This window comes from Oryza sativa, chromosome 9 (genome assembly GCF_034140825.1).
Source record: "Oryza sativa Japonica Group chromosome 9, ASM3414082v1".
Taxonomy (NCBI): Eukaryota; Viridiplantae; Streptophyta; class Magnoliopsida; order Poales; family Poaceae; genus Oryza; species Oryza sativa.
The window spans coordinates 6156494-6228582 of NC_089043.1; the positions used below are offsets into that span (position 1 = coordinate 6156494).

Consider the following 72089-nt stretch of genomic DNA (forward strand, 5'->3'; position numbering starts at 1 on the left):
AGGAGAGACGAGTTAAAGGAGAGGAGGAGATACCTCGATCCGATCGCGCACGCCTCACCGATCTCAGCGTCGATATTTTTTCCCGGTTGGGACTATAAATAGATCTTTAGTCCGGGAGTAAAGCGTATGACGATCTTTTTTCCCGGTTGGTGTTATCAACCGGGACTACAAATAGATCGTTAGTCCCGGTTGGTAACACCAACCGGTACTAAAGATTAAAAAGTACCCTGGAGCTTTTAAACCGGGACTAAAGATGTTTTTAGTCCCAATTTTTTATACAACTGGGACTATTGTGAAATCTGGTCGACCGACCAAAGATGGTTTCTCCACCAGTGAATGTCTTGTAGATTATTTTTCCCTTCTCATTTATGTTTCTTTAATTCAATATATTGTGGGACCCACCTAATGCCATCCATAGTAGGGGCAAACTGTAACTTCGTTTCAAGAAAGCAGGGGTAAATTCGCAAACCCTAAAAAATAAGGGCAAAATCACAGTTGCAGTTAAAAGTTGGGGTATAAACACAATTATCCCCGATGGCTTTGCGGAGGACGGAAAAAAAATTAGGTGTGGTGGTGTGGCCCATGGGCTATCGCGAGAATTAGGCCATAGCAAGAAGAAAGGGAAAAAAAACAATCTCAATGCACGATATTATATGAACAATATCCTATCATGATGCAATCTAAAACATGCCAACAAGCACTAGTCATAAGCTCACAATTCATCATCCATTTACCAAAAGTTTAAATAGAAGAGGCACTCAGAAATACCTCAAGATTTTAGCTGTCAACAATACATCACATGAAAGAACTAGTGTGGATAGATAGACATGTAGTGATGTAGAAACTGCAAAACAAATGGAAAAGATTGATTAGTATACTATATAATTGAGAATTGAGATTAATAAGATAAAGAGTAATTGAGATTGACTCTGCCTGCTCCCTGCTGCCCCTGCCTGCGGGCAGCTCTACCTGATTGCTAGCTAGCCGCCTGCCTCCCGCGGCCGCCACGCAGCTGCCTGCCTGGCCGGCTGGCCGCCGCCTGCCTCCCCACGCCGGCACATCGCCGCGCCGCTGCCTGGCCGCCGCGGCGCCGCCTGCCTCCCCGCGCGGCCTCACCCTGCCGGCTTCCACGCCCCTCCTCGAGCAGTGCCCCCACCGACCACCGCAGCGCCGCCGCTAGCCCCCGTCGGCCGTCGCTTGCCCTCAGTCAGATTGAGGATTTGGGGGGATTGGGAAATTTTGGAGTTAGGGTTTCATGGTCAACAAATCAAAAGCCCCATTTAACACAAAAAAAAAAAGGCCCAATGGGCCTAATTAGGTGGCCAGTGGCCTGTTCGCACGCACGCAGGCACGCGGCTTCCGTCTTGCATTTGCAGGCAGCGATGCCGCCATCGCCATGCCGGAGTTGTCGCCGTCATGCCGCCTGGGAGGCTGGGATTCGCCGCGGGGGGGAGGGGCGGGGGGTCCGGCGGGAGAGCAAGGTATGGCAAACGCCACACCTCGGCCTACCGAGCCCTCCGCCCCTGATTATCCCTAAAAATCATATAAAATCTATAGTTTTTGCCGTTGCAACCACAGCCGTCCGACATTGTACGCTACTGTTTTACTGGTTCACTGTTGCATTATGCCAGGAACTGTTCGATTGTTTGCTTGACTAGATCCGGCCGTTCGTTTTTTCCTTCTTTGCAGCCGCTACCAGCTTCCAGATATTCCTCTGGTCGTTCGCATGTACGCCGCCGCCGCGGCTTGCCCTTGATTCCCCATCCGCTCCTGCGAGTTCCTTCGCATCTCCGCCATCGACGCTCCACCGTGCTCGCCTCCATCTCTACCACGCCACCTCGACCTTGCTCCTCGATGACCTCTACCACACCATTGCTCATCCTACTGAGGAAGCGGTGGCAGGGCCGCGCCGCCGCCAACACCCGGCGCCCATGGGTGCACGCCGCGCCGTCACGAACGCGGGACGTCGTTCCTCGCATCGCCTCAACACCTCGCGGGGAGCCAGCGATGGTGGCCGGCTCTCTCCGCTCTCTGGCCGGGCGGCCGGCGGCAGTCCGGCTCTCCGCGACTCCGCCTGTCCGCCATTCGGACGAGGCGGCAACTCCGTGTTGACGGTCGTTGTTATCGATTCGACCATCAATATTACCAAAATAGAGGAGAACTAGTGATGCTTGCAATGCATAAATATGTTAGAATAATAATATTCCACTAGTAGTAGGTATACTAATCTTTTGCAGAGAATGACACTAAAGTGGAGGAGAATCGACATCAACATAGAAAATAAATCAATCGGACGATGTTGAGAATCAGACTTATGAATGAATGGGCCAAGGACGCAGAATTGACACGATGAATTAGGCCAAAATTCACAAGTCTACGAAGTGAAGCAGCGGAGGAGGCCACCAGCCAAAATGTGGGCTGGTTGGGCCGGCCCCTGGTTCGGCCTCTGCCAGCGCCGATAGATGCAGGGTTTTGAGGGAACGGTGGAGATTCACTCCCTATGGCGGTTGGAGGGTATTATCGACCTTTCTAACCGCCATAACCGTCATTACCGGCCTATTTAAGGAGTTCACTCTCTTCACTTCAACACACACCTCAAGCAATAGCTCTCTCATTTCTCTCAAGTTTAGTTTAGTAGTATCTAGCTGGTGGAATAGGAATAGAGTAGAAATCAGGAGTCTGGAAGCCTTCGGAAGAGTTCGGGTATGGCTCAAGTAGCTTTTCTCTTCTCTTTTGTAAGCTTTGTACTTTTATTAGAATACTCTTCTAAATATATTTATGGTATTGAAATACTTTTCGAGTATATGAATACCTATTTTACATTATGTTCATGTTATACTGAATATACGGCTAGCCTATCTAGGAGATGCTTTGGTGCGGGTATAATGTTTGCTTATGCAATTACTCCATATCATGACGATGATATTAGAGTAGTATCTGGTAGTTTAGGCGTGGTGTCTAGATTACAGGATATCATTATTTGGGGTTATATATTGCGGATGAGAGGTGAACCGCTGATGGTGACAGCGCAGTACTGGTATTCCTCCGCGCCGGTATATAATCCTAAGTTAATTCCCTAGGGAGGGTATTCCTCCGTATTTAGCCTCGGTTGTATGGTCATGACGGGCTGTCGTAAGGAACTCGGTAGTCAGAGGTGGCTTCTCGAAGTCCCAGGAGGGCATCAGATAGAGGGTATTAGCTAATGCATATATACTATGTATATTAGAAGTATAGGAATATATTTTCTTTCTCTTTTCTTTCCACTGAGCTTAGATGATTTATTATGAGAATGAATAGTTACTGCTTGTGTGTCACTCTACCCTTGAATAATCTTAACCCCTGCTTAGAATATGATTATCACAAGTAATATATAAATTATTAGTTGACTTCTCTCTACATGATCTTCCCACGGGATAAAATAAATACAATACCCTTGGAATACTCTCAGGTGAAATGCTACAATGGTATATCCGTGCACTTGCGGATGAACTCTGTAACCATAATATACCAGAAGTATTTCAGCGGCATTGCTGAGAATTATATTTCTAGTAATGTCGTTAAAAAATACCAACAAGCATTTCTAGCACCGTTGCCGGGGAAGATTCATAATAGAGATTACTTGAACTAATACTTTATATTTACCTTTGTGTAATCATTTTCCTTTGCAGACTAACCTTGGTTGTTTTCACTTTTTGTTGTGGAAACAGGGTAGTGCATGACTGGTTTCAATATGCCGGAAAACTTCAAAGAAAATCCAAAAGCTTTCTTCCGGAGCATCAGACCGCGAGTCGTTGCTCTGCAGAAAACTCTACCGACAGAGAAACCAGCCGTACCAGCGCCACCGACCTTCAAGACTATGGCCAGCAAGACTGTTCGCGAGTTCGCTGCTCCCTATGCTGACAATGTGGCCATTGGGCCGCAGGTCAACATAGGGGACGTGGATTTCGACTTAAAGTCCAGCCTTATCACAATGGCGCAGGCTAGCCCGTTCTGTGGCAAGCCTAATGAGGATGCCAATGCTCATCTGCAACAGTTCCTGGAGATCTATAGTACGTACACCATCAAGGGCGTTAGTCCCAACGCCGTCAGGCTGCGGCTGTTTCCGTTCTCACTTTTGGAGAGAGCGAAGCAGTGGTTTTATGCCAACCGTGCTGCTGTCATGATGAGGACATCAACACCATCGATACATCCACGTCCACCCATATACAGCATGATGGTCCTATTACCCGCGCTCGTGCACGTCAACTAAATTATCAGGTGAGTTCTTTCTTGAGTTCATATTCCTCATCTTTATACCTCGGAGACGCGTGCACTCGTGTTTTACTCAGGAACGATGGAGAGGATCCAAAGGGAAGAGGATTCGCGCGGGGTGGATTCGGACTGCAGGGCAGCGCCAACTTCTGACGGCCGCCACGACTTCATGCGAACTCCGATTTGGGCGTGCAAGTACTTCATGGAAAGCTTATCAAGTCTACTTTCAAATGGATCCAGCCACATGTCCATATCTGTTCTGGAGCGGCCGCAATTGTCATTTTATTCCCGACTATTTTCTGTCCATGGTGCTGCGTCACCTCTTTTGGCCCAATGGGCTGTGTATCCATATTGGGCCCATTAGGGGCGCGTCCTAGGGTTGGAGCACGACCCTATGGTCGTTCTTCCCCTCTTTTTATACCTCTAGTCGCCGCCAAGAACAGGCGGGTTTTGATGATAGAGATAGCTTCTTGCTACCGGCTCGCAGCGCGCGTGTTGGCTAAACCGCCCGTCTGCCTGTAATCGGAACCCCACCATATTGTGTTTGATAGTGAAACTTTCATCTTTATCTAGCAATCTCAGTGCTTATCCTACTTGTTCTTGCTTGTTCTTCGATTGCTTGCAGGACGAGTGCCCTCGTGGCCGGGTTGACGCGCACCACAAGTTCGCGGCGACCATTGGAGACGGTGTATCGGTTGCTAAGGCGCAGCGTCTTTGGACAGTTGTAGTCGGGCCGTGAACGTCGACTTCATCTAATCGAGTTATCCCTTACCTCTCATCGAAAGATCGGGCCACAAACCCTAGCGGGTTCGCATCAGGTGGTATCAGAGCGTGGTTCATCGGTGAGTGAATTTACCCTTCCCTTCGTCATTAATTTTTTTTTCCTATAGTCCAGAAAAGACCAACAAAAAAATAGTAGATTAGTTTTTCCATGATCCTATAGACCATTGTGCCTTTTCACTAGTACTGCTTAGTTAAGGCTTGTTGAGTTTTCGATTGCATCGGTTGTGTTAATTTGCTGGTCTTAGTGTTAGGCGATTAGAGTTTCGAGTTCTTGCCACCACCGCACATCGCCACCTTCATCAATTTTGCCGTCATCACCACCGTCACCACCGTCGCAGTCACCCACCAAATCACTTTATATTTGTGTTTGATCTGTTGCCGATAGCTTTTGTTAGTTGCCTTGTATCCTGCCGCCACTAGAAAGGAAATAGAACCCTGATTCGAGTGACCTTCCTTAAAACAGTCATATCTTTTTCATACGGACTCGAAATTAGGCTTATAATATATCCACGGGCATCTACAAAAAAAGTTACATCCGATTCTCCCCAGCTTTGGCAAATTTAAAATCGCCAAATTCCTCTTGCAAAATTCTGTTTTTGTGGCGAGAAGCTTCGGGACCTATTCGCATAGAACTTTGAAAAAATTCTACAAGCTTCATACTTTGTCCGTTTGAGATAAGATTTTCTGTGGTTGGTTCTAGTGTGCTCCTGGTTGTGAAAAAAATATCAAAAAAAAAAATAAAAAAAAAGTTGTAACTCCTTTCATTGGAAAATTTGTGGTGGTCTACTTTGATGATATCTTGATTTACAGCAAGTCTATGGGTGAACATTTTAATCATTTACGTGCTGTTTTTAATGCTCTTCGTGATGCACGTTTATTTGGTAACCTTGAGAAGTGCACCTTTTGCACAGATCGAGTTTCTTTTCTTGGCTATGTTGTAACTCCGCAGGGGATTGAGGTTGATCAAGCCAAGGTTGAGGCAATTCAGAGTTGGCCGACTCCTAAAACGGTCTCACAAGTGCGGAGCTTTCTAGGACTCGCGGGGTTCTATCGCCGCTTTGTGCAGGATTTCAGCACCATTGCTGCACCATTGAATGCGCTTACAAAGAAGGGAGTGCCTTTCACTTGGGGCACATCACAAGGGAACGCCTTCCACATGTTGAAAGATAAGTTGACCCATGCACCTCTCCTCCAACTTCCCGATTTTAATAAGACTTTTGAACTTGAATGTGATGCTAGTGGGATTGGATTGGGTGGTGTTTTGCTACAAGAAGGAAAACCTGTTGCATATTTTAGTGAAAAGTTGAGTGGGCCTGTTCTGAATTATTCTACTTATGATAAGGAATTGTATGCTCTTGTGCGAACTTTAGAAACATGGCAGCATTTTTTGTGGCCCAAGGAATTTGTCATACATTCTGATCATGAGTCTTTGAAGCATATTCGTAGTCAAGGGAAGCTGAACCGTAGACATGCTAAATGGGTTGAATTTATTGAATCTTTTCCTTATGTTATCAAACACAAGAAAGGGAAGGAGAACATCATTGCTGATGCTTTGTCTAGGAGATACACTTTGTTGACACAACTTGACTACAAGATTTTTGGCCTGGAAACAATCAAAGACCAATATGCGCATGATGCTGATTTTAATGATGTGTTGCTGCATTGTAAGGATGGAAGAACATGGAACAAATTCGTCATCAATGATGGGTTTGTTTTCAGAGCTAACAAGCTATGCATTCCAGCTAGCTCCGTTCGCTTGTTGTTGTTGCAGGAAGCGCATGGAGGCGGTTTGATGGGACATTTTGGTGCCAAGAAGACACATGACATCCTTGCTAGTCATTTCTTTTGGCCACATATGCGAAGAGATGTTGGCAGGTTCGTTGCTCGCTGCGCTACATGTCAAAAGGCTAAGTCACGCTTACATCCACATGGTTTGTATATGCCTCTTCCTGTTCCTACTGTTCCTTGGGAAGATATTTCAATGGATTTTGTGTTAGGATTGCCTAGGACCAAGAGGGGGCGTGATAGCATTTTTGTGGTTGTGGATCAATTTTCTAAAATGGCACATTTCATACCATGTCATAAAACTGATGATGCTTCTCATATCGCTGATTTGTTCTTTCGAGAAATTGTTCTCTTGCATGGTGTGCCAAACACAATTGTTTCTGATCGTGACACAAAATTTCTTAGCCATTTTTGGAGAACTTTGTGGGCTAAATTGGGGACTAAACTTTTGTTTTCTACTACTTGTCATCCCCAAACTGATGGACAAACTGAAGTGGTGAATAGAACCTTGTCTACTATGCTTAGGCCTGTTTTGAAGAAAAATATCAAGATGTGGGAAGAATGCTTGCCTCATATTGAATTTGCTTATAATCGTTCCTTGCATTCTACTACAAAAATGTGCCCATTTCAGATTGTGTATGGTTTGTTGCCTCGTGCTCCAATTGATTTGATGCCTTTACCATCTTCTGAAAAACTGAATTTTGATGCTAAGCAACGTGCTGAGTTGATGTTAAAACTGCATGAGACAACTAAAGAAAACATAGAGCGCATGAATGCTAAGTATAAGTTTGCTAGTGACAAAGGTAGAAGGGAATTGAATTTTGAACCTGGAGATTTGGTTTGGTTGCATTTGCGAAAAGAACGATTTCCTGATTTGAGAAAGTCTAAATTGATGCCTAGAGCTGATGGACCATTTAAAGTGTTAGCAAAGATTAATGAGAATGCATATAAGATTGATTTGCCTGCAGATTTCGGGGTTAGTCCCACATTTAACGTTGCAGATTTGCAGCCGTATTTGGGAGAAGAAGATGAGCTTGAGTCGAGGACGACTCAAATGCAAGAAGGGGAGGATGATGAGGACATCAACACCATCGATACATCCACGTCCCCCCATATACAGCATGATGGTCCTATTACCCGCGCTCGTGCACGTCAACTAAATTATCAGGTGAGTTCTTTCTTGAGTTCATATTCCTCGTCTTTATACCTCGGAGACGCGTGCACTCGTGTTTTACTCAGGAACGATGGAGAGGATCCAAAGGGAAGAGGATTCGCGCGGGGTGGATTCGGACTGCAGGGCAGCGCCAACTTCTAACGGCCGCCACGACTTCATGCGAACTCCGATTTGGGCGTGCAAGTACTTCATGGAAAGCTTATCAAGTCTACTTTCAAATGGATCCAGCCACATGTCCATATCTGTTCTGGAGCGGCCGCAATTGTCATTTTACTCCCGACTATTTTCTGTCCATGGTGCTGCGTCACCTCTTTTGGCCCAATGGGCTGTGTATCCATGTTGGGCCCATTAGGGGCGCGTCCTAGGGTTGGAGCACGACCCTATGATCGTTCTTCCCCTCTTTTTATACCTCTAGTCGCCGCCAAGAACAGGCGAGTTTTGATGATAGAGATAGCTTCTTGCTACCGGCTCGCAGCGCGCGTGTTGGCTAAACCGCCCGTCTGCCTGTAATCGGAACCCCACCATATTGTGTTTGATAGTGAAACTTTCATCTTTATCTAGCAATCTCAGTGCTTGTCCTACTTGTTCTTGCTTGTTCTTCGATTGCTTGCAGGATGAGTGCCCTCATGGCCGGGTTGACGCGTACCACAAGTTCGCGGCGACCATTGGAGACGGTGTATCGGTTGCTAAGGCGCAGCGTCTTTGGACAGTTGTAGTCGGGCCGTGAACGTCGACTTCATCTAATCGAGTTATCCCTTACCTCTCATCGAAAGATCGGGCCACAAACCCTAGCGGGTTCGCATCATGTCAACACCTGGGACAAATGCTCTACGGCATTCCTCTCGAAATTCTTCCTGATGGGCAAAACCAATGCCCTTCGTGGAAGGATTTCCAGTTGCCAGCAGACAAGGGACGAGTCCATTCTAGAAGCATGGGAATGACTACAGGAGTACGTGGCCACCTATCCTCATCATGGGATGGATAACTGGTTGATCCTGCAGAATTTTTACAATGGACTCACCCCAATCTCCCGCGATCACCTGGACACGGTAGCTGGAGGAGCCTTCTTCTCTAAAACGGTTCAAGGAGCCGTTGAACTAATATAGAAGATGGTTTCCAATATGGGTTGGAGAGAGAAACGACTCCAGACCCGACAGCGAGGCATGCACACCATCAAGGAGACGGAATTACTTGCTGCCAAGCTGGACCTCCTCATGAAACGCTTGGACGACCACAAGAAAAGGTCACAAGGCACCGTCAAGGCCTTGGACTCTCATGTCACGTGTGAGGTCTGCAGCAACACGGATCATTCTGGGAATGACTGCCAGAAAACCCGTGAGGAGGCGATGTACATGGGCAACAACAACGGGTACTGTCCACAAGGAGGTCAGGGGTGGAACCAACCACGCCCATATTATCAAGGAGGTAACAATAACTGTAACTTTTCTAACCAGCCCTCCTTGAAGGATCTCGTTTTTGCGCAAGCTAAAACTACTGATGCATTAAGCAAAAAGCTTGCTGCTAATGAAAAGGTCCTAGAAAACATCAATGTCAAACTAGATGGCTTTGCTTCTGCTTTTCAAAATCAGCTGAGCTTTAATAAAATGATAGAGACCCAGTTAGCTCAGGTTGCATCCTTAGTCCCTGCAAATGAAACTAGGAGGATCCCGGGGCAACCCGACCCCTCAGGTGAAAATGTTAAGGTGATCACGACGAGGGGAGGTAAGTCCCTCGTGATCCGCCATATCCTAACCCTGCAGGAACCAATGGGATGTCAAAAGAAGCGTCATCTAATGACTCGGCTGACAAAGAGGTTCAGCCAGAAAAGACTCTGCCGCAGGAGTACTACGACACACGGTTGCTGCCGTTTCCTCAACGGCTTAGGAAACCGTCAGTAGACGAGCAATTCGCTCGTTTTGTTGAAGTAATCCAGAAGATCCACATCAACGTGCCGTTGTTGGAGGCCATGCAAGTGCCAACATACGCCCGTTATCTCAAGGACATACTCAACAACAAGAGACCGCTCCCAACAATGGAGGTGGTCAAGCTGACGGAGCACTGCAGTAACCTGATACTCCACAAGCTCCCGAAAAAGAAGAAAGATCCGGGGTGTCCTACGATCACCTACTCAATCGTGGCACAACAATTCGACCAGGCCTTGTGCGACCTGGGAGCCAGTGTCAGCATCATGCCAAAAGATGTCTTCGACAGGCTCAACTTCACGGTGTTGGCACCAACACCGATGTGCCTCCAACTGGCTGATTCATCAGTCCGTTACCCGGCGGGGATAGCGGAGGATGTGCCAGTCAAGATACGGGATTTCTTCACCCCAGTTGACTTCGTGGTGCTGGATATGGACACGGGAAAAGAGACGCCGCTCATCCTGGGGCGTCCGTTCCTTAGCACCGCGAGAGCCAACATTGATGTGGGAACTGGGAGTATCCGTTTCCACATCAACGGGAAGGAGGAAAAGTTTGAGTTTCAACCGAGGACGGAACAGTGCTCTATGGTCAGAATGAAGTACGGGCCGAACCCACAGAATATTCAAATGGTCGAGGTGGAGCCACCCAAGACGGACAGCCTGGTGAAGTTCATGCAGAATTTCCTAGAGAAGGAAACAACGATTCCCAGGAACCGTTATTGGAAGACGCCGGTAAAATGCCCAATACCGGCCAAAAAGCTAGAGCAGCCGACTCAGAAAAAGCCGCCGTCCGCACCAAAACCAAAGAAAGTGTGGAGGGAGAAGCAAAAGACGCTCACTCCATCACCTCCGGAGATGGGTAGAAAATCCGTGAACTAAATCAGAAGGAGGTACGGTCTTGCACATTGGACTTTAAATGACGCGACCTTCACCAACAGGTAAATTGGTATGTATCCGCATATTTGCTTTCAACAATTTGAATTTTTGCATCACCGCATGTTTGAATTTCAAATTTGCATTTAGGATTTTTGAATTATGAGGAAATTCTTCAAATGAATTTTTTTTGTTAGAGAACAAACCAAAATAAAATTTTCAGTGAAAATTCGCTGTGCTACGACCACACTGACCGTTGGATTCCAACGGCCGAAAGTGGGGGCGATTGGGCCCACCAGGGGTTCGGCCGAACACCCTGGTTCGGCCGAACCGGCCAGGCCAACGGTCGGCTGCCTCTTCCTTTGAGGCAACGGCTAGTGGGCCCCATGGGTCAGTTGTGACCGTTGTGGGTGCGCTACTTAAGCCAACCGGCTGGGAGAGGGGACTTCACCCCATTTCAACACATTTTCATTCCCTCTCCAAAGTTTGCTCTCAAGTTCATTCAAGCTTTGATAGTTTCCCTCAAATTCAAATATTTAGTTGCATATATACAAGTTGCTTTGGTAAAACTAACCGGCGGATGAAATTCTTGTCATTCCTAACCCCCGCCGGGTTAGTCCGTTCTTGCTCCATTGTGTAGAATGAGGAGGCGACTGTCTCGTCTGTTCAAAGGGTCTGGCTCTTCACTAAGTCATCATGACGAGTCTAGTACTCGTTCATCAGCCGATGTCTCAATGGAAGGCGCCGAAGCTCCGCGACGACTCCTGAACGACACCGACCTCGACCTTGTCAGTGATCAGGAGAGACAAGCCTACTACATGCTGAGCGACCGGGAGTATGCTCACACACGAGAATACTCATCAGAGCTGCTGAAAAAGATAGGTATGGATGTTGAATTTCGTTCTATTTGGAAAGCTGTTGGTTGGCAGAGATTTGCTGTGGTAGATGAGCCCGGTTCTCGTTTGCTTACTTTGCAATTCCTGTGCACTTTGAAAGAAATAGAAGATGGAATTTTCTTTCGCTTTTTCCATAAGGAGTACACACTTACATGGAAAGGCTTAAGTACACTTCTTGGTTTTCACGATTCCTATAAGATCGATATGCAGAAAGGAATTTCTGGGTTCGAGAAAAATAGGTTTTGGGAACACATTTCTGGTGCTCCAATTTGCAAGAAACATAGGACGAATGACATTCATAATCCTACACTTAGGCTCATGCACAAATGGATTGCTATGACTTTGTTTCCTAGAGGTGATCTGAGACCCATTAGGGGAGATAAATTGATTATCATGTTTGCCATGGTTAGAAAGATCAAAATTGAATTGTATGATAAGGCAATGGTTAGAAAGTATAATGTTCTCTGCTCCTGTTGAGTGCACTTCTCTGATTACTCGGATAGCAAAAGGGCTAGGGGTCGTTAGCGACCAAATTGCTTTTATCTCAGCCGCTCGTCCGCATATTGATGCTTATCTAGTGCAAGGCATATTCTGAAACATGGAGTAGATGGATCTTTGATATACTTTTTCCCCAGTTGTACAAATGAAATCCCGTTGCCAAATGCAGGGTATCATTTGTACAACTGCCATGAACTAACCATTCCCCTGCAAACCATAGAAGAATCTCGTGCAGGTGGAACATACAGGGAGACGTGCAACATGACAAGAAACGAACTAGAAAGTTCATCATCCTCGACACCCGTGCAGATGTATGAGGCAGGTTGGGCACCAACTGGGGATGCACCCGGATGGACCCAAGCTCCACGCCATAGCATCGGAGTCTCAACCTGGGCAAGTGCCAGTGAGGACCGGTGGCATGCGCCTCATGATATCCAATGGGGGGGGACAATCAACCTCCTAGGTCAAGTGGTGTGCCTCCATCTCCAAGTGAATGGCGCTCGAGTTCCTCTCGTTGGGACTTGGGTGAAATCACTAGGAGAATGGACACCCTTGATATGCAGACAGGGGAGATCCAGTACAACCTCACGGAACACATAGCTTAAATGCAAGAATGGCAACAATCTGCTAATGCTTAGTTCGCCAACATCAACAACATGATGCAGCAACAGCATAATGACCTTCAGGCGTACTTTCGTTTTTAGGGGTTCAATCCTTATCAAGGACCCTGAGCGAAAGCCAAGCTTGGGGGGGGGGGGAGACATCGTTCCCCCTACTAAGGTAACTTGTATCACATTACATATTTCCCGTTCAATTGCATATTTGCTTTCCAAATGCATCTTATAAAAATGAAAACAACATAAAAGTTTGCAAAATAGAAAATACCAAAAAGATAGGATATGTTTGAGTCATGCTAGGTAAGATAAGCTAGTTCTCTTTGTTGAAATGATGAATAGTTTCTCTGTTATATATCTCTGATATATGGGTTCTTGGTAAATACTTTCTCAAAAGTTAAATATAAGTAGCCAACAATTATCCAGGAACCTGAGGTAAATGGGCTGCACTTGCTTATCTAAGTCTAGGTTGTTGTAAGATATGAGATAGTAAATAAGAGTTACTATGATCCTGATCCTAGTTCGACTTGAATTCCAGATGTTTTGTTTTTCAAAATAATAAGTTTGAAAGTTCCTCATTTGATATAAATTCCTACCAGAGCCAAAAATGTGCTATCATAATTAAACCATATACATTTTGGTTACTTGCCATTCCATTGAATTTTGTCAAACTCTTGTGATTTGTGTAGATACTTCTCATGCTCTATGATCAAAATCATACACCCACATTTATGCACATGCTAAACTCCTACACTGGGAGCTAAGCACTATTTCATTCCATTCCCATTTTACCACCAAAATAAATTCTCCATGCTTTCATGTGCTTTCTTCTCCTACAAAGAGAAGTCCTTTTGAAAAAAAAAGGAGGGAAAGGCATGGTTATGAAAAAAAAGTTATGCTCCGTCAAGCATGAGCATGATGTTGAAAAAAAAAAGAAAAAAAAAGAGAATGGTAGCCATGCTCTCTCCTAATCAATAAAAGAAGGATTTTGGGAGAAGGAAGTAAGCACAAAGGAGAAACATTTTTTTTTCTTTTTCCTCATATACCACACACACATTTTGCATGATCTTGATCTTGAGTATGTTTAGTTATCTGCTCTAGTCTAAGTTTTTGACTTAGTGATAAATGTGAATGCAAGTATGCCATGTTTGATCCCTACCAAGCTCCACATATCAAACCTTAGAGTACGAATAAAATAGGCAACAATTTGGTGAGGAATTCAAATTGATACACTTGGAGAGACTGAGTGAATCATTTGAGGAACTTGGTTTTCTTTTGCAAAATCGTTTGAAAACTTCCAGAATAAGAGTTGAAGAAAGATGGAGTGATTGGTACTCGAAATTGCTGTTCTGTCTTTCAACCGCCCAAGGCAAGGAGAAGCAGTGTCTCGTGGGTAAGGGTAAGCCACCGTGCCAAAGATTATTTAATCTGAGAGAGAGTACATATACCTCGCACCTGTATCTTTGAGATATGCAGCATAGTAGCAACTCCTGATCAACAACCAAGTCTTTGTTCCCTTTCGTCCTTCACTCAGGACGAGCAAAGGTTCATGGTTGGGGGGTTTTGTAGACGGTCGTTATCGATCAGTTTCGACCATCACTATTACCAAAATAGAGGAGAACTAGTGATACTTGCAATGCATAAATATGTTAGAATAATAATATTCCACTAGTAGTAGGTATACTAATCTTTTGCAGAGAATGACACTAAAGTGGAGGAGAATCGACATCAACATAGAAGATAAATCAATCGGACGATGTCGAGAATCAGACTTATGAATGAATGGACCAAGGACGCAGAATTGACACGATGAATTAGGCCAAAATTCACACGATGAATTAGGCCAAAATTCACAAGTCTACGAAGTGAAGCAGTGGAGGAGGCCACCAGCCAAAATGTGGGCTGGTTGGGCCGGTCCCTGGTTCAGCCTCTGCCAGCGCCAATGGATGCAGGGTTTTGAGGGAATGGTGGAGATTCACTCCCTATGGCGGTTGGAGGGTATTACCGACCTTTCCAACCGCCATAACCGTCATTACCTGCCTATTTAAGGAGTTCACTCTCTTCACTTCAACACACACCTCAAGCAATAGCTCTCTCATTTCTCTCAAGTTTCGTTTAGTAGTATCCTGCTGGTGGAATAGGAATAGAGTAGAAATCAGGAGTCTGGAAGCCTTCGGAAGAGTTCGGGTATGGCTCTAGTAGCTTTTCTCTTCTCTTTTGTAAGCTTTGTACTTTTATTAGAATACTCTTCTAAATATATTTATGGTATTGAAATACTTTCCGAGTATATGAATACCTATTTTACATTATGTTCATGTTATACTGAATATACGGCTAGCCTATCTGGGAGATGCTTTGGTGTGGGTATAATGTTTGCTTATGCAATTACTCTATGTCATGACGATGATATTAGAGTAGTATCTGGTAGTTTAGGCGTGGTGTCTAGATTACGGGATATCATTATTTAGGGTTATATATTGCGGATGAGAGGTGGGCCGCTGATGGTGACAGCTCAGTACGGGTATTCCTCTGCGCTGGTATATAATCCTACGTTAATTCCCTGGGGAGGGTATTCCTCCGTATTTAGCCCCGGTTGTGTCACGCCCAGAAATTTAGCCCAAATTTCCAGACTATTTTGTGTATTAAATCCCTGTCCAGGACCAGCCAGGGTACACAAAACGACAAGTAATATACAGTTCCAAACGTAAATAAAGCGTAAAATACTTACAAAAGAGGCACTTAGTCCTCGCACCGAAACGAAAGCAGTAGCAGCGGAAAAAGGCGATCCTAGCGGGGCTTCAGCTCCACTCCACAGGCAAAACTCAACTGTGGTCTGAGCCTTGGTCCTCTAACTTCATCTTCAGCTCAGAAGCACTACACTTCTGAAAAGGGGGAATAATAGCAAGGCTGAGTACAACCACCGTACTCAGCAAGCCACACCAACGATGCAGACATGCAAGGGGATACAAGGATGGTTTGTGGCTATTTGCATAAAGGCGGTTGTAAAACATTTTATTGAGCAAAACAGTAAAACTGTTGAGTAATTAGAGTAACATTAAATCTCCACTGATCAACGCTACACCACGTTGAACAGGCCCAACCAACCCACATGAACTACAGTGTATTGGGTCGATTTATTAAGTGTGAGACTAATCACGGTGAATCTGGTCGACCGCCCATAACCGCGGGCACGGTTATTCGAATAGTTTTACTCTGATCAGAGGTGTACAACTGTACCCACAAGACACAGCCCCATGACACGTTACCGTGCGCCGACATGCCACCACGACATACCGGAAAGAGGCCGTGACAGGACCCTTCGCATAACCCCCTCTAGCCAAGCACACCACACCTCAGGTTTCACCCCCGTCCCCAGCGGGCGACGGGTAGTCCCCTCTCGTGCCTAGGTGAATCCGGAAGTGACAGAGGCCGTCGCAGGGCCCGCCCCGCTCCATCACGCCCACCCTTGCCTGGATGCGTCAGCTAGAGGAAAGCTACACTACAAGCCCAACCGTTGCCCACGCTGGCTTGTGGTAAGTACGATAAGTTCTTCCTGGGCATCCCGCGAACCGGTCCTTAATTGCCATGGGTGCGACTAGCAAAACCATGCACCCACAGCCCACCATTCAGTCGCATTTTAGTTGGATAATTACGACCATGAAGCATGGCCAGATGTCTCGAGCACGCAGCTCAACAAGATACTAGAATGTCTAATACTGCAATTATCCCATCGACTGAGCTAGTGGTAATTAAGCATGGCTAAGCATATAGTTCTAGCTAGGTCATCAAAGTAACATAAGCTAGGCGATTTATTACCCATGGTTGACAAAGGACAGATATCAAGTAAACATGGCACAAGCGAGCAGATAGGTAAAACCCTGACCCCATGTAATTAGCAAAACATGCATATTTATTTGCAAACAGTAAAACATTTGTAAATTGGGATCAACATGCTCAAGGGGAATGTGTGACTTGCCTTGCTTCTTCACTTTGATTTTCCGAACTCTTTTCCTCGCGACCGCGGACTTCCGAAACGACGGATTCTACACGCTGGCATGCAAAACGAGGAAAAACTATAATAAAAACCAAGAAAACAGTACATAAAAACTAAACAAACATGTAGAGCTCAATTTTAGATGAATTTTGCAAGTTGAATGGCTCAATTCGGAGTTCGAATGAATTAGGTATGAATTTTAGAAGTTTTGAGCCATTTAAATGAATTTCTAGAATTAAACTCGATTTATTGTGCAATTATTATTTATTTTCTCAAAGGAAATAGCTTAAGCGCTGACGTCATCAAAGAGGCCGGCGCCGACAGGCGGGCCCCACACGTCAGCGGGTCAAGGGAATCGGTCCACCGTGGACCGGGACCACGGGGTGGCGCGGCTGAGCACGGGCACGGCTCAGGCTGGCCCGGCCGAGCGACGGCTCGCGGCGGCGCGGCCTCCTGCGGCGACGGCCGGTGCACGCGAGAGAGCGGCGGTGAGGCGCGGCAAGGGGATCCGGGCGGCCCAGGCGAGCGGGGCGGTGGCAAGCCGGCCGGCCGACCTAACGGCAGCGGCGCACGGCCTGGTGGTCGCCGGCGGCGGCCACCGGCGCGGCAACGCGCACGGGAGACAGAGGAGGAGGCAAGGAGGGAGAGGAGGAGCTCACCATGGACGCGGCGACGAGGGGCAGGGAAAGGCGGGGGGGGGGAGCTCGGCGTCGGCGCTCCTCGGGATGAAGGCGGAACGGCGACCCGGCGGCGTTCCGCGAGCGGGAACCGGCGGACGGCGGCCGGAAGGACCTGGGGAGGATGGGGGAGAGGTTAGGAGGGGGAGAGAGGGCTCCCAGCGGCATGAATCGCTGGTCGGAGGGGAGAACGGGCGGCGGATGCTCACCGGCGCGAGGGGAACCGTGTTCCGGCGGGATCCCGGCCGTGAAAAGCGGCGGCCGAGGTGCTCCTCGGCGCTGCGAAGCGAGCGGCGGCGACAGCGCGACTTGGGGTGGCTAGGAGCGGCGCCAAGCGGCGGATGGAGTCGGCGGCGGCGGTGGAAGGAGGTGGTGCGCGTGGCGACGGTGCTTCGGAGGCGGGGAGGGGAAATGGAGCTGACGCCGGGGTGCGGCACGACGCGGCGAAGCCGCTGGTGGCGGTCGCGTGGAACGACGGTGGTGGGAGCGGCTGTGGCGACCGGCTGGAGGGTCGTCGGCGAGCGGTGGCGGGAGGTGCGACGGTGGCGGGGTGGTTTTTGTGCACGGGAGGGCTCGGGAGAAAGGGGAAAATGGAGAGGGAGGTGCGGGGAATGTTTTTATAGGGGAGGGGAGGCGGGATCGAGCCCGAGAGAGGTAGAAACCGGCCGGCAACGTGGGAGGAGAGAGAGATGCGGGAGGCGGCGACGTGGCCGGATTTTGCGGGGAGAGTGGGGGGAAACGGCGCGGACGTGGGCGACGACCGCGTCCACGCACGCGCGGGAGAGGGAGTCGCGCGGGAGAGGCGGCGACGTGGGACGATTTGGCGGCCATGGCGGCGGTTGGGGATGGAGCTGGAGGTAGGAGATGACATGTGGGGCCCACCTGTCGGAAAGAGGGGGAGGGGAAAACGGGCTAGGGAGGAAATGTAGACTTGAGAGAGAGAGAGAGCCGAGCGGGCCGAGGAAGGGAAGCCCGGCCTAGGAAGGAGGAGGGGAGGAATTTGGGCCGAGCCCGAAAGGAAGGAAGGGGAAGATTATTTTCTTTTCTTTTTATTCTAATTGGTTCAATGAACTTTGTGCTATTGAAAATTATTTCTTGAGCTCCGAAAATTCACGGGAAATTTCAGAGAGTATTTTAGGGCACAAAGAATATTGCAAAATATTCCCGGCCAATGATTTTTAAGGAAAAATTTAATTCTCCCATTAATTCACTCGAATAAATTGCTTAACTTTTTATTTAATTTCTAGGTAATGCATTATTAAATGATTTTTAATCCCGAACGAAAATCGGGGCGTTACAAATCTACCCCCCTTACAGGAATCTCGTCCCGAGATTCTGGGATGGCTAGAAAGAAAGCTGGTGTAGGCTAGCGGTCTGACTGATCTGCACATTGAACTGCCACATTCTGCTTCGAACTAATTGATTGACTGGTTGATCAAACCTGCACAATTGAAATGGCTGGATTCGACCTTTCTGTTCCTTTGCTTTGCCAAAACTGGACCGACTGGTTCTGCTTGAACTGACCCAACCAGAACTGTGGCTGCTCATGAAACTTACTTATCTTGATCTGAACTGTTGATACTAGCAGTTTGATAACCTGACAATTCACCAAGCTGGCTAGAGAAGGGTGAAGTTGTTCCTAAGACTTGCATCTGGCATTTGTAACTCATTGATCCTACGTCCGCTTGAACGGGTCCTGGCTCGAATGACACGTAATTCCAGGAAACCTGCTTGACCTGTCTTTCGTCTGAACTGCAACCGTCCCTAATGCTGCTTCTCAAAGCTGAGCTATTGACCTGGCCTCACCGGTGTACCTCAGAATTCAATCAGATAACTTAAGATCGGTGTAACTCTGCTGACACCTTGCAACTGGCTTCCTCAAGTACTACCCGGATTGTTGCACTGGGTTGAACCTTCAACTAAAACAGCGATGAGGTGAGCCAAAACTCATCTCCGAGACCTACCCCCCTCATAAGGAGTAGTCTTACTTTTGCCTGACTGGGAACAATTGGACTATTGTCCTTGAAAAAAATAACCGACACTTCTCTGACTTACAAAGACCCTCACTTCGAAAACTGAAACTTCGTCGATTCATCAAAATAGAGCAATGACGACGCACTTTCATCCCAGCAAGATTTGGAACTTAACCCTCAGTTGCTAATAGGAAATTCCACATAAAGAAATTCTCATTTAGCTCCTGATCTTACTAACTCTTGACTACTTCCCCAAACAGTTCTAACTGCTGGTACAACTGTCTTGCTTCTGACTTGATTTTTGGTGTCATATGCCTAAACAGATTGCATAGTTGACATTCCTTGAAACAAGCACTGATCACTTAACAAATCCAACTCAAGGGGTCCTTCCCACGGCATGACATTTCACTTCTTCGACCATCCTTTGCTGACTCTTCCTGGGTTGACGGACTATAGATCCTACAACAGTTTTCCGGAAAATACTGCAATCTGAACAACTATTGGAAACTGACTTTGATGCTACCAAGAGTTTCTGCTCTTTGATCATAACAACTTCGCTTCCATACCTTCGGTAAAGATGATCTGTTGAATAGGGATTCTGTGCCATATACCTTGCTGACTACACATTTCTATTTCTGGACCCGACTCATGTATCTTCCTGACTCGGGTATGGAACAATTTCTTTTTCAACTTCTGGGAAACATTGAGATGGTATTTAGAACTTATATTGGTTGCCTTGAACTAAGCAAACACCTACTGAATTCATGATCGCACCACTAGGGTATAATTGCTGATTACAATCCTCTAACACCTTCCACGGTTAGAGAGTTTCCAAGATTCTTTATATGATGTCACTTTCAATTATTCCATCACTCCTTTCATCTGAGTGCCACTGATGCTGACTTTAGAGAGATCTCATCATGTCGAGTGTTGAGGGTCTAACCATTTTCACTCCGTTGGTAAACCATTCCTCTATTGGCTCGCAAATCGGTTTTGGGAGCTCAACAAAATTGCGATGAGTTAGAAGAGAAACTCTTGGTTTCTTGTAGCACTGACAGATACACAAGTTAACTTGCTTTGGCATGATCAAGATGGACCATATAAGTGGAGAACAAAACTAATTGACTCATACTTTATTCAATATTCCCTTTTCATTAGATAACTGCCATAAACTTCTATGTACAAGATGAAATGCGACAAAGATAAACACTTGAAGGCTACTGCTGGGATGGAAAAGTAAAGGGCTTGACTAGAGCTGCAATTGCTTCCATTATTCGAACATGACCGACTTGTTCTTTAACTCCTACTAGCTGAAGTCTCACCGGGAACGTTGCCCTGCTTGCTGATCTTTGATGGTGGAGTGGCAACTGTCTTGACAGCTGTAACAGGTAGGATCTTCTTTCCCGTGGGGTTACCAAGCGGTGATTTGCCGATGGACCTCCGAATTGGAGCAATACGAGGTGCATTGCTAGAACTGACAACAGTCGGGCGACCTGGTGCTGGCGACACTTGCTGCGGGTGCTGACGAAGGAGCATACTTCCTCTTTGTAACTGTAGCGAGCTATTGTTCTCCTGGCATTGCTTACCCTGCTGGCGCTGGTGCTGTAGGCTTGAAACGATGGCCGGTGGAACAATGCGGCCTCTGACGGTGCCCTTGACGATGATTCGTTGAGGCGGAGGTTGCACATTCAGGTGTCGATTGGTGTCGTGGGCAGTGCTGGTAACTTGCGAATAACGACGAACTGCCTTTGCTGCTCTTGGAAGAGGACAATCACTGAAACAATGTCCTGGCTTACGACAGTTGCGACATAATTGACTTGCTTGGTCTCGGGGTGCAGGCTTCTGATTATGCACTTTGGCAGCTGAAACTGGAACAAGCAGTGATTTATGAACATCCCTAGCGATGTTGCTTCTTCCATGGTTGGCTTGCACTGGGGCTGGAATTGGAGGAAGAGCAGAAGGATTGTGACTGATGTCGTCTACTGCCATTTGTTGACGAATGGGTTGCACGGTTCTCCCTTGTTCTTTCTTGGTCAAAGCTAGGACCGAGTTCCGCTGACAATCCTTAGGCACATGATCTGCTCCCTCACACAGGAAACATGTGACCTTCCTCAAAGGGCATTCATCTGAGTAATGGGTGTATTCACCACAGCGGCATGTGGGGAGGCATAAACTAGCAGTGTGTCCGACTACCCCACATCTAGTACATGCTTTGAACTTCAACTCTCTTTCCCTGAAACTGTCAAGGGTCGCGTCATCATCGTCATCATTATCATCATCATCGTCATCAGCAGAAAACCACTATCCTGATTCATCATCTTCGGGTCTGGGCGGACCGTACTTTATGAGATGTCGGGTTAGCTGACGTGCTCCACGGAAGTTATTTCTTCCTCTCTGACGCTTGGGTATCCTTGCTGCGTCTTCAGGTGTAAATTCTGAACCGGTGATGATCATGGTCCTGCCATTATCCATCTTCCATATCACTGTCCTGTTCGCTCCAGAGTTGGGCTGCAAAGTACCATCCTTCTTGTCGGTAGACTGACTTGGAGCTTGGTTACTTCCGGGGTGCTGCTTCTCGTCTTCTTCAGGTGACCTGGCGAACACCTTCCATGGACAGTTCCTTACATAATGACCTTGCTCACCACAGTCATAACAGGTAGCACTTACTTTCCTTTGGTCTGACGATGACTTGGCTGTCGTTATCTTCAGGGATCTGGACAGCATTTTGACAGGGGTCTTCGGTGCCGATATTGGGAACTCCTGACTCTGACTCTGATTCGGGTTTCGGGCTGGCATCTGGACTCGCACCTGCGGTTGGTGACATTGACGCGACTCCTGACATTGCCGTTGCATCTGTTGCATCTGGTATATTTGGTACCGACGTCGCATCTGTTGTAATAACTCTTCCACTGTCTTAGTTTGATTAGCCATGACTTGGGGTTGAGGCTGATCTTCAAGAGGCTGATGTGGAATACTATTAGAATTGCACTGAGTTGCCCCATGAAACTGACAGGGTCCTGATTCGATGAAATTGTCCCTCATGCTGACCATCTGCTGCAGGCACCAGAGAGAGGGGGAAATGGGAGGGGTTACTAGAGATGAGGTACTAAACCACTTGCCTAGTGATATGTTGTGAGTAGATTTTTATGGTTTAAGTTGCTTAAGCAAACAACCTAGTATGGTCGCATCCCCACCAATGATGCAAGCCATACCCCTACACACAAGCAAACAACACACGATCTAGAAGCTAACGAAACTACTCTTCATGGAAAGATTGGGTTTAGGTCATCTCCGGGAAAACTCCTATTGATCTTCGCGGAACGACGAGTCTGGACAGATCTTCTCGCTCTTTGCACGAAGCTTGAGGCTTAGCTTGACTTGACTTCCAAACATGCACAAAGCTGATGGCTTGTCCTTCAGGTTTGACAGCTGTCACGCCCGGAATTTCTATCCAAAATTCCAAACGCTTACATGTGTGTGAACCCTCGTCCAGGAATCAGCCGAGGCACACAATAACAAATTGATAATAGAGTACAATTATTACTCCAATTAATAGGCGAATAAAATGTCATTACAGAGGTAGATAGTTCCTCACAATCAATAAAGATCTAAGCAGCGGAAAATAAAATAAACGGCGCGGACGGCTCCACTCCACAAGCAGCTTGACCAAGGCTACACCTAATCCTCCACACCATCAGCATCATTGTAGAACTCTTCCTCTGATGAATGATTGCAAGGTGAGTATATGACATACTCAGCAAGCCACGCAGCAAATATGCAAGTGCACAGGATAACAAAGGATGGCATAGTAGGGTTTCATTTGCAAAAGCAGCATTTAGCAAACATTTGAGAATTATAAAACAGTAGAGTAATTAATCATCAATTTTAATCAACACTAAACAGCACACCCATGCTGCTCAGGCCCAACCATCCTGAACAACCATACCCGGCTGTACAGATCTATCTCCAAACCAGGAATATACCATTCCAAACCAGGAGCTAAACAAATTATTACCAGTTATAGCATCTTTTATTATGGTGAGAAGTGTGAAACTAATCACAAAAGACATTGTTAGACCTGCCCATAACTGCGGGCGCGGCTATTCGAATAGTTTTACTCTGATCAGAGGTGTACCACTGTACCCACAAGACACAACCCCACATCATGTCACCATGTGCCTCAATACCACCACGGTACCTCGGAAAGGAGTTGTGACAATACCCCTTGCATAACACAATCCACTACAGCGCACCTTTCCTGGATCATAATCACCCCCTTAAAAACAAGGCATGGACTCCCCAGCGACCCCCGTGGGCTTATCTCCGCCACTTCTCAGTCTGGTGCCCCGCAATGAACCATGCTATACAAAAGATAAAGCCGTTGCCCACGCTGGCTTGTGGTTGGCACGGTTAATGTTTCACAACCGAAACTCGTGAACCGGTCCTTAATTGTCATGAGCACGACTCTCAAAACCATGTGCTCACAACCCACCATTATCAAGTTTTAGTTGGCACATTCATTAATTAACCAATCACGATTGGCCATCGTGAACTATCATTAAGCCATCATTAAATAATAGTGAGTCATAAGTTATCCCAATAGTGTGCTAATGTTTCTAAGCATGGCTAAGCAATCACATCTAATATCTAGCTGAACCAATATGTAAAGCTCAACTAGTCAAGTTATAATAACCCAAGGTATCAAGGAATAAAGTAATCAAGAACAAAAGGGCTATAACAAACAATAGGTTAATTCCACCCAATGACATTCGAAAATAAATGCAATATTTGAATAGAAACAGTAGCTTTAAACGGGATCAACATGCTCAAAGGGTTGTTTGGGATCTGTGTGACTTGCCTTGCTGGCCTTGGAACTCTTCAAACTCTTCTCCTGCGAAAACGGGCTCTCCGGAAACGACGGAATCTAAGCAAAAAAGAGCAAAATCACCAAAAAAGCACATAAACAAGCATGAACAGTACATGTGGATATTTTTAACATGTAGATCTCAATTTTAGAAAAATTTAGAGACTTGAACCAACTAAATCGGAGCTAAGATGAATTAGTTATGAATTTTTGAAGATTAAATCGGATTAAAACACTTAAATTGATTTTAATTGAATTATGACGCAATAATGAATTATTTTTGAAAAGGAAAAGGAGGATTATTGCGTCAGCGGGCTAGGGTTTCGGTGGACCGGGCGCACGGGCGACGGTTCACGCGAACGGACGGCCGAGATCGATCCATCCAAAACGGACGGCCGAGATCGATCGGTCTACGACCGGCTCACGGAAGAGGGCGACGATGACGTCAGCGATGACGTCACCACCGGCGGCGGCGGCTCAGCGGCTCGGGCTTGCATGCTCGCCGGCGAACGGCGGCGCTTCGGCACGAACGGAGAGCACCAACGGGTAGAGCGCGACGCGGCGAACTCACCGGTGACCAAAGGAGCGGCGGAAGACCAACGGACGGCAACGGCGACGACGAAGAAACGACGGCGGTCTTCGGGTCGACGGCGGCGATGGTGCTCCGGCGATCTTCGGCGACGGCGAAGGGGCGGACGAGGACGGCGACGGGACGGCGACCACGACGGCGGTCTTCCCGAGCGACGGCGACGTCTGGAACGGCGGCGGCGCACGGCTGGAGCGACGGCGGCGCTAGGGCACACGGCGCTAGGGCGCTACGGACGACGAGAGGCGAAGGCGAAGGTGGCGGCGGGTAGAGAAGAGCTCGGGGGTCCTTTTAAAGGGGCTAGGAGGTGACGGCGAAGGCCCACGGCGGCTGGCGACGAGAAGGAAAGATCGGGGTTTGAAGGAAAGAGACCGATCCGATTCGAACTCGAATCAAACACATTCCAAACCGATTTAGCCGATGTTTCCAAAGGAGAAAAGGTAGAAGAGATCCCAAAGATTGTTTCCCCTCAATCAATTTCACCGGAAACGAAAACGAACGGCCGGATTTTGGAAAGGAACGGCGGCGGCGCGAAACTAGGGTTTCGGGCGGCGGCGGCCGGAGGTTGACGACGACCCTGACAGGTGGGCCCCACCTGTCAGCGGGCGGACGCGCGCGCGCGCGGCGGCGGACTGGGCCGACATGGGCCGAGGAGAGAGAGAGCGGTTTTGGGCCGACTTTCGGCCCAAAGCCAAAAGAAGACTTTTTAAAACCTTTTTCAATTTAAATTATTCATGAAATGCAATTCCATTTATTAAAAATACTTCCTTAGCTCAAATAAATCCCAGAAAAATCTAGGAATTATATAATTAAGCAAAGTATTTAATGAAATTTTATCTGGCCCCATTTTATATTGGAATTTATTAATTAAAATTAGATCTTCTCTTCAAGACTTTTAAAATTATTTCTAAAAATTCCAATTAAACAACAATTTATATATTTTGAATTTTCAGGGTGTGACAACAGCTAAAAGAATTGGAGGGACAGGGAGGAGAATTTTAAAAACCGTTTCACAAGGAAATGCCGAAGGGCGAGAGGAGACATTATGCAAATAGGGTTTTCAGAAAGTTTGTCCTTAGGTTTTGACCGTTTGGCTCAACCTACAGTCAAGTTGGCTCTGATACCACTTTGTCACGCCCAGAAATTTAGCCCAAATTTCCAGACTATTTTGTGTATTAAATCCCTGTCCAGGACCAGCCAGGGTACACAAAACGACAAGTAATATACAGTTCCAAACGTAAATAAAGCGTAAAATACTTACAAAAGAGGCACTTAGTCCTCGCACCGAAACGAAAGCAGTAGCAGCGGAAAAAGGCGATCCTAGCGGGGCTTCAGCTCCACTCCACAGGCAAAACTCAACTGTGGTCTGAGCCTTGGTCCTCTAACTTCATCTTCAGCTCAGAAGCACTACACTTCTGAAAAGGGGGAATAATAGCAAGGCTGAGTACAACCACCGTACTCAGCAAGCCACACCAACGATGCAGACATGCAAGGGGATACAAGGATGGTTTGTGGCTATTTGCATAAAGGCGGTTGTAAAACATTTTATTGAGCAAAACAGTAAAACTGTTGAGTAATTAGAGTAACATTAAATCTCCACTGATCAACGCTACACCACGTTGAGCAGGCCCAACCAACCCACCTAAACTACAGTGTATTGGGTCGATTTATTAAGTGTGAGACTAATCACGGTGAATCTGGTCGACCGCCCATAACCGCGGGCACGGCTATTCGAATAGTTTTACTCTGATCAGAGGTGTACAACTGTACCCACAAGACACAGCCCCATGACACGTTACCGTGCGCCGACATGCCACCACGACATACCGGAAAGAGGCCGTGACAGGACCCTTCGCATAACCACCTCTAGCCAAGCACACCACACCTCAGGTTTCACCCCCGTCCCCAGCGGGCGACGGGCAGTCCCCTCTCGTGCCTAGGTGAATCCGGAAGCGACAGAGGCCGTCGCAGGGCCCGCCCCACTCCATCACGCGCACCCTTGCCTGGATGCGTCAGCTAGAGGAAAGCTACACTACAAGCCCAGCCGTTGCCCACGCTGGCTTGTGGTAAGTACGATAAGTTCTTCCAGGGCATCCCGCGAACCGGTCCTTAATTGCCATGGGTGCGACTAGCAAAACCATGCACCCACAGCCCACCATTCAGTCGCATTTTAGTTGGATAATTACGACCATGAAGCATGGCCAGATGTCTCGAGCACGCAGCTCAACAAGATACTAGAATGTCTAATACTGCAATTATCCCATCGACTGAGCTAGTGGTAATTAAGCATGGCTAAGCATATAGTTCTAGCTAGGTCATCAAAGTAACATAAGCTAGGCGATTTATTACCCATGGTTGACAAAGGACATATATCAAGTAAACATGGCACAAGCGAGCAGATAGGTAAAACCCTGACCCCATGTAATTAGCAAAACATGTATATTTATTTGCAAACAGTAAAACATTTGTAAATTGGGATCAACATACTCAAGGGGAATGTGTGACTTGCCTTGCTTCTTCACTTTGATTTTCCGAACTCTTTTCCTCGCGACCGCGGACTTCCGAAACGACGGATTCTACACGCTGGCATGCAAAACGAGGAAAAACTATAATAAAAACCAAGAAAACAGTACATAAAAACTAAACAAACATGTAGAGCTCAATTTTAGATGAATTTTGCAAGTTGAATGGCTCAATTCGGAGTTCGAATGAATTAGGTATGAATTTTAGAAGTTTTGAGCCATTTAAATGAATTTCTAGAATTAAACTCGATTTATTGTGCAATTATTATTTATTTTCTCAAAGGAAAAAGCTTAAGCGCTGACATCATCAAAGAGGCCGGCGTCGACAGGCGGGCCCCACACGACAGCGGGTCAAGGGAATCGGTCCACCGTGGACCGGGACCACGGGGTGGCGCGGCTGACACGGGCACGGCTCAGGCTGGCCCGGCCGAGCGACGGCTCGCGGCGGCGCGGCCTCCTGCGGCGACGGCCGGTGCACGCGAGAAAGCGGCGGTGAGGCGTGGCAAGGGGATCCGGGCGGCCCAGGCGAGCGGGGCGGTGGCAAGCCGGCCGGCCGACCTAACGGCAGCGGCGCACGGCCCGGTGGGCGCCGGCGGCGGCCACTGGCGCGGCAGCGCGCACGGGAGACAGAGGAGGGAGGCAAGGAGGGAGAGGAGGAGCTCACCAAGGACGCGGCGACGAGGGGCGGGGAAAGGCGGGGGGGGGGGGGGGTGGCGCTTGGCGTCGGTGCTCCTCGGGATGAAGGCGGAACGGCGGCCCGGCGGCGTTCCGCAAGCGGGAACCGGCGGACGGCGGCCGGAAGGACCTGGGAGGATGGGGGAGAGGTTAGGAGGGGGAGAGAGGGCTCCCAGCGGCATGAATCGCTGGTCGGAGGGGAGAACGGGCGGCGGATGCTCACCGGCGCGAGGGGAACCGTGTTCCGGCGGGATCCCGGCCGTGAAAAGCGGCGGCCGAGGTGCTCCTCGGCGCTGCGAAGCGAGCAGCGGCGATAGCGCGACTTGGGGTGGCTAGAAGCGGCGCCAAGCGGCGGCTGGAGTCGGCGGCGGCGGTGGATGGAGGCGGTGCTTCGGAGGCGGGGAGGGGAAATGGAGCGGACGCCGGGGTGCGGCACGACGCGGCGAAGCCGCTGGTGGCGGTCGTGCGGAACGACGGTGGTGGGAGCGGCTGTGGCGACCGGCTGGAGGGTCGTCGGCGAGCGGCGGTGGGAGGTGCGATGGTGGCGGGGTTGTTTTCGTGCACGGGAGGGCTCGGGAGAGAGGGGAAAATGGAGAGGGAGGTGCGGGGAATGTTTTTATAGGGGAGGGGAGGCGGGATCGAGCTCGAGAGAGGTAGAAACCGGCCGGAGACGTGGGAGGAGAGAGAGATGCGGGAGGCGGCGACGTGGCCGGATTTTGCGGGGAGAGCGGGGGGAAACGGCGCGGACGTGGGCGACAACCGCGTCCACGCACGCGCGGGAGAGGGAGTCGCGCAGGAGAGGCGGCGACGTGGGAGGATTTGGCGGCCATGGCGGCGGTTGGGGATGGAGCTAGAGGTAGGAGATGACAGGTGGGGCCCACCTATCGGAGAGAGGGGGAGAGGAAAACGGGCTAGGGAGGATATGTAGACTTGAGGGAGAGAGAGAGCCGAGCGGGCCGAGGAAGGGAAGCCCGGCCTAGGAAGGAGGAGGGGAGGAATTTGGGCCGAGCCCGAAAGGAAGGAAGGGGAAGATTATTTTCTTTTCTTTTTATTCTTATTGGTTAAATGAACTTTGTGCTATTTAAAATTATTTCTTGAGCTCCGAAAATTCACGGGAAATTTCAGAGAGTATTTTAGGGCACAAAGAATATTGCAAAATATTCCCGGCCAATGATTTTTAAGGAAAAATTTTAATTCTCCCATTAATTCACTTGAATAAATTGCTTAACTTTTTATTTAATTTCTAGGAAATGCATTATTAAATGATTTTTAATCCCGAACGAAAATCGGGGCGTTACAGGTTGTATGGTCATGATGGGCTGTCGTAAGGAACTCGACAGTCAGGGATGGCTTCTCAAAGTACCAGGAGGGCATCGGATAGAGGGTATTAGCTAGTATATCAGCTAACTAGAATGTATGTATACTATGTATATTAGAAGTATAGGAATATATTTTCTTTCTCTTTTCTTTCCACTTAGCTTAGATGATTTATTATGAGAATGAGTAGTTATTGCTTGTGTGTCACTCTACCCTTGAATTATCTTAACCCCTACTTAGAATATGATTATCACAAGTAATATATAAATTATTAGTTGAGTTGTCTCTACATGATCTTCCCACGGGATAAAATAAATACGATACCCTTGGAATACTCTCAGGTGAAATGCTACAATGATATATCTGTGCGCTTGCGGATGAACTCTGTAACCATAATATTCCAAACATATTTCTGCGCCATTGCTGAGAATTATATTTCTAGTAATGTTGTTAAGAAATACCAACACTCCGCCTCTCCTCGCGTGTTGTGCCTCGCGGGTCACAGCCGTCTCTGCTCCCACTCTGCCTCTGCTCGCCCGCATAAATCTCTGCTCCAACTCCTGCTATCCATCACACCGCTGCCGCCTAGCCAGCCACCGGCCGCTGATACCGGGAGCTAGGGAGGCCGTGGCGTGTAGCACAGCAGGCAGTAGCAGTGCGCTGGTGCCACCTTCGGCCTTCGCCCTTCGATTCCGGCCTTCCCCTGCAGGTACTTTACAGGTCTGCTCCTTTACCTAATTTGCTCTATACTGATTTTTGATTGAAACTTGCTCTATGCTATCAATTTGTTATTTTTGATTGTCGATTTGTGATCGTCTATTAGACTACTATCATAATGTCATTGCCGATTTGTGATTAGTGAATATGCATTTTTTGTGGTCCATTCCACAGTCATGAATATGTGGTTACAACATATGTTTGCTTATTTACACGGCAAGTTTATTATATCGTGTGCCCCAGTGCCAGGAAAAATTAGTGCGCTGTGTTTCTTCCATCATGTTGGTCGCACCAGTAAGATGGGAAGTGTTTTACCTAGCCTATAGTGCTTCTTTAATCAGTAGATTGGGAGTTTAGGACTTTGCTTTTCTGAATGCTCAAATTGTATTCTCAGATTGCATTTCAGTGCATTCACAATCTTTTATGGCAATATGTCATGGTTAATTACACATTCTGCATGTAGCATCCAACCTGAAAATCATTTGATTACTGCAGCATTTATTCCCAGCAATAGAGCATCTGTGCGAGCAGACGATGACATATTTGTGCTGTAAACTATTTCTGTAGAAGTATTTGTCTTAAAAGTAATACTATTTGGTAATGTTTCTAAATCTATCCATTTTCAACCTTGAGTTCAGGTTTCTGCAGTACACGATCCCTTCAAACAAAATTAAATAGTTAATAATTTAATTACCAGTATTCAGAGGGCACTTTGTGTCGTAGGCTCTTCAGACCTTCCGTTATATTTGAGAGATGAAGTGAATAATTCAAGTCATCAAACAAACATAATGAAACATCCGACACCTCGCGAGAGAAATATTGGAGACATTGCTGAGCCCTTAGCCTGCCAGTCAACTTCAGCCTGAGATGTGCCCGTCAAACCACTCGAAGGCGGCGACCAGATATGTTACACATTCAGAAGACTTGACAAAAATGGCTAAAGATCTACAACCTCTCAAATATTTCTAACTCATACTCATGTGAATATAGTTTCCAGGATGTGCACTAGATTCACACTTTCATCTTAAGCATGATTATACATAGCAAACACAACTAAGATGAAAGAAACTTAAGACTTACAACAACTTAATAATTACATAGGCCGACCGGCCAAATAGACTTATTAGAGAACAGCGGAAGCTTGACTACCCAATCACAAGCACACCGACTAGGGGTTTACCCCATTAAGTTCTCATCCTAGAAGAAGCAATCAAAACCCGCATCACTTAAAGACTAAGTCTAAACCTGCAAACAAAAGGTTATATCAACAACAAGAGTCAGTACATTAAATTGTTTAATGGCAAGTACAAGTCAATCCTACTATACTACATGTAAGGCATATATTCAAAGGAAGGCAATATGTAGTTCAATTTCAGTATAAAGCAAGTTTTGTTTCGCAATTCTTTTGTAAAGGAGTTGATGCTTCAATTAACAAAACAAATTTTAAGTTTCAATATTAAGTTCATCATAATTCCATCATAATCAATCTCTTGTTGTCATCCTTCGACAACAAGTCATAATATATCACCACACACACACAACTCAACACATTTATCATTTCAAACCAAGGTCATATGTTCACATTTTAAAACATAGTCTATACTCATGACACTTCACCAAAGCGCTCTTGACCGTGAACACGGCTAATCAATTAGTTTAAAGAACTCTGCAAAATTTGTACACCTTTATCCACATGATGTGATAGAAGCCCAGAGGCTACACTCTAGTTGGTTCAGTGCCGGCCAAGCACCCCACACTCTACATTATGAGTGCGGACTAGAGGTCACAACGAAGCCTTTACACTACTTAGAATCTAGCCTTGCACCAGCACGATACGTGTTCCTCCATCCTAGGCATACTTGAAAATATGTCTAGAACCGTTAAGTGGCGGGCCCACGCCTTAAACTTAATGCCGTGGTGGCGGACACAACGGGAACCCACCCACGTGGCACAATACCGTTGTATTGGACAGACTTAGTCCCCTAAACTACCACGTCAGGGCAAATAGGAAGTTCCTCTGAATCATCGACTAATTCCTCAGAATTATCGACTAACTCATACACACCAGCCTACCAGAATGCAAGGCTAGTTCTAAATAGATTAATCAGCTTAGGCCATCCCATACTAGCACATGTGGATGTACGAATAACTTTAAGTTGGTGACACAAGTTCGGTCCTTACGGACTTGGCCAAACACTCCCCCTATCGGCATGCACCTAACACCATATGCACATCACTTGCCGCCCAAGTCTAAAATCACATTTTACACATTTTAGTTCGCAAATACCCATCATATTCATTTTATTCCAGCAAAGGTTCATGTGTCAAAAATCACATTTTAATTATAGATGGAATGAACATTTGCATATTTCTAAGCATGGCTAAGCAAGTAGTTGCATATAGAGCATATATAAACCCATTTGAGCACAAAGAGTGTGCTCTAACCATTTCTAGGGGTTCAAACAGCAAGAGGATCAATTATTCAAGGTAGGGAATGCAGCAAATAGGTCATAACTACCTTATCCCAATTTCAAATACCGAAATAGTCTAAGTTCACATGCAACTTTGCAAACAAATATTTTCATTCCTCAAATCATGGGATTCAATGTGTTCAAAGGATGGGAGGAGAAAACTTGCCTTGATCAGAGAAATGTTAGCACCTAATCCACTCCTTCACCGATTATGCAATTATCTAGATAAAGGACACGTTATGCAATTAAACACCGAAATAGCTGAAAATCTAAAATGCTCTAAAATTCATGATTTATGCACAGTGATTAGGTACTGGTCTTATAATGAATTTAGGTGAAAGAATTTTTATTTTATCTTATTCCATTTGGGAGTTATGAATTTTAGAGGTTTTATCGGTTTATAGTAATATAGTCTTAGGTAGTGTTACAAAATACTTTTGTAAAGTGATTTTTATTAGATTAGACTTCACAGGGGTGTGGAGATGTGTTTTCTAAGACTAACACATTTGGTTTCACAAATTTTGGATTTATAATGAATTCTTTATGCATTTTACAAGTTATAACGTGTTAGAGTTGTTGGTTCAGAACATGCTACCTACTGTTTAAGTTGAATAAAAGAAGTAATTTGGTTAACTAAAACATTTTTAGTTCACATGTTTATGGTTTTTACTACTATGGTTCATACTTTATAAACTAGGGGTGCTCTGATCTAGACTAGCAATACATTATATTAACCTAGAAATTATTATATGAGCTAAGTTCTTTTAAGTTTTAGTGGATGGGAAAGGAACTATGCTCCACTGTTCTAACAAGTTTTATTTAGGTTTATTCATAGCTAGAGTGCATTATAAATACTTCTACACATATATTTTGCTTAACCATTACTAAGTAATTAACTCCTAGGTTATCTATTTAAAGATTAGAGCTATCATTTGTACAAAAGGTGTCTTATTTTATTTTACTATGTTGAAGCTAACCATTTGCTGGTTCTATAGAAACTTGGTTCATTTCATTTGGACTAAAAATGAATTTTCTACAAATCTTACAAATTAAAGGCTTCTCTATGTTGGTAAATCCTTACATGATTAGAGACTTTTACTACACAGTAAGTATATAATTTTATTTCATAACCTGGGAATACACATTTTGATGATTCTACAGAACTTAAGTTTACTAAAATTGAAGCTAAGTTGAATTTTATATGAATTTCTAAAATTTAGCTTATCTAAAACTAGTCATTTTAAAGATAATAGTTTTAGAGGCTTTTGATGCAAAGTAAGTAATTACTTTTATTTCACCTAATCAGAGAGTGCATGATGATGAATTTGTAGAATTTGAGTTTGTTTCAAAATGAGTTTAGATGAATTTTCTATGTGTTTTATAAATTTGTATATGCTTTATGTATGACTTATCTTAGATAAATGTTAGAGGCAAAGTTTGTACAGTGAGTGTCAAGTTTTATATTCCTGGAATAAAGTTCATAACCTTAAGAATCTACAGCAACTGGAAACACTTCAAAATAAGCTATATTTGATTTCTTATGGATTTTACAAGTTTGTGCATTTTTCTGTTAAACATATATTTGTTTGGCATTGCCTTAATTATTCTCCAGATTTTAAAGGATGGGGTCCACATGGCTGTGAGGGACCAATATGCAAAAAGGCCCTTGAGGTTTCTAGGAATCAACCCGCAGTCCTAGGCCCATATGTCAGTGTGTTTCTACAATTGTAAACGGATCCCTGCACTTAATCTAATTCACGGGAGTCATCCCTCTGCTCTAGACAGAGCAGAGCTAGCCATGGCTGAGCTCGATCTCGAGCTCGCCAGCGGCAAACGTTGGCTCGTTTGAGGTTGAGGTCAAAAGATAAAATGAAGAGCAAGCTCTCGCGATTCCATTCCTCTAGTTTTCTTGGTTTGGGGACATCGGAGTAGCGCCGATGGCTAGTGTGAGCGGAAGGTGTTTTCGGGTGATGGTGCATGTGCATCTACAGTCATGTATTGGTTAAGTGGGTGCATGCATGTGAGTATTTGAGGTTCATGGGTATATACCATGGTGTTGGCCAGAGTTGATGAGGTCCAGACGATGGCGGCAGCACACGAAAATGGCTTGGCGACGGCGCTTCACTCCGGGATGACGTCGACGGCTTGATCTACCAATCCATCTGGCATGAATGAGGTCATACGTTGTTAGCGAGGTCTCAGGGATGCTTCATGTGCAAAGAATCAGACAATGGCTCACCGGAGAAGGCGGAATCGACCATGGCGACGGCGGCGGATTCAAATTGGCGCCGGGGAAGAAAAGATGCGTTCTCCGTGTTCTAGATGTCTTGGGCTGGGGTTCTTGAGGCGTTTTGAAGAGTAGGTCGAGGTGAGATTCTTGGCGCAGCGGCTTGCTCCGAGATGGTCGAGGATGGCTAGACGACGACGATGATTGAAGCGGCGGTGCTCCAGTGCGTGCTCCAGGGCGCCGTCGGCGTGGTCGCGTTCCGATGGCTGTGATGCACAAAACGGGAGGTGGTCAAAAGAGAAATGGTTCGGCATTGTGTGGAGATAAGGGAACGCGAAAAACATAGAGATGACCTCGACCCAATCGGCGTTGGCGAAGGTCGTCGCCACTACGACCGGCGGCGAGGTTGAGGATGACGGAGAGGCTGAGGACCTCTCCCTCGGCTTCTTCAGCTCTAGAGTGATGTGCGGAGTTGGGCGACTCGGTCTGGAGGAGATGGAGGCATGACTCAGTGACTTGAAGGCGTCGACACGTCGTCACCACGCGTCGACGCGTCCAGGACTCGGTCGGCTCTCGATCTCTCCCTCTCTGTGTTTCTTGGTCGGCTGAGGATGAGGGACAGAGGAAGGGCAAGCTAGAGAGGCTGCCAGGTGGGTCCAGGTCGTGGCAAACTAGGCTAGGGTGAGAGGGTTGGGTAAGATTCTGGGTAAACTTGATTTTCAGATCATTTTTCGGAATTATTTTCTTCTCTAACTTTGTAGCTTCGTAAATTAATGTGTAGACCAGATTATCTAGTGTTGATTTTACTGGAGGTAGATGATTACACCTAGATTCCATTTTCTTTGGTTGCACTTAAAAATAATGGGTAGACTGCTCACAGAAATTAAACAAAGATGGGCTATTAGAAAGCTAGATTGAATTTTTAGGAGGCTTAACAGAGGAGGAAAATTCTAGAAAAGTTATATTTATTCATGATAAATAATTTAGTATTTGAATAAATTATTTTCCATGTTCACTTATGTGCAGTTAAATGTACTTTTGGATGAAATATGGTTTTAGCCGATTAAAATTTAATTTGATTTCTTTTAGTTGTCTGCTTTGACTGATTAGTTCGAGGTATCAACTTGAATGTTAACATGTTAACAAAATTACAGAGGATAAGTTTGTGCTAATCACTGTTCACATAAATTTTTCCATGATTTTATCTTGCACAAAATATTTTAGAGAATTAGGATGACCTTTGTTTGTATATGTGTTCCCACTTCATAATTGCATCTAATATTATTATAGGGATTACATTAAACTTCTTTTAGACTGAGAAGATGATATTTGAGTTTAATATTAAGTCCACATGCTATTACCCAAGATTAACTATAGGTTTGTTTAGTGAAATAATTCTTTTAGATTATGCTCATGGGACCAATTATGGAATGCAAGACCAAAACTCCAAATGCACAAAGAACTCGAGCCTAGGCATACATTATGTACATGTATGCTCATATGCTTGGTGACATTTCTTGTATAACGTTGGGAATGAAAAGATTTTATTTTGCTCTCAAATTTTAATCATGCAATGGTTTAAGTTGGTCATCACCTAAGTTTAAAACGGAAATTTTTGCCTCTCAAAATTGGAGAAGTTAACCTCTAATTATTTTGATAAGAAATTTCTGAGTCCTAGAATTTCGGGTATGTTACACTTTGACTTTTGTACTTATCACTGATGGAAAATTGAGAACACTTCCCTTTTTCTAGATAGAAAAATCTCTGCTTTGACCTGATAACTTTATTATAACATGTTAAGGTATAGTATTACATATACACATTGAAAAATATTCCCGAGATAACCAAACATGGTTACTAATGAAAAGTTCGGGAATTTACAACCTGTCTATGGCTATTCCCTACATGTCTTGCTAAAAAAAATCGACCATCCAATTCAATATGTTTGTCAAGTTGTGGCACTTCCTAGCTTTAAGAATTTTTTTGGTGTCTACTTTACATGGTCCGCTGCTGATTAACCACGGCATATATATTATATAGTAATTGCTTTTTTTTATCTGGCTTATTATTCTCTTTTCCTGAACCATTCATTATGCAGTTTTACTGCCATAAATCAAGCTGGAATCATGTTTGCCTGCACCAACCATGCTCTGTAGAATGCTTTTAACAGGCATACAACACACCATTAGGGAATAATCTACAAGGTTTGGGCCATATAACTTCCCTTTTATATACTTTCTTTTGCACTTATTTTCCAAATTTATCTGTTGTATGTACATGATAGATAATACTGTCCCAGCATTGACTAATGTTTGAAGTTCAATTGTAACAGGTCCAATGCTTGCTTTGAGTACAAAAATGTTTTATGTTTTGTCGGTGCTTTTTTTCACCAGCTAAAGATCAATAGGAACTACAATTATATTTCATTTTGTCATTCACACCTTAGCTTCCAGTTCACTAAATGAAGATGAAGGCTGAAGTCAACAGAGATATGAACTGTAGGGAAAATGTACCTTTTGTTGCTTTGATTAGGAAGATTGAATGTTAATTTCAAGATGCAAATGGAGATCGATTTTCAGTCTTTCATATGTCAGCTTAAGTTTGTTCTGTTAAAAATGAAATGAAACTTAATTTCAATGCAAATGCTGAGGAGGGAATGCTTGATCTCAAAATAAAATGCTATCTTTGCTTGCTCCATATGCGCTTAGCCCCCATGAGCGATGATCTTCATGTACCATATTACTCACATTACCTGTATTTTTTTCGAATATCTACTGTAGTTTTAGAGCATATGTGACAGTGCAATTATAATTGTTCATTCTTGACATGCACTATGCAGGAATATTGCTTCAAGGCAAAAGAACCAAACAACATATTAGGTTATCCCATTATGAACAGTTAGGTTAAGCTGCACCTTACATGGTGAGATCACTATCCATATTTTATTATACACATGTAATCTATTTATTTAAACTACCCTGTCAATCCAATCTACTTTATATCCTTATTTTGGTGTTAGCTATAAATTCAAATAGCTTTGCAATATGGATCTATGCTGATTACCACTTATCAACGAATTGACAGAATGGACATATGTTGACAAGGTGACATCACAACATGTATATACAACGTAGAATCTATGTACATCAACTGTGTCTTGTGCTTCACAACTATGTGTGGAGCTTTCCAAGTCCACAAAACATTTAAGTTTTCTTTTACCAATCAGCATATGCTATATTATTCTAATATGTGCATAGATATATCTTACTCCGTTACAATGTCTCTTTGAAATTTCAAATTTATTTTTGTATAGTTCAAATAACTAATATGGTTACAAGCATTATACCCGCAGCAACGCGCGGGGCCACTGACTAGTTATATAGAACTATCGAGTGGCCGTGTACATTGCAGAGAACGTTGGACGGCAATGCACAGGCCTATAAAAAGTTTTGTGGTTCCGTTGTAACTCAGACCTACCATAAAACCCACACATCTGCCTCATACCTCGTGAAGGTCTCACAGCCCCCGCGCACGTATAAGAACCATAGCCACATCCGCGCGTGGGTCGGTTCGCGACACACGAAGCCACATCCGTAGGAGGCTGACACCCGTGGGATCGGACTGACGGACGGACGAACCAAAAAATCATCGTGCAATGCTTTTTGGTATATAACGGACTCATAAGTGAGTACATAATCATCTTTAATTTTTTACTAGTAAAAGGCACCTGCGTTGCACCGGGTAACATTGAGGTGGATAAAATTTAACTAAACGCTTTTTAAGCAATTTAGTATGACAATAATAATCACAAATGTATTTTTTTTGACATTTAGTATGACAATAATAATCACAAATGTATTTTTTTTGACAGTTATATCATGTGTACGTGTATAATATGAATGTTGTACTTGATGCGTTAGCGTAATGATTGTACTACGAGAGGAACGAGCGGTGAGTTTTTGTCACTTTCATGCAAGAGGCGATGTAAATAAAATTGTGTGATTAACAAAAAAAATTCATTTGAAATAGGTGACTTTATCATAATACTAATGATGATCAGAACGGTTCAAAAATACGTTTGCATATTTACTCATAATCTTGTAGTGGTCACGCGTGCTAATTATAAAATGTGTACCTAAATTTGTTTGCGAGCTGTTGGTATTTCTTAACGACATTACTAGAAATATGAATTTTCAGCAATGATGCAGAAATAGCCCTGATATATTTATGGTTACAGAAGTAATCCGCAAGTGCACGGATATATCATTGTAACATTTCACTCGGAAGTATTTGAAGGTATCGTATTTATTTAATCCTAAGGGAAGATTTATAAAAGAGAGAACTCTACCAATAGCTTATATATGTTACATATGACTTAGATTCTCTCACTTAAATAATTCAAGACTAATGTGGAAGAAAAAATAGAAAAGCAATCATTCCTATACTTTTAATATACACTCAACTTTAGTTTAGATTTGCTAGTATACAGCTGTAACGACCATTACCCCCTAACAGTGCCCTCCTGGTGCTTTGAGAGACCACCCCGGATTGTCGAGTTTCTTACGACAACCTGTCATGGCCGTCCAACCAGAGCTAAATATGGAGGAGTACTCTCCCCAGAAAATTGTCTTAGGAATATATACTAACATGGAGGAATGCACGTACTGAGTTGCCGCCATCAGCGGCCCACCTCTATTGTCCCGTAGCATATATACCCAATTAATGATATTTAATAATCTAAGCACCATTCTTACATTATCAAATATTACTCTATATCCTCTAGAATAACATAGAGCAATCATTTGCATGAACATTAAACCCACACCACTGCACCTATCTGGTAGGCTAGTCATACAACTATATCAGCACAAATATAAAGTAAATCCAGTGTTCGGACAAAGCAAAGTACCAAAGGTATATAAAGAAAAATATTCTCTTAATTCCAAAAGTCTTACAAAAGAAGATAGAAAAGCTACTAGAGCCATACCGAAATCTTCCGAAGATCCGATGACTCCGATAACTATCTTATTCTACTCCACTTAGCACTAGAGCACTAACAAAACTTGAGAGAGAGATCAAAGCTTCTTGCTTGAGTGTGTGTTGAAGTGACCCCTTACATAGCCTCTCAATGATGGTTATGGCAGTTGGAATTGTCAGAAATGCCCCGCAACCATCATTGGGAGTGAAGGTGCACTTAAACCTCCTAGTGGGTTTCGGTGATTAATGACAAGGTGGTTAAAGGGGACTAACGTGTTTATCAAGTTTATTCACAGGAGTTTAGTCCCAAAGCAAGTTGTGATGGCTAAGAATGCAAGGAGACCCCCCAATTTGAATGTTCCTAAGTGCGAAAAATACCGAAGGTGATTAGACTAGGTTTTTCACTTTCGAAATTGAGTTTAGGAAAAACCGTACTATTAAGAGGGGATTCAAGTGTGATTCTAGGGTATACAAAGTGCTCTTAGTCATATCCATGAGTCAAAATATTTTTGGAATCATTTTTGAAAAATGATTTTCTCCCCGGGACAGAGAGGGCTACCCGGAGGTTCTGGCCAGAACTTTCGGGCACCGTTTCTTTGCAAAAAATTTCCTAAGTGCTGCCCGGAAGCTCCTGGCACTTTTGCCCGGAACCTCCTGGCAGGCTTCCAGTTCAAACTTGTGAGTAACGGCTAGATGACGTCACCTAGCCGTTATATATATGGATTTCATCCCCAGGTCACCCTTTGGCCATTCCACTTCAGCTCTTTCATGTTCTAGGGTTTTCTAGCCACTCCCAAGCGTCCTTTGCTTCCTCCACTCAAATCTAGAGCCTATCTTGTGAGATTGAGAGATTATATGAGAGTGTAGGAGTGTTTTGGAGATGGATTGAAGATTAGGTTTGTTTGAGCACTTTGGATACCTCGTGGGCTGTCACTTGGTCTTATTACTCTTGGAGATCTTCTCCTAGACGGTTAGGTGTCGCCCGTGAGCTTCCAAAGATCTTGTGGATGTCCCGGGAAAGTTTGTGAAGGTTTTCCTCACCTCCGCAAGGAAACGAGGTAAATAAGTAAAGATTCTTGTGCTGAGTTTTCAGAGGTTGTCCTAGGTAGAGCAACTTGCACTTGTGGTCTTTTCTAGAAGGAATTGTGAGTTGGATCTTGGTGGTCACTCAATTCTAGAAAACGACCTAGAAGTGTTGAGTTGAAGGCTGTGGACTTCTTCTGGGATCTTTGCATAAGTGAGGCAAGGGGTTAATTGAGACCCGGCTCTTTGAGCACCTCAACGGAGAGTAGGATCCGTGTGATCCGAACTTCGGAAAAAAATCGCCTTTGTCTCTCTTGTGTATGATCTATGTTTGAATTGGCTGGTATCTTGTGTTTTTCATCTTGTGCAATCTTGTGCCTGTTTTTCCCTAGCTAGGACCTGTTTTTCTTCTCATATTTTCGTTATCTCTGTTGCCCGGAAGTTCCTGGCTCAAGAACTCCGGAAGTTCCGGGCTGCTCATCACTGCCAAGAAGTTCCAGTGTTCATCACCAGGAGGTTCGGGGCCCTGTCAATTTAACCGCTGCGTTTGTTGAGAAAATTTCAGGAAAGCCTATTCACCCCCCCCCCCTCTAGGCTACATCTCTTCACGTTCAGGGAGTGCATTTGGAGCGTCTACGTGGAGGGCCAAGCTGAGCCGGCGCTGCCAGGGTTCGGCCAAACCCCCTGGTTCTGCCGAACCTGGGCCGGCCCAGCAGGCCTCCAAATTTGGTCAGGGGGCTGACAGGTGAGTCCTCATGGCGGTTGTGGCAGTTATGATGGTTTCCAGGACGGTTACACCTGACATGTGGGCCCCTCTATCCTTAAGCTTGCTTAGGAGTGAAGTTTTTCTTCATTTTTTTCTTTATTTATGTGCTAATCTCTGCAAACAAATAATACTCCATGTACAAGTAGAAATATATTATTCTAAAATAAATATGCATTGCAATCATAACTAGTTCTCCTTTATTTTAAGTATATTGACGTCGAAATTGGTCTATAACGACCGTCAACATGAGCCATCCTTGATATTGTTCCCCTTATATATCCTTGTTTCCTGAGTCTATTACTTATGCGTGGTCAATTATCGACACTGCTTAGCTTTGCCTATATAGACATTTGCACCCTCCATACTCATGCTATATGGATGTGATTGTGATCACTAGATGGGAGTGAATGTCGGGAGTCGGGTGGAGACATGAGTGCCACCCGTATCACGAAAATCTTGTGAAAAGCAAAAACCTAATAAAACAAATGTTTTCGATTGGGACAGCATGGATAGAATATGGGTGGTTCTATGAAACAACTACTTGCCGACCCTAGTCAACCAAGGACTGAGTCAGGAAGCTATACAGGGAATGAACCAAGTATGATCGCATTTCTCGAATGGGTAGACCCGATGGACTAGGAAATTCTCGTGGGGGCGGCACCCCAGACATGGTAGGTTCTAGACGATGATGATTGTGTTGATGCAGTGTTGTGATTGGATAATGACGTCTAAAACCTAAAATGCACCCTATAAGTATAAGTATTATGTAACCCTTAATCCCGGGAGTGCCAGGACTCCCCTCACTTTCGGTTCGAGGTAGGGATTGTGTGTCGGGGTGCAATGGAGGCTCATAGTCCTTGGAGCGGGTGCCGCAACGCGAGAGTGACTGAAAAGTTGGGAAGTGACAAGTCTCATGTGTTGGGTGCATCATGGAGTGCGGGATTAAAAGCGTACATCCACTGCAGTGTGAGTAAACTAATCTATTCGAATAGCCGTGCTCACGGTTAATGAGCACTGAGACTTGTACTACTCTTGATTAGACTCATACATCTTTAATATTGTTTAGAACAGGGCTGGACAAGATTGTGTGACCTTGCCCAATGGGCGGGAAGGTCAAATATGGTAAACAATATGAATCTGGATGTGAGGGTAAACCTGACCAAGCGAGGCTCGGGCTAGGTCGATGAACCCTCACTGTTCAACTTAACGACGTTTTCAGTTAAAACTGCTAGGTTTACAAAACAATTTGTGAAATCTATCTTTATTCAAATGACCCAAACCCTTCTTGTATCCTCGTATTCATTACATTTATTCTAGTGGTGACTTGCTGAGTACGGTTGGTATTCACCCTTGCTCCATCACCCTCTCTTAGACTTAGATGATGTGGAAGTGCCGCTCGAGACTACTCCCGAGGAAGGAGAACCCGAGGAGATGCCCTAGGGACTGATCCCCAGTTGTGCCTATGGAGTTTAGTAGTCCCGCCGTACCTTCGCTACCGCTACCTTATCTTATCATTTGGTTCTTGGTATTGTATCTGACCACACATGGTCTATTTGGGGACCCACTCGGGCTTTCATTGTAATAATGCGTACCGTAAGACTATGCGATGCAGACTATGTCATACCAAATGTGTAATGTGTGTATACCAACCTACTGATGCAGGGATTTAGTATTGTGAACACATGTGGTTTCCTGTGTCTTAAAACCGGGGGCCGACTTTCAACTCCATCACGCCCACCCTCACCTGGGAACATCGGAAAGGGAAGAGCCATACTACAAGTCCAGCAGTTAAGCACTGTTAGTCTTCCAGGGTTTCCCGTGAATCGGTCCTTAATTACCATGAGTGCAGCCAACAATACCATGCACCCACAGCCCACCTTTGAGCCATATTTTAGTTGGATAATTACGACCAATAAAATATGGCCAAATGTATCGAGCGCGCAGCACATCAAGATACTAAATGTAAAATAGTGTGATTATCCCATTATGTGAGCTAGTGGTAATTAAACATGGCTAAGTATATGTAATTTTAGCTAAGTCAACATAAGCGACACAAGCTAGTCAAATTATTACCCAAGGTTCGACAAAGAATGGATCACAAGTGGTAGCTGTAGCTTACTTAACTGATCAAACTAATAATCTAGTTTTCCTTTTCAAAGTTACTTACTATATAGATACATTTTGGTGACAATGTTTCTAATGATGTTAACTGGTTAGAAATATTTAACGTTTAAATACTCACTTCGTTTAAAATCATTTGTCGTTTTAGTTTGTTCTAAACATTATAAATCTTTAACCATGAACTTCTTTAGACATATTTGACTTTAGACAAATTTAAAATAACAAACAATTTGAAACGGATCACTAGTGCAAAACTGATTTTAACACCGATTGGGAACCTTTTTGGTACTGGTTGTAGCAAATCAAGACTAAAGATCTCGACTTTAGTACCGGTACTCAAAACAATTGTGTAGGATGTGGGATTTGAACACTACTAGAAAAAGCATTTTTGCCGACGTGGGGGTCCTATTTTTGCAGGCGGACATGACCCTTAGAGCCAAATGACCGCCTACAAAAATATAAGTCGGGGTGAAATTTGATGTCTGCCTACGAAAATCTATTTTCGTAGGTAGACCACATAAGCGGCTCCTGTGAAAATCAGGCGCCACTTAATTGGTCCGCCTGCGAAAATAGACTTGAATATAAATAGACTTGCGTGCCCTAATTTTTTTCTAAGTCCTCACACCTCTCCCCTTTCCCCTCCCCTCACCTTTCCTCACCGGCCTCTCATCCCCTCCCCTCACCTCTCCTCCTCTCCCCTCCCCTCACTTCTACTCTTCCCGGCGGCGGCGGCGGGCGGTGGCGGCGACGAGGAGGCGAGGCGGCAATGGAGAAGGGCGGCGCGGCCAAGGAGCGCAATGGAGAAGGGCGGTGCGGCCCGGCCCGTCCCTCCCAGATCTGGAGGGGGGCGGGGGGAGTGCAGCGACGACTGCGGGCGGTGGCGGCAGAGGGCGAGGCGGCGTGGCTCCCCTCCCCCCTTCCTCCCAGATCTGGCCGGAGGAGGGAGGGGGGAGGTCGGCGGCGGCAATTACGGCGTGGAGCAGCGACAGCGCGGGCCGGGCGGCGGCGGCGGCTCCCGGCGCGGGCCGGCGATTTTTTTTTGTTCGTTTCCTCCATTCTCGCAGGCGGGCCGTTCGTTGTGGTGCAAGCGGACCTCTCTCCCGCCTGGGAAAATTAGTTTTGGCCACCTGCAAAAATGCCTTTTCTAGTAGTGGAACTCGAGATCTCTCACCTTATCTCTCATGCTTACTACCCTACCTATCACACACATCTAAATAGAGATGCTTTCTTTTTAAACTAACCATATAGGCATATTTAGTACCTGTTGGTACTAAAAATAGTACTGCCTCCTCGGTTCTACGAAGATCTCTTCGTACTTGTCTAGTCTAGGATAACTGGGATCTTCCGGTCTCCGTGCGCGGAAGTAGTTGAAACAAAGAAGAGTCTGTTCCGCTCTTCATTTAGGCATGGCCCGCCCATCTGCTGCTAGGTCCAAGAATGAGTTGGTAACACAAACAAGTTCTTCCGTCTTTAGTCTTGGTTGGCAGAGGATCTATTGGTGTTACTAACTGGAACTAAAGATGTTTTGGGGACTTGGACTTTTAAAACTGGTAGTAAAAATATCGTACCGGTTCTAATTCTAACCGAGATATTAGTATTTTTGGTATCACGATAAAAAATCAGTTCTACACTCGTGGATAGTATAAGATTTGATCAACTTTTAAAACTTTGACAATCAATTCTATAAAAGAATAATTTTATAAAACTTAATAAGTTTGTAATATTATGATATTACTCCCTCCGGTTCCATATTAATTGTTGTTGGTTGAGGTAAAACTTTTATAACTTCGACCACTAATAACTTCAAAAATATTTAGTTCAAAGGAACTAGAACAACATATATAAATTTGTCTTTCAAAGCACTATAATAAAAGTAAACATACATTTATTTATTATATATATTATAATAAAAAAATAAGATCAAAGATATATTTATATTTTGTAGACCATGTCATTGTCCAAAACGTCAATTAAAATGAAACCAACCAGAGGAAGTACTTGTTAAATTAAATATGCACGTACCTTTCTTTTTTAACTAATCATTTGAGAGAAGTTATTAATGCTCAAAGTTCCAAAGTATCTAAAAGTCAATATTTATGAACGGAGGAAGTATTACTTTTATTTTTCGGCAAAAAGTTTATCCATTTCCCTGTTTCTGAAATAAACGTATACTTTTTCTAAGAGTAAGAAATGTATAAATTAGAAAGGACTATATCGACGAGAATATGTACCGGATGCATTTGCCCTATCGAACTAAAGAAGCTTACTATACAATCTACAGTTATCCTATCTATTTATGTACAAAAAAAAGTAAGAAGAAAAGGGGTCAAGACATTTCCCGGCAAAAATTTCTACAAGCAAGAGTTCTCAAGCCAATATGTACCCCAATAGAATAACACTCCAACTCCAGAGTTGCTCCGTCAGATCACTCACAAGAAGTGAGGAAATGATGAGATGCGAGGCAGGTGCGTCAGGAGATCCCCAAACGATTCTTGCCTCGGCGGCAATGAGGTGTTGCTTCCACTGTCTGCTGACACCGGAAGCGCATAAGGTTGGGGCTTCCTTTCTTGCATCTCATTGTCACCATGAATGCTGCTGCTGGGGTTTGTCTGGCCTGAACCTGAATCTCTCTGAATCAGGCTGCAGAGGGAGTTGACCCTTGACATGAGCATCCTTTCATCAGCTGCGTTGGTTATCTGGGAATCATTGAGGAGTTGTCTGGTAAGCTCATCAAATGTCAGTTTACCCATTGAGCCATCGCCATCGCCATCGCCGATGATCTGGGTGCTGCCCAAGAGGAATCGGGTTATTCCATCTAATGTTACTTTACTTGACGTGGAATCCCCACGATGAACTGCAGGTAGGTTCCCTGAATACATCTGTCTGTAGATATGATTCCCAATGTGATTTGCAATCTCACTTTTGGACATGGAGCGCCTTATCCCCGGTACCTTGATACCGTTCCAATTATAGATGCTTTCTTGCCGTTCACAATCACCAGAAGCAGCATCTTGTTTAATCACTTGAGTACCACTAACTGGAATGGCGAAAGACACATTATTAGTAAAATTATTCCCACTAGAAATACGGAAGTCTAATATTCTTAATATTATGTAGCAAATATACTGGCGAAGCAATTTGTGAAATAGATCAAACAAATTAAATTTGACGAATATTAACAGACTTGTCTGGTCCTAAGCAGTGACCTCCAGTGAGTGAGAAAAGAAGTCATTGATAGCTAACACCATTATAGAAATATAGCCTAATTTGAAAGGCATGATTTTCATATTTCATTGACACATCTGGATGTTTTCATATTTCAATGGAATATAAGATACAAGTATGGATTTTGAAGTTCACCTGAACAAGGGAAATGTTGAAGTAACTTGTCCGGTGTTCCTGAGAGCTGTCTGGCTTCAGTATCTATCCTACCTGATGCAGAATGAGGCGGTAACAGTTCTGTAAATCTTTGGGGAGCTAACTGATCGCCATCATCTTTATGCTCAAAATCTTGGCCTTTTATGCCCTCTGCATCTTCAAATATAGAAGACTTTGATTCAAAGTACGGATTATCCAAATTGATGTCGTTCTGCTGGCTTAGTGAATATAGACGTGGGTCACAATGAACAAGCTTCTCAACATGCTTATTCATCATTCCTGGCGGGCACTGAAGAAAATGCCTCCTTACATAAATGATAGTCAAAAGTCAACTCACCACTCGGCAGTATTAGGAAATTAGTCAGCATAAACAACTGTGAGAGACTAATTCGTTGTGATAATTGTCTGATTTTTTTTTCACAATTGTTCCTCATGATTATGGGGTAAATTCCAAAATGCTATCAAAATTTCCCTAGTTAGACAAAAGGGAAAAATAAGCACCATATTTGCGAACATAGGGGTATACATTTTAAAATTAAGCACGCATGTTACCAACGTGTCATTCATTTTTACTACCTGTGAATGCTTGCTTGTCCACCAGTGAAATCAGATGTTGCCTGCCATAAAGTGTGTTTCCTTGGCTGTGGATTAGTTTCTCGAAAGAAAAGTGGCTGCCGGGACAACTGAACAGAGCACAAAAGAGAGAATTAGCAGAAGCAATGATATGCCAAAAAAAAAACACTCATAAAGGCCAAACTACACAGAAATTTTAGATCAACGATTAGCATTGTAATGCAGTTTCACAAGGTAAAAGGCTAAATCTAGCTTCTCATATATGTTATTGCCAACAGGCATGGTTTATGGTAGGTTGAGCTAATAATTGGTTTATCTGTAAAAACTTACTGCGATCTCCAAGATCCCAGGTTCATTTTCTGGAGAAACCACCTTCATGGCACAGATGTCAGACCACTGTATCTCAATCTTGCTCTTCAGACCACCATCCAGTACTTCCCACACAAGTTTATGCTTAGCAAAATAGCATTTTGCAACCAGATCGCCTTCATACCTTGACACCCACTGTTCATACACAGCATTTGAAGCACAAACAAATCAATTTGCATCATAGATGAACAAAACAATATAGAATACTTACTATATAACAAAACCTACAACTAAACACCAGCACACAAGAAACATAGCCTAACATAATCGTTGAAACAGAGATTGAGTCAGTGATCATCCCAAATGTCAACAATACAAAGAGTCGGGTGTGATATGAAAAATAGGTGTATGCAGTATGCACCTTGCAACTAAGCAGAACAACAACAAGCTGACATAATTTCCAAAATGATAGTTCTCTTTCTTGACACATTCATGAGTATAAGAAAGGAGTGTGGTTCCCAAGCTAAAGATGTTTTTGTGATGAACTTTCGATCATCATTGGGTGAGGGCGACGACTTGAAGCTGAACTGCGGTAGCCACTAGGTGAAGGAGAGCACTGAATGGGGGAGAATCAATCTAGAATATTCTCATGGGAGAGAGCAAAGCACACTCATCTGTGCTTAATAAAATTGGATACAAACTCATCCTTAGATAGATGGGATGACTTGGCACTTAATAAATAAGCTCCTACTCAAACCACAAAATAAACCTAAGACATAAGAATCCAAACCACCAAAATAGCAAATTAACCTATTCCCTAAAGGAAACCAAATGTCATGTGAACAGTGCACCGTGAATAATACTGTATGCTACAGTGCGCCGTACGGGTACTGTTTCTCTGGGAGGCCCTATCCTCTGTATTAGCTCTTTCCCTGTTATTATGCGTCGTACAGGGCCTCCCAAAAAAAGAGACTTTACAAAGTAATATTTCTTTGAAATACACCTGAAAAAGTTATCACACTTTGCTATAATGCTATTAGAAGCCTCTTGCCATTTTATTGTTTTTCTCCAATTCTAGCAGGTCTATTGGACATGATACCTCTGGAATTATCCAAACAAAACATCTCCTTCTGTCAGCTCAGACTTTGTAGTAGCTTTTTGAAAGAGCCAATAAATCAACATCATATTGGAATCGCTAGAGATTTCCACTACCTAGATTGAACAGATCACAATATGGCAATGACAAACTGCCTATTGGATCCTCACACAATGCATATCAATAATTATGGCTTTTTTTATTTTAAATAGAAATTTTATTGTCCTTGAGGTACCAAATTTTAGACCAGAAAATGTGGACCGTAAAACCACTCTATTCTAAAAGATTCAACACATTCACAACTATTGCTTTCAAATTCTTCATAGCAATCATACATCAAGAAGTATTGCAAATGTGAGTGCCAATTTGCAGTCTATTTTTTTTTTGTAAGTAAATGAAATCATACATGTTGTATCAAAATTAGAGAAGACTATGTAACATGCCAACATAAATGGACGCATATAAAAAAGCCACTAACCTCCCAAGATCCAATTCTTAGAACAGAACCAGGGAAATTGGAAGCCTTCAATTTCTCTGAGGCACTAGCGGTTCCACTATGCTGGACATCTTTGGCCTTACCAGCCTGCACAAGCTTCATTTGGATCAAATCCACCAGAGAGGGGCTCTTCTTCAGCCGCAAGCCCAATGGGCTAGGCTCATCAAGGAAACCATGTTGGGATGACTGTTGATTGGACACACTACCACCGTCTGTGCTCCAGTGCTGCATGACACCATGAGAAAACACAATATATGATTAAACGCGGAACATTAAAGCAAGGTAACCAATAGTATATCTCATTTCTCACTTTTAAATTTGAACTATTTGTACTATAAGAACTAATTTACAATTTCATAGTACAACGTTATGAACTAATATATAACATTTACTTTTCCAATCAAGTTTTATGTACTAAGTGGCAAAAAATGGAAAAAGTGTGTTTCTCAGATAGGGAAAATTACAATATTCCTGTAAGATCAATTAACTAAACACAAAAAAAGGATTGGTTCATTTGTTAGATGGACAGAGGAATCAGTAACAGTAACGGAGAACAGAGCTCTATAAGTGAAAAGCTCAGCATGCCAATTATTAAATCCAAATGATGAATGCATGTGATTAGAAGTAACAATATCATAGGAAGAACGGAAACCAGTTCCAGTAATGCACCAAGAAAGATTTGTGATTTGATTTGAAGCAGCACATCTTCAGATCTTCTTGTGTATTTATGCCATTTACATGCAGGGAAAGTATCAGGTGCAACTTCTCAATTGGGCGGAAACATGCAACCTATTTATATGCAAATAGCCCCTATCTTGCGATGTTGTTCAGAATGTTTGCATGACAACAAGTGAAAAGGAACAAACAGATATAGAAACTATAATAAAGAGCAAATAGATATAGGAACAGTAATTTCTCCCATTGCTAAAAGAATATTAGGTGAAGTACGCAAAAAAAAAAAAAGATTACAAGCAAAGAAAAGCAACCAATGAAAATGATAGATCAGCTTTTTAAAACCAAAGCAGCATTAATTTTTCTGAGGTGAAATCAAATAGTACAGCTACTGGTTTCGCACAAACACACACAAAAAATGAGAAAAGGTCCAGCAAGTGGGCTGCTCCCCAGAAGATTAGACAGATCAACATTTTAATGTTAGTAATAAGTTTTAATTGACAGGAAAAAATCTAAGGTAAATTTGAATTCACGAGGAGAAAAGCTAAAGTAAAGTTTAATCACTACCAATCCAAATCCAAAAAGGACTCTGTAGTATGAAGTGACCGCCGATGGAGACCTGTATAGTGAGAGACATAATACCCAAATTGGAAGACTCCGCACGTCAATATCTAAGCCAACTATGGATGGATAAATTGGTAATACAGGTAAATATCTTGGCTAGGTACAGAAATCGAATCTTATTCGAAGGAGTTTGATTGGATAAAGTCACAAATACCCTTTCACTTGGACTCACCAAGTTCAGAATTATCATCTAATATAATGAGCAAAAATGATGAACAAGACAAATTGCCCACGGAAAAAAAAAGAAAAGGATGTATCATGCGAATCAAACTTTGAACTAATAATCATTTTTGTTTTCGGAACGAACTGAGCCAATAATAAATTAACAGCACGGCGAGAAAATGTTAATTGATCGTCACTTGCTCGTACGAATTTCTTCAAAACAAGCTGCCCCTCCGGCCGCTGAGTCACAAAATAATACTCCGCTCCAATAATAAATTACTCATCAACAGTAGTACTAGAAATAGTAGCAGAGAGAATAAATCAAATTCCTCCTGTATGCGGAATTTCCTCCTAGAGAAACGAGAGGAACACCGAAGCAACAGGAAGGAGAGCGAACCCACCTGTAGAGCAAGGCGGGACCTCTTGTGGAACGGCGACGCCTCTGCCTGTGCCGCCGCGTCGCCGTCGTCCAGCGCCTCCTCCTTGACATCCCGCCGCAGCTTCCCCTGGTGCGGCAGATGAACCATCGTCTCTCCGCCGCCGGCGTCGTTACTTGTTTCCCAACCAGAAGGGCAAAAGAGAAGGAACAGAGGAGAAAATACTCTCTTCTTGTTCAGTTGTGGTGGTTTCTGGTTTGTTTGTACCGTACGGAGAGCGAGAGTGCGAGACAAACCAGCGAGAGATGAAGCAATAAATATCTCGGAGATGGTAAAGCACTGATGGATTAGATTGGTTTTTCGTTTCGAAGCGCGTGCCAACTGGATCTGGATTTTACTCTAGTGTGTGTGGTACTGTGGTGCTCCACCGCGAATTTACCAGACTGCCCCCACCTTCGGCCCTGCTGCTTTGGCGGCTTATCCGCCACCGTAGTCTATTGATAGTTAATGCTCCTATATCAGTAGTCGTATTTAGGATCTATTTAAGGGAGTTTTTAGCTGCTGCAGCTTTTTTTAAATCTCCAACTCTTCTAAACAGTTTTGGTTGTCACCTAATATGTAATTGTAGAATCTAAAAAATGAACTAGAACCTCAAAACTGGAAAATCTCAAAAAAAAAATGAACTAGGACCCATATAGATTCTCATAAGCTAGCTACCAACTAGCAAATTCTCAGAATGTTAAGCTCCCCAAATAGAGCCTTTATCTCATCCCAGGCTACTAAATTTTTGGACGAAGGGAATAAAGGGATGTTCGATTGTCGACCATACTTTGTCACATGTTGCCACGTTAAAAAAAAAGGCAAGTTTGAGGCTGTTTGGTTATAATGATAGTTGTGACAAGTTGTCTTTCAATAAATTGGGTTTCATATATCAATGACTCAAAAAAGATATTAATAACGTTTATAACTTTAACTATCAATAACTTCAAAACTATTTAGTTTAAAGGCACTAAAACAACATATATAGATTTGTCTACAAAATCTCTACTATTATAAAAATTGAAGATGTTTTTGTCGTTACTTTGGTACATCATCTGTGTTTTGAGTTGGTTTTTAAGTTTATTCGCTTCTAGAAATACAAATCCGTGTTTGAGTCGATTTTCAAGTTTGTTCGCTTTTAAAAATACAGAAGGAGCCGCATAAGAAATCTCTTTAGAAAAACTCGCATGCTAACCTGAGACAACCGGACCAGGGTTCACGATTCCGATGAAAACCGGTCGAATTCCGCGAAATTTTGATATTTTGACAAGGCTCGGAATTAAATTTCGATTGGAATTTCGAAGGTTAAAAAGTAAATTTGGTCAAAATTCAGTCGAAGTTTATCGAAAATCGTGATACCGATGGGGCTCGAAATTTAGTGGTTAACTGGTAATATAAACCCTGGACCGGACTCCTAATTGCAGCTCATGATTTTATATAAAAAATCCAAGCAAATTCCCGCAGTGAATTTCACCTTAGCTAAGCCGCACAATAATAATAAGATTAAAATAACTTTCACCCATTGCCACGCACGAGCATTTTTCTAGTACTATAATAAAAGTGAAAGATATATTTTTTTATTATATTATAATAAAAAAGTAAAGATATATTTTCAAAACGTGCTATTATCCAAAACACCAAGAATTACAAAATCGGAGGAGGAAATAAGGAAAATTGTCTATATGCATGCATACAGACTCAATTTTGCATAGATATAATAATATTGTCCATCAAACAAACAAAAGATCAAGAGATATATGATGGTTAATTTTTTTTAAAAAAAAGAAATCTGATTTTTGGTTATAGGAGTACTGGGGTATGGAGTGAAGGAAGCAAGGGCTTGTTTGGTTTGCAACCATGCTAAACTATTGGCAATGCCAAATCATGGGTAAGTTTTTGCCAATGCCAATATTTTAGCAACATTTATGTGGTATTGACAAGTATTGGTAGCAAACTAAACATTGCCAAAATTACTGTTTAAAATGCTAATATTTTGGTATGGCAACTTTTGGCTTCAAACAAATCAGCCCTAAGGGTGTGTTTGGATAATGGGAAATGAGAGGTGGGATTGGGATTGGGAAATGAATGAAGGGTTAGGATTAAATGAAAGGGGGAGAATGAATGGTTAGCATTTAAAGATGTCTTTTGGTGGGTGGGAAATCATTTCCCTATCCCATTTGCCAAACATGGCCTAACTTTGTACCTCTAGGGGCAAAAGCGTCAGACGACCGACTCGGCAATTCGCACGAGGCAGGAGTGGGCCCGGGGGGGCTCGCCTTGCGAAGTTGCGCCGCCGGCCGCACCGTGAGCAGCTGGGGCACAACACGTGGACGCTGCCCGCTCTTGTTGTGACGTGGTTGGTGGACGTGACATGGACGCTCCGCTTCGGTACTATCCGTTCCGTTTGAGGGAGTATACTACTGCTACTAGTAGGTGGCTTGGCTTGTGGATAAGGTCGTGGCCGGCTGCTACCACCATCCATAAAGCGACAAATTATTGGGGGAGAAAGGAAACCAGACTTGGGAGTAGTCGTCGTTTCCTTCTTTCCTGCCTTTGAATTTATTCTTTTTTCTGTTGTAAAATGTCAAGATTTTTTCTATTGGAAATACAGCACCTACGATAAGTACTCAAATTTAGTACTAGATAATTTTATCACAGGAAACCTAATCAGTTAACTAAGCTAATTGAACTATGCTCACTTTATTATGGTATAAATTTTAAATCCCGGAAATACTTATGGTTCGAAACGGAGAAAATAGTTAATTTTAGGACAGGGGAGTAGTTGGTAATTATCTATACTATCTATATTCTTTAAAAAATAATCTCAAAATTTCAAATTATAACTACCCCACCTTAAAATATAACAACCTCTAGGGTTGAAAATTTCTCCTAAAATAGAATAGTTTCTCTACCAATCAAAACCTTCTCCAATTTAATTTCACATACTTTGGTAATAATACATGTGTCCAACCGTAAACATCGCTTATATTTTGTAACAGAGGTAGTAAGAGGCTAAAAAATATTACTCCGGGATTTAATACGTGAAAATTATATTAATAGAATTTATGGGGAAAAAATTTTATATATTTACTTTTTTAATAAATTTAAAAATATATAATTAGAAAAGGTAGTGATGAGATATATGCATTGTTTGAGTAATACTTTTTTTTATGGTTCATATGGTACTCACTCCATACATACATACATACATACATATATATATATATATATATATATATATATATATATATATATATATATATATATATATATATATATATATATATATATAGGTTTTTAGTGAGTTCTTGTTGACGGTCGTTAAGTACAAAACTTTAACCATCAATTCATGCATAAAAGATATCAAATATATTATCAAAACTTAGTGGTACGAGTTTAACTACTAACCACTTCTGCTAATATTAGTAAATAGATATATGCATGTTATTTAAGAAGAAAAATGCACCCGACATGTGACGAAAATGAACCTCCGGCCAACCAAGCGCGAGTACAAGGAGGGCCGACAAGTCAATCGAAACCGACTTAAAAGTAAGACCAACCAGTCCTAACTGCCATAAGGGCCTAGCTAGAGGAGAGGCTAGGAGGTGGGGGCCACAATTTGGCTGAACCAACCACCATAGTGGCGCCCCATCCTGGCCTTCCACATGGAGTGTCCTGATGAAGTCCCAATGACGGTTGTAAGGGGAAAAATGTCATTTAACTATTGTTGGCAGTTATAAAGGAGGTCTTCACATACTTGAAACACACACAACTTTGAGCTCAAGTACAGTACAACTCACTTGTAGTTTCATATTCTCTCCGTCGCACAAAAAACTAACCTAGTACTGAATGTAACACATCCTAGTACTACGAATCTGGATATACATATGTCCAGATTCATGGTACTAGAATATGTCACATCCGGTACTAGATTCGTTTTTTATGGGACTGAGGGAGTATTTAGTAATGTTAGTTTGGTAGAAAGTGAGGGGAAGCTCTGGAAGGAGTGTCCTGAAAAATTGGTGTTCCTCCAAGAATTTTATGGAGTGCATGAGTGTTGGCATTCTTTCAACGGAGTTCCAGGGAAATCCAGGATTGTCGGCCTTCTTCTCTCGCTTGTACCTCAGCGGATAGTTATTTATTAAAATAAGTATTTGAGTTTCTGTATGTTCTTTAATTAGTTTATTTAAGTGAGATATATTCTCATCAGTGCAGATTCGTCGCTTAGTGTGCAACTGAGTGATCTAGTACTAGGACTCTTGGATAAATAAGGAAGTACCTACGCAAGGCTAGAGTAATAATTAATAAGTTAGGCATGGTGTTTAGGTTAGAAATTATCTTCGTTAGTTGTGTGCTCCACCGAAAGTGAGGTAGGCGGAAGGTAGTGATAGCCCTGTCCGTTCTTTGTATTCCTCCACATTTGGGTACATCATGCATAGAGCTCAAGGCCGGACTTATCCTGGCAGAGCAGGGGAGGGCCGGTGCCCGAAGCATTCATTAGAGTTTTACTTTTAACTTTATTAACTAATTAAAAGACATAGGAATACTCTCTAGCCAATTTATGTTAGGTTGTTGTATCCTTGGATTGAATCCTGGTCATATATAATACACATATGTTGCTTGTGTTCGATACCCTTGAATACTCTAAGGAGAACTGCTACAATGTTATTCCGCGCGCTTGCGAATTTACATGTGATCATAAAAAATATCAACAATTCTACAATTTTAAAGTCATTAGATGGCACCAAACTAAAAAAAACCGTTGTACCAAATTTGCAGAAACTCTATATATAGAGGGTTCATCTAATAATTTATGAGTTATGCAGTTAACTTTTGCCAAATAGACCAATATCGGTTATGGAGATGTTTTAATTTTTCAGAGAAACCAACTATTATCCTAATATTCTATTGCTTATCAGATTTTATTTGTCCCCGTGACTATGACATCAGCTGAGAGAAGCTTTTCAAAGCTAAAATTGTTGAAGAACCATTTGAGATCTATAATGTCCCAAGAATGGTTTAAACGGTCTGACAACTTTATATATGTTGAGAAGGAATTTCTGGATGAGATTAATATTCATACCAATATCAATGACTTCATATCTATAAATGTCTAAAGAAAATTTGAAGGTAATATATGTAAAGTTTTTTCTTCAAATAAATATTGCTTTTGGTTGCAGGTAATCATGATCGAGTCTATGCTGGTGATGGGTTGCAGGAGTTCTGACTGTTTCTCAAAATTGTCTCGGATTGTTTTTTCTTTTTTTTTGTTGTGGCAAAGCCCATCAGGCAGCGGAAGAGTGATATTTGGAAGGACGATTCCGACATTAAATGTTTAAAAGTAAATGACTGGTGTGCTGGTTTTTGCTGCTAAGAAAGGGGCAAGTTTGAAGCAAGACGGAAGATAATTCGAAGCTTAGTCTTCTTTTTCGTTTTAATTTTATGTTGTTCCTCAGTTGTGAAGCCTGTAGTCTACGTATCCACGTGTAGATATAGAGGGCAGATTTGTTACCCATTATGGTAAAAACAATGTTGATCTCGCTAAAATTTGGTATTGTCAATATTTAGCTTTACCAACATGGTCTACCATATTTGACAGATCCATCACTTGAATCAATCCTTTGAGTCAGGGTGTATTTGAGAAGAGAGGAAAAGAGAAGATAGGTAAAGCGAGGCGAGTAATGAGCGTATAATTAATTAAATATTAATTATTATAAATTAAAAAATGGATTAATATAATTTTTAAAGAAACTTTTGTATAGATTTTTTTTAAAATACACCGTTTAGCAGTTCAGGAAACGTGTGCACGGAGAATGAGGAAGTATTTCTCCCTAAGTCTATTCTTCCAACTAGGAAACTTTTCCAACCATATGGGTACTGTTTATGTAGAAAATAAAAAAAATGACTTCGTTACCGATTGTTTTCAACTATAAAATTTAGTTTTTCTAATTTCTACGTTTTATTGAAGTTTCCATTTAATAGTTAAATCCATACATATGAAAATTCCTGACCGTATATATATTGTTATCATAGAAGGTAATACTGTTTTTATCCTACATTCGACAACCAATAATATTTATTATTGATAATATAAGTGTTCCCCTCTCCAGATGCATGCACCATTTACGAAGACTCATGAGGTCGTGTTTTGCCAACTCTCTTACGAATCATAGTTATCCCACCTCCAAGCTTTCATGACTTAAGCACCATACAAAACTTGCGTGCGTTGTGTCTACCGTGTAATTGTAAAAAAAGTAAAATAATAAACTTTTTTGAACATGTAGGATTACTTACTGTTAAGCAGCTAGATTTGTGGATTGGGCCATGCTTGTGAAAAAGGGTAGGAAAAGTTCAATTTGACTCCCTCAATATAGCTAGAATTTGATTCATATCACTTAACCATAAAACCAGATATATCGGTTTCTCCAACTATTAAAATTGTTCAATACGACTCCTTTGCCTGTTTTGTAAGTGGATTTCACTGACATGGCGTTCCCGTGGCAACTTAGTATGTAGGAAGATCAAAAATAGACATGGGACCTAAATGTAAGTGAGATGAAAAAAAAACCGTGGGGCCCATGTGTAAGCCCCCACTCTTATTCTCCCCTCGCTCGTCCTTTCTTTCACATGGCATAACACCCTGGCGGTGGGTGGCGCATGCCTGCTCATCACCCTCCCACTAGGCGAACAGTGGCGATGACGAAGGAAGTCGACGAGGCAACCGCCGTTGCACAAGGCACATGCGCCGGGAGCCGATGTTGCTCCTCGTCATTGTGCCGAGGGGTCCACCATGGAGACACGGAGGGCGCGCAGGGGTTTGGCTATGGCGACATCACGATAGGCTAATGACGTTTGTGAAGGGCACCGGTGGGTTGGGGTTCGGCGATAGGCGACGTGACGCTCTCGCACAACATCGTGATGCACCACTCCTCCTCATCCCGCCGCCACCGCTCATTCTTGCTCCCCACCATGTTCATCGCCGACCAGGCCCGCCAGAAGCCCAGGTTGAAGCCTTCCTCCTCCACGTGCAATCTACACATCGTCATTGGCGGACACGTTCTTCAAGCCCTCGTCATGCAGGATCTTGCGCCGCGTCACCATCTCCGGCTCCTCTCTCGTCGGCTACTGCCCCTAGTCTTGAGCGGGATCTCGCTCCGCCGCCACCTTTGACGAGGAGGTGGCTGAAGCAGGGTGGAGCAGCTGGCGAGCAGGATGGCACCGCTGCTCTCGACTCTTCTTCTTGCACCCCCTCCTCCTTGCCGCTCGCCGCCACCGGGGATGGGGAGAAGCCAAAAAAATCTAATTGTTGTATTATGTTGTTTTCTGATCTATTAGATCGACCCTCTCATAGAGTATATACACTGGTGGAGAAACCATCTTTCGTCAGTCGGGCTAATTCCACAATAGTCCCGGTTGCAACAAAAACTGGGACTAAAGATGATCTTTAGTCCTGGTTAAAAAGGGTAACAGGCATATTTGATCTTTAATCCCGGTTGGTAATACCAACCGGTTCAGATGTTGTCAGGGCTTGTCAGGCCCCCCCGGGATCTTTAGTCCCGGTTGGTAACACCAACACCAACCGGGACTAAAGTTGGTGTTACCAACCGGGACTAAAGATCCCGGCGATCTTTAGCCCCGGTTCATAACACCAACCGGGACTAAAGTCCCACCCCTATATATATGTCTTCTTCCTCCTCCAGCCCGAGCAAGCTTCAAAATTTCTTCAAAAAAGAGGGGAGGCCATGCTAAAATTTCTAGTGAATTTATTTTGGTGATTATATACAAATCGGAGGTGCCTAAAAGGTTAGCAACTTCATCCTCCAATGTTTTTTTTTTCATATTACATTTGGAACTATGTTTTGCCCACTTTTTGTCTCCAAAATTTTGTTGTTAGTTGATGAGAGAGAAAATTTGTGTGGAGAAGAAAGAATATATAGAAATTTAGTTTATTTGCTAAAGAAGGTTTTATAAAATAGTTGAGAAGGAAAATATAGTGAAAGTTAATCTTGAATAATAGAAAACAAAGTAAAATGAAAAATTAAAATAAGTACAGCACATTAATATTAATATTAGTTTAAAACTTTATAAATAGTAAATATATAATTATTCGGTGTAATATTTCATAATTTTTGTATGAATAATGATATGTCATTATTGTGTGACTGTTGAAAGAGTTCGTAATTATTTTATAATTATTGTATGACTGTCATTATTGTACGAATAATTATGTGTGTACGATTTTTTTCATGTCATGTAGATGGATCGGCAATGGATGTACACTGACCGGCGGTCCAAAGAGTTTATTGACGGCGTGCATTATTTTTTGAGAGTGGCCGAAGCTAACAGGCAAAAGGGTTTTATTTGTTGTCCATGCAATAAGTGTAAGAATCAGAAGGAGTATTCTGCATCCAGGACTATTCATTTCCACTTGTTTGAGTCGGGGTTCATGCCAAGCTATAAATGTTGGACATCCCACGGAGAGCAAGGTGTTGAAATGGAAGAAGATGAAGTGGAAGACGACAATATTCCGGACTTTGCTCAGTACGCTGGATTTGAAGGAAATCAAACGGGCGAGGAGGAAAGGGATGCTGATGGTAACGACGTTGCGGATGATCTTGGTCAGATGTTGCAGGACGCCAAGGAGGACTGCGAAAGTGAAAAGGGGCCCATAAATTGGACAAGATGTTAGAGGACCATAGAACATCGTTGTACCCAGGTTGTGAGCAGAGGCACAAAAAGTTGGATACCACTCTAGAGTTCTTGCAATGGAAGGCAAAAAATGGGGTTAGTGACAAGGCATTTGGCGATTTATTGAAACTCGTCAAGAACATTCTTCCGGAGGGAAACAAATTGCCCGAGACAACGTACGAGGCTAAGAAGATAGTTTGCCCTCTAGGACTGGAAGTTCAGAAGATTCACGCATGTCCGAATGATTGTATCCTATATCGCGGTGAGGAGTATGAGAACCTAGAAGCATGCCCTGTTTGCAAAGCACTATGATACAAGATTAGACGAGACGATCCAGGAGAAGTTGACGGGCAGCTAACAAAGAAGAGAATTCCTGCTAAGGTGATGTGGTATTTCCCTATAATACCATGGCTAAGGCGTTTGTTCAGGAACAAGGGGAATGCTAGAATGATGCGATGGCACACTGAAGAGCGTCAACAGGACGGGATGCTGAGACACCCCGCCGATGGTTCGCAGTGGCGAAACATCGACAGAAAATTTGAAGACTTTGGAAAGGACGCACGAAACATACGGTTTGGTTTAAGTACGGATGGCATGAATCCTTTTGGAGAGATGAGCAGCGGCCATAGCACTTGGCCCGTTACGATGTGTATCTACAACCTCCCCCCGTGGCTATGCATGAAGAGGAAGTACATAATGATGCCGATTATAATTCAAGGCCCCAAGCAACCTGGTAACGACATCGATGTGTACCTAAGACCACTGGTCGAAGATCTTAAACTGTTGTGGAAGAAGGAAGGTGTCCCCGTGTGGGATGAGGACAAATAGGAGGAGTTTAACCTACGAGCGCTGCTGTTCGTAACCATCAACGATTGGCCTGCACTTAGCAACCTATCCAGGCAGTCCAACAAGGGGTACAAGGCTTGCACTCACTGTATGGATGATACAGAAAGTACGTATCTTAAGCACTGTAGGAAGGTTGTGTACATGGGTCATCGTCGATTCCTTGCAGCAAACCACCCGGTACGGAAGAAAGGCAAGCACTTTGAACATAAGGCGGACCACCGTACGAAGCCTAAACATCGCGGCGGGAAAACAGTGTTTGCTATGGTTAAAGATCTTAAAGTAGTGTTTGGAAAGGGGCCTGGCAGCCAGCCTATAGAGAGCGAAGATAGTCACGTGGCGATGTGGAAAAAGAACTCTATATTTTGGGAGTTACCCTATTGGGAATTCTTGGACGTCCTCCACGCAATCGACGTGATGCACCTCACTAAGAATCTTTGCGTAAACCTTCTTGGCTTCCTAGGTGTATATGGAAAGTCGAAAGATACACGGGAAGCACGTAATGATCTGAAGCATATGGAACAACGCGGTGACCTTCACCCGGAACCAAAGGAGAAAGGAAGCCATTACTTGAGTCCAGCCAGCTACACTCTTAGCAAGGCAGAGAAGGAAAGTATGTTTGAATGCTTGGAGAGCATCAAGGTACCGTCTGGATACTCCACGAATATAAAGCGAATAATAAGCACGAAGGAGAAGAAGTTCACAAATCTAAAGTCTCATGACTATCACGTGCTGATGACACAACTGCTACCAGTTGTAATAAGGGGTATCCTCCCAGATAATGTCCGGGCAACAATAACAAAGCTATGTGCTTTCATGAACGCAATTTCGCAGAAGGTCATCGATCCTGATAGATTAGAAGCCCTGCAGAATGATGTGGTGCAATGTCTTGTCAACTTTGAGTTGATATTTCCACCTTCATTTTTCAATATAATGACACATCTGCTTTGTCACCTTGTCAAAGAGATCGGTATTCTCGGTCCTGTGTACCTACATGTCACATCCTGATTTTTGTTTCAGGATTTATAAATTATTTAATAAATTAATAATAGAATTTATATTAAATGTTCTTTAATTTACAAGTGAAGTTAAAAGTGGGAAATAAAATTTCCTAAATATAAAACATGGATGGATTTAATTTTTATTAAATTCTCCATGATTAAGTCAACTCTCTGAAATTTTCTCGAATTTTTCAGAGCTCAATTTCTAAATGATACAAAGAACAGTTCAGTAATTATTTGATCATTAATGATCTAATTATAATTGTTAAGAGCTTTTCTTGTTTAAAAATCCTTAAATTATAAATTGTTGTTTAAAAGGAATTATTAGAAATGATTTTAAAAGCCTAAAAGAAAAGATCTAATTTTAATTTGTTAAATCTCAATATAAAATTTGGCTAGATAAAATTTTATTAAATACTTTGCTTAATTCTATAATTCCTAGATTTTTTTGGGATTTATTTGAGCTAAGAAAGTATTTTTAATAAATGGAATTGCATTTCATGAATAATTTAAATTGAAAAAGGTTTTTAAAAGTCTCTTTTGGCTTTGGGCCGAAAGTCGGCCCAAAACCCTCTCTCTCTCTTTCCCTCGGCCCAGTCCGGCCCAGTCCGCCGAGCCGCCGCTCTCTTCTCTCTCTCTGTCGCTGACAGGTGGGGCCCGCCTGTCGGAGTCGTCGTCTTCGTCGCGCCGCCGCCGCCCGAAACCCTAGCGCAAGCCGCCGCCGTCTCCTTCCAAATTCGGCCGCGTCTTTTCTTCTCCGGTGAAATCAATAGAGGGGAAATGATCCTCTCGATCTCCTCTTCCTTTTCTCTTTTGGAATCTTCGGCTAAAATCGTTTGGAAATTCGTGGATTCGAGTTCAATTCGGATCGGCCTCTTTCCTCCGAACCCCGACCTTTCCTTCTCGTCCCCGGCAGCCGTGGGCCTTCGCCGTCGCCTCCTTGCCCCTTTAAAAGCACCCCCGGTGTCTCCGCTACCCGCCGCCTCTCTCGCCTTCGCCCGCCGTCGTGTGTAGCGCCCTAGCCTCGTGAGCTTTTGCGCCGCCGTCGCCGCCGTTCGTCTAGCCGTGCGCCGCCGTCGCTACGGTCGTCGTCGTCACTCGGGAAGGCCACCGTCGGGATCGCCAAGTCGCCGCCGTCCTCGTCCGCCTCTTCGCCGCCGCCGAAGACTGCCGGAGCACCGCCGTCACCGTCGACCCGATCTCCGCCGCCGTTTCTTCCTCGTCGCCGGCGCCGTCCGTTGCTTTTCCGCCGCCGTTTTGGTCACCGGTGAGTTCGCCGCGCCGCGCTCTACGTCCTGGTGCCCTCCGTTCTCGTCGTCGCGCCGTCGTTCGCCGGCGAGCTTGCGCTCCCGAGCCGCCGCCGGTGCTGACGTCATCGCTGCCGTCATCGCTGACGTCATCGTTGCTGTCCCCGTGAGCCGGTCGTGGACCGTTCGATCTCGGCCGTCCGTTTTGGATAGGGTTGATCTCGGCCGTCCGATCCCGTGAACCGTTGCCGTGTGCCCGGTCCACCGCAAACCCTAGCCGCTGACGCAATAATCCTTCTTTTCCTTTTCAAAAATAATTCATTATTGCGTCATAATTCAATTAAAATCCATATAAGTGTTTTAATCCGATTTAATCTTTAAAAATTCATAACTAATTCATCTTAACTCAGTTTAATGTGGTTCAAGTTGCAAAAGTTGTATAAAATAAAGATCTACATATTAAAATTGTCCATAAATTGAATTAAATTTATTTAATTCTTTTTAAATGGGCTTTAAATAGATTTAATCTTGTAAAATTCATAATAAATTCATTTGAAGTCAGAATGAGGCCGTTCAAGTCTCATAATTCATCTAAAATTATAATCTACATGTTTGTTTACTTTTTATGTATTATTTATTTGGTTTTTATTAGTCTTTTTCCTCGTTTTGCGTGATAGCTTGTCGTTTCCGTCGTTGCGAAGGTTCGCGAGTGCGCCGGAAGTATTCAAGAAGATTAATTGAAGACCGATTATTGCAAGGCAAGTCACACAGATCCTAAACACAATCCTTTGAGCATGTTGATCCTATATTTAAATTCTCTATTTATTTCAACTGTGCATTTATTTTCGAATGTCACTGGGTGGTGTGAATCTATTCCTTTGTTATGGCCTGTTTGCATTGATTACTTTATTCCTTGATACCTTGGGTTATTATAACTTGACTAGTTGAGCTTTATATATTGGTTCAACTAGATATTAGATATGATTGCTTAGCCATGCTTAGAAACATTAGCACACTATTGGGATAACTTATGACTCATTATTTAATGATGGTTTAATGATAGTTCACGATGGTTAATCGTGATTGGTTAATTAATTACTTGCCAACTAAAATTTAATAATGGTGGGTTGTGAGCACATGGTTTTGAGAGTCGTGCTCATGACAATTAAGGACCGGTTCGCGAGCTTCTATTGTGAAACATTAACCGTGCCAACCACAAGCCAGCGTGGGCAACGGCTTTACCTTTTGTATAACATGATTCATTGCGGAGCACCAGACTGAGAAGTGGCGGAGATAAGCACACGGGGGTCGCTGGGGAGTCCATGCCTCTGGTTTTTGAGGGGGTGATTATGATCCAGGAATGGTGCACTGTGGTGAGTTGTGTTGTGCAAAGGGTATTGTCACAGCCTCTATTCGGGTACTTTCCAGTATCGCGACGCATGGTAGACATGATGTTGAGGCTGTGTCTTGTGGGTACAGTGGTACACCTCTAGCCAGAGTAAAACTATTCGAATAGCCGTGCCCGCGGTTATGGGCGAGTTGAGCAATGTTTTTCGTGATTAGTCTCACACCTCCCACAATAATTATGGATGTTATAACTGGTAATAATTTGCTTAGCTCCTGGTTTGGAGTTAGATCTGTACAGCCGGGTATGGTTGTTCAGAATGGTTGGGCCTGTGCAGCATGGGTGTGCTGTTCAGTGTTGATTAAAACTTCTGATTAATTACTCCACTGTTTTATTACTCTTAAATGTTTTGCTAAATGCTGCTTTTGCAAATGAGCCTATATTATGCCATCCTTTGGTATCCTTGTGCACTTGCATATTTGCTGTGTGGCTTGCTGAGTATGTCATATGCTCACCTTGCAATAATCAATCAACCTCAGTTGAAGACAAGTTGCGAAGGAGAAGACGTTTGGCTTATACCCCAGTTGAGCTGCCTGTTTTCTTTATGGTGAGGACTAAGTGCCTCTTAAGTAAGTATTTATCGTTTTAGTTAATTTGATGAATCTGTATATTAAATTGTCAGTTTGTGTACCTCGGCTGATTCCTGGACGAGGATTTTATGCACAAATAAGTTCGGTAATTACTTGTGAATTTCCGGGCGTGACACTACACAACATGTTTCCTTTCGAGAGGTACATGGGCGTTCTGAAGAAGTATGTTCATAACCGTGCTCGTCCAGAGGCAAGCATCGCCAAGGGGTATGGAACAAAGGAGGTCATTGAATTCTGCGTAGAATTTATCGAAGACCTTCACCCAATCGGGGTACCTGAATCACGCCATGAAGGGAGACTACGGGGAAAGGGGACTCTCAGAAGGAAAGCAATAATGACGGTAGACAACAATTTATTCCGTAAAGCCCATTTCACGGTTTTGCAACAATCTTCATTGGTGGCTCCCTACATCGAGGAGCACTTGGCTCTAGTTCGCGCCAGAAACATCGGTAAGTCCGATGCATGGATTACAAGGCATCACATTGATATTTTCTCCACGTGGCTGCGACAACATCTCATGGGTAACGAGACGATTAACCAACAACTGGCCTTCCTGGCGAGGGGACCATCTGGCTCGATCGCGACATTCCAAGGATATGAAATCAATGGGTACACATTCTACACGAGGGCCCAAGACATGAAGAGCACGAACCAGAACAGTGCTGTTCGTATCGATGCCATGGGACACGATAGTACAACTGGCACGTATTACGGTGCCATCGAGGACATATGGGAACTTGACTATGGACCTCTCAAGGTCGCTCTGTTCCGGTGCCAATGGGTTAGGTTGACTGGTGGAGGCGTAACGATTGATGATAGTGGGATGACAACGGTTCAACAAGGTTGGATACTCGGACGAACCTTTTGTCCTTGCCAATGATGTAACCCAAGTTTTTTACGTCAAGGACATGTCTAGCAAAGGAAAAAAGGCCAAAGGGCTTGACGAGCCGAAGCGCCACGTGGTTCTCCCAGGAAAAAGAAAAATCGTCGGAGTAGAGGACAAGACTGACGAGGATTATGATCAGTTTGATGGGCAACCCCCTTTCACAGTGACGATTGACCCTAGCATCCTCCTATCAAATGAAGACACCCCTTACTCACGTAGCGATCACAAGGAAGGAACAATAGTGAGGAGAAAGTACGTGCGGTCAACCGTCACCGCCGATGTATTGCCGTAATTGTTCTGTACACGATGTAAACTATGTTGGATGTATTGAATATCCATACAAATCAATTGTTGTATGGTATATGTTAAATATGTATGATTATTAGAATTTTTATCAAATTGAAATCATCCATATGCTAGTTATATATGATTATTATATTTTTTATTAATTATGTATGATTATTAGAATTTTAATCAAATTGAAATCATCCATATGCTAGTTATATATGATTATTAGAATTTTTAAAGGTTTTAAATCATGCACGTGGTATTTACATATGTTAATTATAATTTTCAACAATTTAATATCATGATATGCTAGTTATATATGATTATTAGATTTTTTATTAAAATCATGCATGTGGTAATTACATATGTTAATTAGAATTTTCAACAATTTAATATCATGATATGCTAATTATATATGATTATTATATTTTGTATTAATTTTAAATCATGCATGTGCTATTTACATATGTTAATTAGAATTTTTGACAATTTAATATCATGCATATGCTAATTATATATGATTATTAGAATTTGTAACAATTTTAAATCATTCATGTGCTTATTATATATAATCCACGTATTCTAGTACATACAACAATAATTTTTCGAAGGTTTTATCATTAATTGTTCGACTTTAAATAATTGTAATGCATTATTTACTATTTTAGAAACACATATGCAATGAAATTCAAGACACAGCTGCTATTATCTTTAGTCCCGGTTCCTAACCCTAACCGGGTTTAAAAAGAATTTGGAAATAGCGGGAAAAGATCTTTAGTCCCGGTTGTTGTTACGAACCGGGAGTAAAGATATTTTTACTCCCGGTTGTTCTCACCAACCGGGACTAAAGATCCGGGGGTATATATATTGCCGGTGCGCCCTCGTCTTCTCCACCAACACTTAGACATTTTTCGATCTCGGATCGATCTCTTTCGCCACCACCGTGCCTAGGGCAACCCCGCACCGACACCGCCGTCGTCTCTCGCCGTCGCTTGGCGGTCCTCGCCGCCTCCGCCGCAGATGCCGCCGCCGCATCTCTTGGGTGAGAGCCGCCGCTGCCTCTCTCTCTCGATCTCGATCTCTATATCTCTCTCTCTCCACGGCCGATGACCGGCTTCGACGCGGCCGCTGCCGCCGACGACGCCGTCGCCACTGCCACTCTGCCGCCCCCGCCTCGAGCTCGCCACGCCGCGGGGCCGCTACGCCACGCCGCCGCGACGCCACGCCGTCGCCACTGCCGCCGCGACACCACGGCGCGGCCGCCGTGCGCCGCCGCCGGGCCCCGACGCCGCCGCGCCCGCACGCCGCCGGGCCCCCACGCCGCCGCCGCGGCACGCCGCCGCCGCGCCCACACGCCGCCGGTCAGGCCCACGGCGCCCCGACGCCGCCGCCGCGCCGCCACGCCACTGCGCGCGCGCCCAACATTGCCGAACGTTAACGAACGTGATTGAAACATGACCGAACGCGAACGAACGTAACGAAACGTTAACGAACGCGAACGAACGTGCATGAAACGTTAACGAACACGAACGAGCGTAACGAAATGCGAACGAACGCGAACGAACGTAACGAAACGTTAATGAACGCGAACGAACGTGCACGAAACGTTAACGAACGCGAACGAACGTGAACGAAACGATTACGGAACGCGAACGAACGTGCACGAAACGCTTACGAACATGAATGCACTTGTACTAAAAGTGAAAGTGTGAGAACGAACGCGTTTATACTAATACGATTTACTGGTAATACATATATAATTATATATGTAACTTGGCCCGTTTAGACTAATACATTTTCCTGGTAATGTTGCAGAGAAGACATCGTCGTCGTCCCTCAAGCCGAAGTGGTAGCTAGCCATCGAAGGAATTCGCGCAGGCAAGTGATGTAAAGAAGTGATTGTTAGATATTTAATATAAGACTGTTAGACTTAGCATACATGATTATTACAATTTTAATATAAGATTGTTATCGATTTAATATAATATTGTTAGACTTAGCATATATGATTGTTAGAGATTTAATATAATATTGTTAGACTTAGCATATATATATGACTATTACAATTTTAATATAAGATTAGTAGCGATTTAATATAAGATTGTTATACTTAGCATATATATATATGATTATTACAATTTTAATATGAGATTAGTAGCCATTTAATATAAGATTGTTAGACTTAGCATATATATATATATATATATATATATATATATATATATATATATATATATATATATATATATATATATATATATATATATATATATATATATATATATATATATATATATATATATATATATATATATATATATATATATATATATGATTATTACAATTTTAATATAAGATTAGCCGCGATTTAATATGAGATTAGTAGAGATTTAATATAAGATTAGTAGCGATTTAATATAAGATTGTTATACTTAGCATACATATATGATTATTACAATTTTAATATGAGATTAGTAGCGATTTAATATAAGATTGTTAGACTTAGCATATATGATTATTACAATTTTAATATAAGATTATTAGAGATTAAATATAAGATTGTTATAGATTTAATATAAGATTGTTAGACTTAGCATATATATATGATTATTACAATTTTAATATGAGATTAGTAGCCATTTAATATAAGATTATTAGAGATTTAATATAAGATTAGCATAGTTTTAATATTACGGTACGCAAATACATCCTATATACCTAACAAATATTTTTTGTATGCACAGATGGCTGATCGCGATGAGGAACAGATACTATACGATACAATCGCAGAGGGAAGCAGCCAGTACTAGAACGAAGGAGAGGGGAACGAGGATCCAAACCAGTACTTGAACGAGGAAGGGAACGTGGAGAGGAATGCGGAGGGAAACGAGGAGGGGAACGATGAGGAGGAGGCTAGTGGAAGTCATCCCTCCGTTGGATAGAAGAGGGCACACGGACAACGAGGTGCCGCGAAGAAGATAGAGGGTCGGCACATCATAACTGAGGTGGACGAAGACGGCCGACCTAGTGCCCCGGCAGAAGCAGCCAAGAATTTTGTACGCCACAGCGGTTGGGTTGTGAGGGACAACGTGCCTGTCAGCACAGTGTACTGGCGCAGAACAAGGGCATACGGGGATAATGACAGCTTTGTCCCGGACTCAGAGAAAGAGATGCTGTGGACCACAATGCTCGAGACGTTCACGCTACCCGCGGGTACGGAGAACATAGTGAAACAGTGGACTCTGAAGAAAATGGCAGAACAGTTCCAGAGCTTCAAGGGATCATTGGGACGAGTTCGTTGCTTACAAGACAGGGCAACAAGGGCAAGCAATGATGGCCAGAAACAAAGACAATGCCGCCAAGAAGAAGTACCATCACCACTTGGGGTCAGGCGGATATAGCGTCGCAATGCCGAAGTGGGAGGAGATGGAGGCAAGTTTGATTGAGAGGGGTATCGAACCGGCCACCACTAAATGGCCGGATAGATCGAAGTTTTGGTACTATGCTCATGGTGAAACGCTTAACCTAGTTGATGGCTCCCTTGTCTTCAGCGATCAGATACGCGAGGCTGCCAGTCGACTAACGTACGCAGTGGTAGCCTCTTCTCAGGGCACATTCCGACCCGACAGAGAGAAGGATGAGCTGTCACTCGCCCTACAGACTCCCGAGCATCCAGGACAAACACGAGGGAAAGGCGTGATTCCCTGGAAGATTGGATTTAAGGAGGACATCCACACGTACAGGAGTCGGATGAGGAGCAAGAGAGATACTGAGGCGAAGATTGCAGATCTTGAGTACAGGGTATCGAGCTACGAGCTCAACATGCAAGAGGAGGTGGCAAGGAAGGTGGATGAACGTATGGCCGCACATCGGTCCCAGGATCCCCAGCCGTACATTCATCCTGCAATGGTCAGCCCATCAGGCAATTGTAGCAGCTGCGCCTCAACGGGGCAGGTCGGATCACAGAGCATGGACGCCATGCAAACCCATGACGAAACCACCTGCCCCGTTGATGAGATCACGCAACGGACACCATGTGAGCTGCATATTCCCTTCAAGAACTTATCAATCAAGGTATGCTCGTAGTTTGATGATTTTTGACTTGTACATTCCGCAAGTTGCTGCTTAGGTTGATTACTAATAGATAACCTCTCATCACGTGAAGGTGGCATCGGGAATGGCCATCCCAACGGACCCTTCCGGGACTTACCACTGCAGGCCGATTCCAGCAGGATACTCGAGGGTCGAAGTTGAGCTGGTGGAAGCCGCGTACGAGGACCTCGAGTTGGACTACCCAGGAGGAGACGGTGAGACGCATCTACGAGACACAAGCCACACCATCATACTATGGCGCAAGCGGTACATCATCCTTCCTGGGCGACAAGCGGCGTCTCGTGCACCATCTCCTACGGCTCCGCCATCTCCTCCTGCACCATCTCCTCCGGTTCCTCCGCCACGTCCTCCTGCACCATCTCCTCCGGCTATTCCGCCACCTCCTGCTGCACCATCTCCTCCGGCTCCTCCGCCTCCTCCGCCTCCACCGTGTCCGCCTGCACCTCCCAAGACAAGGTCTCGCCAAGCTCCACCGCCTGCCCGCACAAGGGCAACGAAGAAGGCGAAAGTTGACGCCACCAAAAACAAGGAGCCACCGTACGATTGCAGTCAAGAGGAGCTTGATGCTAATGTGGCAGGAGAGGTGAAGAGGCAACTCAAGCCTCGGAGTCCTAAAAAGAAGATACCTATTGACCCGAGCGTGAAGAACTTCTTCAAGGGAATGTCCACAACAAACAAGGAGGCATTACAGATATCGGACTATGACCGAACACTTCAGAGAGCCTATCACAAGAAGTCCAAACCAGTCCCTCAGTTTGGAGAACAACCAAACCAAGAGGTCGAGCCGTTGGTGACCGGCGAAGATTTTGGCATAATGGAATTCATTTCAGACACCGGTCTAACTGTGGATCAGTTGGTTGGAGGCGCACCAATCCCGAAGGCGGAAGTGGCATACAAGTTTGAACTCGGTAAACCGCTTGTCAAACCTGAACAGCTGTAGTCCCTACCGACACAGATGTACAAATTCCATGAACGGTACATGGAAATGAGCGCCAAGGGTAGAGAGATGTTCGGAGCGAGGATCAGAAACCCCGACTTCTTGCAAGGAGAAGATGTTCTCTAGATCCATTTCAAGGATCTCTTCGATCTGTACCAGTTGGACACCCTCGACGTCTCTCTTCTGAGCGCATGGATTTTGTGAGTATCTTTGAGTTCGATTTGTTTCGTTCAATAATTAACTCTTGGCATATATGTAAGCAATAATACTTTCCTTTCATCGTTGTAGAATGGAGATTCAAAGGGCCCGACGGCGGAGGTTCTACGATACTGGGTTCATCGACCCTCGGAAAATCAACACCGAAATGATTGACAAGTACAAGAAAGACACAGAGGACAATCTCGTACATCTCCTAACGCAGCAGCATTTCAAGACGTACATACTACTGCCGTACAACACAGAGTGAGTTTTTATTGTCGTTCGAACAAATTTCGTTCCCATACATATAGCATGTACATTTTCGATCATATATATCTCATCTCACGCATATTCCAGATTCCACTGGGTCCTGTTATTCTTCAACTTGGACGCATGCAGAGTCACTGTGTACGACTCAATGAATAAAGAGGAGAAGATTTTTGACAAGGTCTTCAAACTGAT

General features: G+C 43.7%; 2 protein-coding genes, 2 long non-coding RNA genes and 1 other non-coding gene across 7 annotated transcripts in view; 1 reads left to right on the forward strand and 4 right to left on the reverse strand.

Annotated features, from left to right (window-relative positions):
• Nucleotides 1-1255, reverse strand: part of LOC4346440 (coatomer subunit alpha-3-like) — a 10772-nt gene extending 9517 nt beyond the window's left edge. The window contains exons 1-2 of the mRNA XM_066303867.1: nt 970-1255; nt 769-844 (exon numbers count right to left, since the gene is read on the reverse strand). The gene's annotated coding sequence lies outside the window, so the exon portion shown is untranslated. The remainder of the gene's footprint in view (nt 1-768; nt 845-969) is intronic.
• Nucleotides 1256-8865: 7610 nt separating this feature from the next.
• LOC112936495 (small nucleolar RNA R71) lies at nt 8866-8972 on the reverse strand. The gene has a single exon (XR_003238800.1). It is a non-coding gene; the product is annotated as a small nucleolar RNA R71 (small nucleolar RNA).
• Nucleotides 8973-29964: 20992 nt separating this feature from the next.
• Nucleotides 29965-37832, forward strand: LOC112936422 (uncharacterized). 2 transcript variants are annotated; one of them, XR_003238595.2, is made up of 3 exons: nt 29965-30123; nt 36917-37022; nt 37658-37832. It is a non-coding gene; the product is annotated as an uncharacterized lncRNA (long non-coding RNA). The 2 variants fall into 2 exon arrangements; XR_010735005.1 differs by having other exon boundaries at nt 29965-30112.
• On the reverse strand, nt 32680-35295 carry LOC136351790 (uncharacterized). The gene is made up of 4 exons (XR_010735006.1): nt 35172-35295; nt 34831-35084; nt 34641-34753; nt 32680-32812 (listed from the first exon to the last, which is right to left on the reverse strand). It is a non-coding gene; the product is annotated as an uncharacterized lncRNA (long non-coding RNA).
• An 8064-nt stretch (nt 37833-45896) lies between the features above and the next one.
• Nucleotides 45897-51679, reverse strand: LOC4346441 (uncharacterized). 2 transcript variants are annotated; one of them, XM_015756829.3, is made up of 6 exons: nt 51417-51679; nt 49540-49782; nt 47987-48160; nt 47660-47766; nt 47066-47385; nt 45897-46742 (listed from the first exon to the last, which is right to left on the reverse strand). In XM_015756829.3, the coding sequence occupies exons 1-6, from the start codon at nt 51540-51542 to the stop codon at nt 46135-46137; spliced, it is 1578 nt and encodes a 525-aa protein (XP_015612315.1). In that variant the 5' UTR covers nt 51543-51679; the 3' UTR covers nt 45897-46134. The 2 variants fall into 2 exon arrangements, with proteins under 2 accessions (XP_015612315.1, XP_015612314.1); XM_015756828.3 differs by having other exon boundaries at nt 47066-47388.
• Between the last annotated feature and the right edge of the window lie 20410 nt (nt 51680-72089).

What these genes read in the sequence shown, in the direction of transcription:
- LOC4346441 (XM_015756828.3), bottom strand. Translation starts at nt 51,542, where the DNA reads ATGGTTCATCTGCCGCACCAGGGGAAGCTGCGGCGGGATGTCAAGGAG. An exon ending in GGTCCCGCCTTGCTCTACAG is followed by an intron (nt 49,783 to 51,416) that starts GTGGGTTCGCTC and finishes GGTGTCATGCAG; the next exon opens with CACTGGAGCACAGACGGTGG. An exon ending in TCAACATTTCCCTTGTTCAG is followed by an intron (nt 46,743 to 47,065) that starts GTGAACTTCAAA and finishes TCGCCATTCCAG; the next exon opens with TTAGTGGTACTCAAGTGATT.